Here is a 71,633-nt window from a genome sequence, read left to right on the forward strand (position 1 = left end):
AAACAATATTGTCATATCTCATATAAAAATATATCGATATATTTAAAAACTCGATATATCGCCCAGTCCTACATATAACCACCCAATAAGCAAACACTTGGTCTCTGTGGGAAGGCGTTGAGCTCTATCAAGGGCGACAGAAACTCCTGTACAGGAAGTTGACTTTGTTCTATGAGTTTTACGCAGTAGATAATGTAGATTTCTGGACTCGCCCAGTCCAGTGCTTTGAAATCATCCAGGTGTCTTCCCTGCAAACCCCGATAAGAAGAAACCTGAGTAACCCTGCAGGTCGAATCCTATCAGTCCAACATGTTAACAGTAGCTTTCCTGTTGACTGTGGCATTTGTTATTTCTGGGATGGTTTTAGTAGCCTGGACAGCAGGCTCCAATTAAACATTATTTTATTACTGCGGATAGGGTAAGCTGTGAGAGCTATTTGCACTAATAAAGATGAATAAATAAAGACTTTGCAGGAATTGCAGGAAATTTGTTTAAAGCAATTTAGCAGAGCAAAGCAAAATTAAATAGTAAAAATCAAAGAACAATAATCAAATCACCTGAACTCTACTTTCTAACTAACCTACTGTGAGCTGAGTTTGCTCTTATCTTTGGTGAGGAGAGGTTGGAGGAAGGATGAGCACAGCCAGGTGTAAAGATGCTGTTATGCCCGAGTCCTGTGTTGATGATCATCACCCAACAAGACAGCAGCATCCAGTGGATGTATGATGTCAGTCAAAATCCTTCTGAATGAACCATCTAACACGGCAACAGGCGAAAAGCCAAAATGACAAAACCAGTTCACAGGCTGGACTCTTTCCATCTCCTCTTCACCTCACTTTTATACCTGCTCACCCTTTCCTCCCCCATCCTACTGGACATCACATCATCTGATGTCCACCCACGCTTATCTTTCTCTGTCTGCTTTACTCGATTTAATACAAAGTTTAAACTTTAAAATCTTTATCACGTTATCTTTGTTATTCTAACATAAAAAAATCACTTTCACATCACATATGGAAATAATTAACTTCATGTTTCATTCAGTTTTATATAATTCTACTTCAGTTAGATTTGTTTTTGCACATTTTCACATGAACATTCATTGTAACAGATAATGTCATTAATCTCTTTCTATCCCAGGTCATATGACAAAGGAAAAACTCCTTCTAATAATAAGAGACCTCTGTGAGGAGCAGTGTTGGGTGTAACGCGTTACTGTAATTAAATTACTTTTCCACTGAAAAAGTAAAGTAACTGATTACTGTTCATTTTTAGGTATTTTAATTACAGTGACTTACAATGTGCATATCATTATTAAATTTCAATAATTTGTCTTCTAAACGTAGAGGTAAACTCTGCCGCTTTAACATCGCTGTAGTGCAGCTGCTCGTCATTTCGCGCCAGTTTGCTGCACAGTCGTATTCTAAAGCAGAAGCTGCCGGACTCGCTGAAGCGAGTTTTATGACATGGACATATTCCCGTCTCTTCACTTTTCTGAAACAAGCAGACAAGAACATTACAGTAATATGTAAAAACTATCGGCGGCTGTTAATAGCACGAGTAATCTGCTGAAGCGCCTGACACAGAGCACAGACGAACACTTCTGAGTGATCCTTGTTCATCATCCATGGATAACACAGCGGCAACTCCTGCTGAGCAGCAAAACCTGATTTTACTTCAGCAGCACAGAAGGTGCTTAAAAAGGTGAGCTTAAAAATAACTGCAGGCGACACTGTGGAAGAGATGCTACCGCTGCTGTAGAGTCCCTGTCTTTAAAAAAAAAGATTTATTATTTAAAGAGTTTAATTTCTATTGTTTGCCCACTCAAGGTTTTATTGGGATTTTAAGAAGTATTTAGTTAAATTACTTATTTAGTAATTAAGTTACTTTTCAGACACAGTAATTAGATAAGTATTTTAAATACAATATTGATTAAGTAATTAGTAATTAATTACTTTTTTAAAGTAACTTACCCAACACTGGTGAGGAGCAGCTATCTGCAGTATCTGAATGTCTCAGACTCCCGGACCATCAGCACCGGCTCCCCTCAGGGCTGTGTTCTTTCTCCCCTGCTCTTCTCCCTGTACACCAACTGCTGCACCTCCACCCACCAGTCTGTCAAGCTAATCAAGTTTGCAGGTGACACCACCGTTATTGGACTCATCGCGGACGGGGATGAGTCTGCCTACAGGAGGGAGGTTGAACGTCTGGTGTCTTGGTGCAGCCACAACAACCTGGTGCTGAATGCCCAGAAGACAGTGGAGATTATTGTGGACTTCAGGAAGCACACAGCCCCACTCCCCCCCATCATCCTGACTGACACCCCCATCACCTCTGTGGACTCATTCCGCTTCCTGGGTACCACCATCACCCAGGACCTGAAGTGGGAGCCCACCATCACCTCCGTCATCAAGAAAGCCCAGCAGAGGATGTACTTCCTGAGGCAGCTGAAGAAATTCAACCTGCCAACACGGACGATGATGCAGTTCTACACTGCAATCATCGAGTCCATCCTCACCTCCTCCATCACCGTGTGGTACGCTGGAGCCACTATCAGGGACAAACAGAGACTGCAGCGTGTTGTGCGCTCTGCTGAGAAGGTGATTGGCTGCAGACTCCCATCTCTGCAGGACCTGTACACCTCCAGGACATTGCGGCGTGCAGCTCGGATCTCAGCTGACCCTTCTCACCCTGGACACAGTCTGTTTGACCTGCTCCCCTCAGGCAGGAGGCTCCGGTCCATTCGCACCAGAACCTCTCGCCACAAGAACAGTTTCTTCCCCTCTGCTGTCGGACACATGAACAATAACCGTATGACTGTTCCCTCCACTAACACATGACCCTACGCTGTGTCACTGCATCATTCCATGTTTGCACTGATCACCACCTGCACTTATGTATATATCATGTATATATCTATCTACTTAGCACTTTTAATTCTTATTCTTATTTTTATTTTCATGTCTATTTAAACGTAATTTATGACAGTATGTTTGCACTGAAGCACCGCAGCAATTTCCTAATGTTGTAAACCTGCTCAACATTTGGCAATAAAACCCTTTCTGATTTCTGATTCTAACTGTTTGGGGGTGAGGGGAGGAGGTTAGCTCGTGCTCTGGCTTTTATTCTTGATGTGTTTTCAAACTCGACTTTTATCACATTAATGAGCTTGACAAACAAATGTTTGCTCTCTTTATGAATTCACAGCTAAAATGTTCAAGCCAACATAAAAAAAAAGATTTCAGTTTTTCTGATTTTTTTTATTGAGTGATTTGTGTTTGTGACAGAGAATAACATTTGAGTCATAGTGAAGGCCAAAGGATCAGGAGATGTCATTAGTAACTGAGCTTTCCAGATATTCTTAAATAGCTGCAACAGTGAAGCTGCGAGTCACAAACCCCCCCCCCTCTCTGTGTGTGTTTGTGTCAGAAAGTCATGCAGCTGATTTCCTGTAACCACAGAGGTGCTGAGGTCAGTGTGTTGCAGTTCTTCGTATTGTTGAATTGTACTTTGGTTCTTTCAACAAGCTCGACAAACAAACGTTTGCTCTGTTTGTGGAGCTGACACGATCAAACCAGCATTCAAAAATAGTTCCATCTTTTTATGACTGTTTTAAAATAAATATCTGCTTCCTGTGTGGAAAAGGCCTTGAGTCAGTGAGTTCTTCTAAAAGATCTACGGCATCAACCTTTCAGCCTTCCAGTAAATATTTTTAAGCCTGGTTTTTGCACCAGGAAACTCAAAATGCTGTTAAACATCAGATTGGGTCATGGACGCTAACGCTGGTGTTAGCTGATAAGTCCCAGCTCCGCATGTATATATGCATGAACTCTGTGTACACAGTTAACTGCAGAGAGTTCAAAGGAGAACATCTCTACATCCCTGCTCTGTTTACATGTTCAGTCCTGCAGTCAAAGTCTGATTCTGGTCCTGCGGCTCTGCAGTGTGTGAGGTGGAGGATGAGGGGACATGTGCGGCAGAAACCTCCTCATTCACGCCTCTTTTCCCCTCGTTATAAAACTCTCAGATTAACAGATGACAGTTATACAGCAGGTTTCTGGTGACAGAATGAAGATCATCATGTTTCTCCCACTTTTGCTTCTGGTCTGCTCTGTTTCAGCAGATCAGACTGAGACTGCAGGCCAACAGTCCTGTCCACAGGACATCCACGCTGCGCTGAGAGAGCTGACCGCCTCATTGGCTGTGCAGAATGAGCGGATCACTGTCCTACAGAGAGAGAATCAAGGTACAGTTTCATACATCAATGTGACTTCAGAAATATCCAGAAGGTCAGAAACAGGAATGACCAACATTCATGGTTATGTGTTTTCTTATGAGACTCAATATTTTTATCACAGGAATATTGGAGCAGTCTTCAGAGATTAATGATGCAATGAAACAAAATGCTTTAAAGAGCCGGTAAAGAAGCTTAAAGAGACAGAAAACTGAGACTGATCAGCTGAAGCTGCAGTCAAAAGAGATTGTAGTGAAGCCATCATGGAGCTGTAAATATATCCTCTGAATGATGTGTGATATTAAAATGTTTTTTTTTTACATGTTTGATTGTAAAAGTATAAAACTTTAAAACATCTTAAGATTTTATAGCAGAACCAAAAACATCTCTTTTCATCTCAGCATCAGGAACTGACTGGAATGTGTTTATAATGAAACAGCTCACGGCTCCTCTTCATGGCAAACTCTTCAAACCAAATACTTCAACATTTACTTAAACACCAGTTTCTGTGTTGATGCAAACTTTCTAATCATCATTTAAAGTCCGTGTTTGTGATGTAGCGCCCCCTGGAGGTGGAAGCTCACTAACTGATTCAAAGATTTAAGGATTGAAAGTGTTTATTGTCATGTGTACAAAGCAAATCATTTCTTTGCGCAATGAAATTTTTTCTCTGCTGTCCACACACAGATGCCGGTTAATATGTACAAATAGATAAAATACAAATAGCAGGAATAAATAAGTGGAGACCAAAAAAAATTGATGCGTTAAATAGATTTATGTGCAAAAGAGCTATGAGCTTAATATGCTGGTTTGATATGTGAGATGACCTGATGTGCAAAAATTACTATTACTGTTCAAAATATTTCAGCTGTTCAAGAGTCGGATAGCAGTGAAGGAGGAGTTGTTGAGTCGGGATGTTCTGGATTTCATACTTCTGAGCCTCCGAGGGCAGAAGAGTGAACATGTCGGGTGTGTGTGGGGTCTTTGCAATAGTTACTCCCGTTTTACACGTGCTTCTTTCTACGCTGTGATATCCTTGTCAGTTTTCTTGGTATTTATTTATAATCACGTCTGTTAATCCTTGATATTTATAATTGAGTGACCTGTATATATTAGTGCTACTTTTATGCTAACATTATGTATTGTCTGGAGTTTAGTCTGTTACTGTTACTATTTTAGAATTTCTTCTTGGAGAATATGTAACCCAAATCATTTCCTTAGGCATTAATAAAGTATTCTGATTCTGAGTGTTTCATAATACATGACCTGCCATCAGTGTTGGGCAAGTTACTTTGAAAAAGTAATAAATTATAGTTACTAGTTACTTCTTCAAAAAAGTAACTGAGTTAGTAACTGAGTTACAAGATTCTAAAAGTAATTAATTGTGTTTAAAAAAAACGTTTAACCCTCTGGGGTCCAGGGTATAATTGGCCATTTTTAACTACTTTTGATTTTCCCTCCACATTTCACCTTTAAAAAGATTTATTTGCCTTGTTTGGTCTCGTTCTTTTCAGCACAACCTCACGTGTCTGAATTTACAGTTATGTTTTCATTTTGACTACTGTATAAACACAATTGATCTAAAATCAGACAAAAAACACAAAATCCGAGTAGAAAAAGTTATATTTTTACTGTAACAACCACAAACATGTTTAATGATCATATTTCACAACTTTAAATGCAAATATAAATTGTCAATTTTAAAATCATATGCACAAGTTTTGCAAACAGCAAAGTTATTTGTATCATTTATCTTTTACCTTGATTTTTTAAATAACCATTTACAGAACAATCAGCTGTTCTTCAATAAGATGCCACAAATTATTTGTGCCACTCCAGATATTTCTGTCCACTATAAAGCAGAACATCACAGCCTGATACCTGCAGGTCTGACAGCAGCAGGTGTGTCACTCCTGTTTCTACCTGGAGACAGCAGTCACATCATTGTTCTGACACACAACACAAAACTATCCACAACACACTAACTACACACTGCAAACACGCTAAACGTCACAAATCTCTCACATCTCAAAACTCGCTCTCTCTCTTTTCTGCTGTCTCGCTCTCTCTCGCCGTCACTCCTAAATCTTCCGCCTCTTCCTAAACAACCAAACGTCATGTTGCCAAATCATTTTTTGATTGGTCGACATGTTACATTTTTCCACCAACACAAACTGGCTGTTTTATGTTTTGTTTTTTTATTTCTTGCTCATAAGCAGAGAGTGCTCGCTGCGCTGTCCTTAGACAGTAAACATGAAACTATTGAGGAAAAAACGCAGCGTATATATTGTTTATCATGACTCTGGTTTTACGTGGCCACACAGTTTATAAACTGGTATATGTCACCTTGTTGCTTTGTCTTTAAGTGGTCATGTGATTGTCTTACCACGACTACTTTATTCTTCCTCAGTCAAACAGCAGCACTCGTGATTGTTTTGCCCCCTGAGATCCAGGTGTTGTGCCAGACAGTGATCATGATTACCGCGGGAGCGCAGCTGCTTAAAGCCGTAGCGTCCAGATTACTTACAGCTACTTCCGTGCAACTGATATAAGATGCTGTAAGCTGAACACAGCTTCAACCGTCTGTTTGTTGAAAAATAGTAACAGACAGCATTTTCTTCTTAGTAACGGTAACAGCGTTGTAACAATAGGAATAGTAATTAGATTACTCGTTACTGAAAAAAGTAACGCCGTTATTCCCATCACTGCCTGCCATTATCCAATGACACATCTGCTTCCCTGTGTCTTTTGCTCGTTTCTCCTCCTCTTTTCTCTTTTTTCTAAACTGAGCACCTGACGGCTTTGACCTTTTCTTGTCCATCTTCCTCTGGTTTTCATTTTGCACTCCAGTATGAACACCCATCCCCCAACCCGAGGATCACCACAACAAAACCTAACAGACCTACACCTTAGTTCACAGATTGGATTTACAACGTTATGAATGAAATGTGCTCTATTTGGAAGCAGCCGGCCCCTCCCCTTTTGACAGGTTGTGTGTAAAAAAACTGTAAATTATAAATTTTAAATTGTTATTGATCCCTTTCAAGGTAGAACCTAGAAACTCCCCTAGTGTGGATAAAGATGACAGAGTTTAACTGCACAGAGTTCAAATGAGAATCAGTTTGTTCAGAGATCCAGTCAAACAAGTCTGCTTCTTCAACCATTCTCCACCCAAGGATCACCACAACTTTCTTACTTAGTTACTTTCTTACTTACAATTAAAAACCTGTGAATAACTGTGTGCTGTCAGTAAGATTTTTCTTTTTATTTCTATTATATTTTATCAGAACTAGCAACAAAGGTGGAGAGTCAGAAGACTGAGATCGACCAGCTGAAGCAGCAGCTAGAAGGTACTGTGTGGGAATCTGAAAGAGAAATGTTGCAAGATTTCTATAATTGATACATTCTTACATTTTAGATTTAATGTTATATCTTAAATCTGATATTAAATTGACCAGATTAGTATTTATGTTTGAATGTCGTAATGTTAGACACTGAAACTAAAACCTACTCTGATCAGCTCAACATTACGAGCTGACTGGAATGTGTTACAGTTAAAGACACAACGCTGCTCAACAGTGTTGGTCAAGTTACTTGAAAAAAGTAATCAGTAACTAATTACTGATTTCTTCCCCAAAAAGTAATCCCGTTACTTTACTGATTACTTATTTTCAAGAGTAATTAATTACTTAGTTACTTTTTAAAAACACAATTTACAACCTGAATAGGTGATAAAGCGATAGATCTTTTTAAAACTTGTTTTATTAGTTTTAATCTTTTAACTTTATGCATCAAGCAAACATTAAAGTATATGCAACATTCTCTGACTGGAAGAAATCTGTTTACCATTTAAACATATTTTCTGCACATTCCAGCACACAAAATAAAACGTTTTGTGTGTTTACACTCAGTCTTTCAAATAGGTGCTTGCTCGGAAGTTTAGGGGATTTTTTCGCTGTAAAAAGAAGTTTTCTTCCCACGCACGATGGACACTAATGTTTTTGTCACTTTTTATGGAATCAAACTTAAAGTAAGGTCAGTACTTCCATGCTTTAAACGCTGCACGCTCATACTCTCTCCCGCACTCGATATGTGATCCATTGTTGATCTGCAGACAGCTGTTGTCACGAACGTCGCACTCGCTTACGTCACTGCCATGAGACATTCTCGCAAAAAGTCACGGTTTTAGTAACGCAGTAACACAGCGTGCTTACAGGATGTAATCCATCTCTGCTGCTCAAATCAATTTCTGTGAACATCTGAAGCTGTATTTGTGCTGTAGCGCCACCTTCAGACAGAAGCCAACAAACTCTGGAGGATCAACATATATCAGTGCTATAAATCTGTTCACAAGGTGGTGCTACTGTGTTTGAAAATCTTTAGTACCAACAATATTTTTTATTTCTTCCACATGATATCTGAGGGCAAAGCTTCAAACTAATCACCTGCTGACACAGTATGTGGATTATCCAGAGTTTGATTTCTTCTGTGGCAGTGAAACGCTTTCAGCTGTCAAACATTTCTTTCATTGGAGATTAAAGTTTTTGTCATGGTCACTTTTATGGGAAGAGTCTAACTCTAAAACAGGAAGTGTAAAATGAATTTTCTCTCTCTCTCAGTCAAACAGGTGGCTTTCTCAGCCTCTCTGCTGGATCAAGGTGAAGGAGATACTGGACCCTTTGATGACCACACTACTCTGATCTTCAAACATGTTATCACGAACATTGGAAATGCCTACAACAAAAACACAGGTAATAACACTGAATGTCACTTCTCAGCTATGTTGATGTCAGGCTGATGTTCCAGATGTTCTAACAGCTGATTTTCCATTTAACAAAAACAAATGTCCCACAGGTATTTTCACTGCACCAGTGAGAGGAGCCTACCACTTTGACTTGACCATAGTTGGTCATGGAAACATTGTTGCAGGTGCTTTCTTGTTGAGGAATGGGGAGCAAATTTCTATTACATATGAAAATCCAACATCTGGTACAGTGAGCGCCTCTAATGGAGTCTCACTGCTTCTAGAGGTTGGAGATCAGGTGTTTGCACGTCTATTGGCTAGTGCAAGGATATTTGACAGTCAAAGTCATCATAACACGTTCAGTGGTCATCTGATCTTCACCATGTGAGAGGTGTGACAGCTCCAACGCTTCCTGTTTGGCCTGTCCTGTGTGGGCGGAGCTTAGCCATTTTTAGAAGTAAAACAGGAAGTAAATCACCTGCTGGAATCAGTTTCTTGCTCTCTCTCTCTCTCTTTCTGGTTGGGTTCTAGTTTTGTGTTTATTTGTTTCTACTGACTCAGATAATTTACTTCTTCTTGTTATCTTTGATTCAAATACATCCAGTTAAATGCTCAGTGATTCTCTTCTCTTTGTCCTTTCTTTGAGTCGGCTCTTCATAAAGTGCTGCTCCTCCATTAGGTCCTGACTATTTTCTATAAGTTGGTAAACTGCATCGTTTTTTATTGGCTCCACTGTCCTGTGTTGGTCAGTCTGTTATTTTGGTGACTGCTGGCCCACATGTTTGCTTTTAACTGGAGTCTTTCCTGTTAAGTTGAGCAAAATCCAACAGTTCCTCTTTTCCCATTGGAACCTACTGGAAGCGTTTAGAGGCTGGAATTTCTGCAAAAGTTGGATCTGCTAAATATTGATTTCATTTCTTTTTTTGTGGAGCCCAAATTTATGCACCTGCCTGATTTTGTTTAAACAATTATTTCACTTTCTGTGAATCCAATAAACTTCATTTCACTCCTCAAACATCACTGTGTGTCTCCTACATGATATATTTAACTGACATTTTTTATTGTCACAACCAACGATTTATACAGGAAAATTATGACTATTAACAAGGTTGCCCAAACTTTTGCATCCCACTGTATATTCGGTAAATGCCTAAGACATCTTGAGAAATGTAAATCGCCGCTTGATTCATCCATTTGGTTGACTCCACCGGGGTAGCATATGCTAAGGCGCGCAGAGTAGACTGAAACTGAATGGTGAAAAGTGAAACAAATTATTTGAGAGCTACATTTTTAAAGGATAAAATACAGTTTCAAAGCAAATGAATTCATTTTCAAAATATAAAATTCAATTTCAATTTAGTGACGAACATTTACAAACCGATACATTGAATTTCAAATTAGGCTAATTCAAATTCAGTTTTAAAAAGCATTTATTCAAGTTACAATTCAGATTCAATCTGAGCAATTCAAATTCAAATTTAACTTATTCAAATTCAGTTTCGGATGGCACAAAGTTCTGCCCATACAAGAGCCCTAGTTCAAAATGTGTTTTGCTCCGGCTTCTTCCATGCATGTTAAATTTAATTGGTGTGTCTGTGTCACCCTGTGTGTACCTGAATCCTATGTGATAGTTTCAGGTATCCACTCTAAGCTGGGAAAGTGTTAGAAAAACAGAATCATATATTTTCTGCTTTTTCATAACTGGTTCTTTTCATTAAAACCCAATTGAACTTTTAAAAAAAGCCCAACTCCTGTCTGACATGCTGCTCCTGTTCATTTGTCAGTAAAACAATTATCTTTTATGAAAGAGGCTTATATTAGAAAAGTAAATTCTTACTGAATTTCTAAGGCATTAAAATGACATACTACTGCAATACTGAGATTAACCACAACACCAGACCATATGCAACACTGTCACTGTTTGATCATTTGGATTCATTGCACTTCATAAACAAACCACATTTGCCACCAGACAGCGACACACTGTGGCTAGAGGGGGTATTACATTGAAAGACTTGAAGCACATCGGTGTTGTTATAACATTATAATTAACCAAAGCAAAACAAACATAAAAAAAGGCCGCTGTAAGTGTTAAAATGGTGAATGGCCTGCATTTGTATAGCGCTTTACTTAGTCCCTATGGACCCCAAAGCACTTTACACTACATTCAGTCATTCACACATTCACACACACTGGTGATGGCAGCTACATTGTAGCCACAGCTGCCCTGGGGCCACTGACCCGAGGTTAAATTTGATATACTTTTGTGAGCTGGCACCCAACATCTACATGTTCACTTTTTTCTTTGATATGAAAATAACAGCACTTATTAATTATTATACTGAACGTAGATTACGTACTGAACTCTACCAGTGAGAATGTGCTCTCAAGGTGGGGTAAACCTGAACATGCAGAGCTAACAGAGAGACAGTTGACCCATCACACTCACCTGCACTTCTTTGGACTGTGGAAAGCAGCTCGAGTACAAATCTCTGTGGAACTGGAGTCAAAGCCAGATTTCACTCACAAGTCTACAAAATGTCAGCCAACAATTAGACTTGTGCATCTTTTAGGAACAATTAATAAATACATTTGGAATTTACAGTTTATCATATTTATTTTTTTACAATTAATTAAAAAAAAATATTTCAAACAGGAACAGAAGGTAGAGCTGAGCATTAGAAAATATCACAGAAAAGGATCAAACAAATCAAATCATCTCAAAGACAGATCAGCTGCATGCTTCTAGAACTCTGCACATTTTTAGTCTGATATTAAGTTACAAGACGGCAAAGAAAAAAATAAAGAAATTAAATCTAAGTACACAACATTTAACCAATCCTCCCAGAAACAGAAGAGGATGAAGGCAAAGCAGAGGAAAAAGTGCATCTGTAAGCTGAAATAACAGAATATCAAAAGGCTTCACATGAATGTACACAGAGACAAGACTGCATAGGGAGGAAATGTTCTCATAGCTTTGCTCTGAAATGCAATGACATCAATTATTCAAGTGTGTGACTCATGACTAAACAATGAAGTCTTGGTAAGCATGAAACGGAAGTGACCAGAACACAACAGCAGAGTCATTTTTGTTCTTGACGACTTTGCTCGAGCTCCGAGTCGTTCTGCTTCAGGATTAAATTAGCTGTGTTAGCATGTATCATAGTTAAAAAGCACTTATTACACGTTACTAAACTTGTACTTGTTACAGCAGAGAAGTGTGTTTTATGTGAAAAAATAAAATAACAGCATCTAAAAATGTGTCTGCATCGTGGCTAATTAAAGCTAGCTGGTGCGATTAAGTTTGCTACAGCTGATTTCCCCACTTTTGCATGTTTCATGTATTCACATATACAATATAACATCGTAGTATATGAAATACTACATAAAATTTGAGCTACATCTGATTATAACAGAGGAAAAATCACCATCGGTTAACCTCATCCTGATAAATGCTAACTAGCCCAGCTAGTCGTATATTTCAAGGGGATCTATTAGCTTTTCTGTATTTTATGTGATATATATTTATTTGTTTGAATACCTGCACCCCACCTGACCAATCAGACAAGAGTAGGCTGTTGGGGGGAGGGGGTCTGCATAAAGATTGTGAACCATGCATAGCTACTGTAGCGAGAATCAAAGAACGAAAATATGAAGCTAGCGAATAACACGTTGTACAGTGAACTGTAGTTAGCATTGAAAATAAGGAGCTGCGTTAGTGCCATGCGGATATTTTCTCTATTTTTTCAGAGATTTATTTTGTTGATATTTTCTCGTTGTTACAACACTAGTTTAGGGAAAACTGGTTTTAAACATTCATCTGTATTAAGAGATTAAGTCAAAAATCCTCCCGAGGCTGATCTTTACTGTGATAACACTGAGAATGGAGCATTCATACAGATGTTACAGTAAAGAAAAGTAAAGAAGAAATTGCCATCAGTTCATAGGTAAGATAACTAAGCTAAATGACCACTCAGCAGACTCTCCAGTAGCCTTAAAGCTAGTGAGAAAAACTCGGTTTACATACTTAAGTTAAAATCATTTAAGCCAAACATTTTCTGCACAAAATCCAGCATAAATACAAACCAGCAGGCAATAATTAGTGCAAATGACACAAGGAGCATTATATGGATCATAAAACTCTTATAATGCAATTTGTTAAATAAAATACTCAATATTGCATTAAAATTGCTTAAATTAGCTTAAAGACTCGAAGACGTTTTGGACATTTAGTGACTTTTTAAAATGTTATATTGAACTGCAAATTAAATGAAATGCCCTTAAATGTCCTGAAGTGAGAATGCTCACCTTATATATAAACTAATTAACATTTTTGATAATTCTAGAAAGACACAGCGCTACCAACCCCTTGTCTTTTATGCTAGTAGTGTTAGCTGCTTGTTAATAAGGTAGAAACTGCTTGTGTGTAAACTATATGAAAGTAATATTTGTAATCTTCTACCTTAGCTATACCTGCACTTTATATTTTCAAGATTAGCTAAAAAACCTAAAGCCTCACATAATTCTGAATCAATTCTGATTTGCGGTAGTACCATTAGCAAGAACCGTTTTTTTATGGAAGACATAAATGTCAGTTTTTCAGTTTGTTGCTAGTTTGCTGGTTGTTCAATTGGAGGGTGTTTGTCTGCAAACAGCAACAATACGTGTACTTTATGTGAAACACAGTTTTACACCAGTGTAAGCAGCGGTGTACGTTTAGGCTCAGCCACACTAACTAACTGTTTTGGTGGAAACTGCCAGACTCACCTGCTCTTCGAAAACACAGAGCCAATGATTTCAGTGGATTAATTTTTTCGAGCCATGCTCAATTTTTACGATTCAAATCAGCTGATCAGACCAATCAGAACTCTGCTTCTGCATCAAGCGTTTGTAGCTCAAAGCGTGCACTGTTACTGAATACACAAATAGTAAAATAAAACTGTTGTACATCAGACGCACAGCTACATGCTGCTCTGGGACCATCAGCTCTGTTAAATGATTTCTCTGCACCCTGAGATGAGGTCCACACTCTGCCAACAAGAGCTCAAACATCCTGAAATATCCACGGTCGTGATAAAGTCCTGGATCAGGCCAGCACATCCCCCCTGCTGTTGTCTTCTTCTGAGAAGTTTCCCTTTCTTGTTTAGAAGCATCAGGACCAGCTCATCGTGGCTACATGTCCACTTCATTTTGTTCACAGTGCATTTTTTCCCCAACACGTTACAGACACTGTTAAACTACAGGGATATGGATACAGCGTAATAACATGGGAATGGTTGGTGATACTAAAGTCCTGTTTGTGGCACATTAGTATATGTGAGGGGGCAAACTCCTCAAGATGGGCGGTGACCATGGTGGCCATTTAGAAGTCGGCCATCTTGGATACAACTTTTGGTGTTGCTATCAGTGTGTGAAGACTGGGAGAAGAGGGTTGCACTGACAATCCAACACAATGGGCAGCACATTGAACACATTTTATAAGTGGTCAGAAACTTGTAAATAACTCATGAAAGAATAAAGTTACGTTGAAACCAAGCACACCATTGTTGTTCTTGTGACATTACCAATAAGTGTGATGTGTCACATGGCCCTCTTCCTATTGAAAAAACAAACGTTGTATCCAAGATGGCCGACTTCTAAATGGCCACCGTCCATCTTGAGGAGTTTGCCCCCTCACATATACTAATGTGCCACAAACAGGACTTTAATATCACCAACCATTCCCATGTTATTACGCTGTATCCATAGAAACGGCCCACCCTGTATAAGTTTGGATTTTGTGTCATGTTTTTGCCACGAGCTCAGTGTGTCACGGACTGAAGAAACAAATACTGCAAATAAAATATCAGTTAGCATGTCCATATAAACCGAGTGGGGCTTTTACGTTGGAGAAAAATCAAATGCTGATATCACAGTAAAGACCCTCCTCCTATAATACTCTCATAATATTTACACTACGTGAGGATTACAAAAAGATTACTGGAAATGGCAGGACTCACAAAGTGTGTAAAAAACCTACGAAGTGACCTTTTGGGTTAAGTTAGAAGTAAACGCATCTGCAGGCAGTATCTTCTTCAATAAACGGGTTCAGTGAGGTGTGTAAGCATCATGTATGTAATCACACACAGGTACAGCGGCCTCCTGCTGCCTGAACAAGAAACCAGAACACAAACACACAAGCAGAGACGGTGTCGCTGGACCTGCGCACGACTGATATTTATGACCCAGTTTGCTAAATTTTGGATTTTATCTGCTTTTTAACTTCAGGAAGAAATGATTTTGGACCCCTCAAAACAGGCTGGATGTCAGGGAATCTGTCCTGGAAAATATTAATATGCACTTTTTGATCAGAGGACATTTTTGGTGGTCTGTCACTCACTCGTACGCTCTCCACCTCGCAGTTATAGCAGTGGTGGGAAACTCCAGGCCTCGAGGGCCGGTGTCCTGCAGGTTATGTGTTCTTGATCCAACACAGCTGATCTAAGTGGTTAAATGACCTCATCATGTCTTGAAGTTCTCCAGAGGCCTATCAATGAACTAATCATGTGATTCAGGTGTGTTGGCCCAGGGTGAGATCTAAAACCCGCAGGACGCCGGCCCCTGAGGCCTGGAGTTCCCCACCCCTGAGTTAAAGGCAATCACTGAGATTGCTTGAAAACCACCAGAATTATCCTCTAAGGTCAACATGAGCATCAAAATTTGGGCAACTAAGAAGCATCCAGTGATCACACGTCAATGACCTCACAGGGATGTGTGTACAGCAGCACATGTATGAGCTGGTCGGACTCCAGTGTGTGTTAACAGCATGAAATATTTATAGAGCGCTCTTTGTGGTTCGGTAGTGAGGATGAGGTTTGCATGCGTCGGCTCATCTTCATGCAGGACTCAGATTTGTGCGTTGATGCAGTCAGCGGTCTCCTCCAGCAGTCTGGCTGCAGTTCAGCTTCCTGAAGCCGGGCAGCGTGACGCGTCCGCTGGTGTAGATGTCGCGGTCGGAGCCCTGGTTCATGCGCTTAACCAGGTTCTTCTCGTACAGCAGCGGGTGGTAGGCGCCCAGCGTGCAGGCGGCGTCGTAGAAACGCTGGTAGTAATGGCAGAGCTCCGTCTTCCTCCGGGACGGCAGGAACTCGTACACGTGCACCACCTCGCACAGCGACATCATCAGGACGGTGCCTGGACAGGAAGCAGAGGGCATGAGGACACTTTGCAGAGCTTTTCAGACAGTTTGGTGCTTCCTCTGTTGTGCTTATATAAATCAAATAAAATCGAATAACCAGAACCACAGAAGGTCACAGGAGGACATGAAACCTGACACAGAATATTCCCAACTGAGTGAAAATGATTTCTTTTGAAATCCTGGAAACAAAGACGTCTTTCAGACTAAATATATGAAGATATCATTTCTGCCCATGTGGCCCAGCGCTGGTTAGGACTGATCCTCACTTTGGAGCAACATCTACAAACATGAAGCCTTCATGTGTTCTTCATCCAGCCCACAGCTTTGTCCTCAGTTGTGTAACGAACAGCACAGCTGCCTACGCACTGTAGGTCCGCCAACATGTTCACGTCCTCCACGGCCCGCACACATGCTGCAGAACCAGAGCAGGTCTGTTAGCAGAAACAACCTTCTCATTACATACAGTGGGGCAAAAAAGTATTTAGTCAGCCACCGATTGTGCAAGTTCCCCCACCTAAAATGATGACAGAGGTCAGTAATTTGCACCAGAGGTACACTTCAACTGTGAGAGACAGAATGTGAAAGAAAAATCCATGAATCCACATGGTAGGATTTGTAAAGAATTTATTCGTAAATCAGGGTGGAAAATAAGTATTTGGTCAATAACAAAAATACAACTCAATACTTTGTAACATAACCTTTGTTGGCAATAACAGAGGTCAAACGTTTACTATAGGTCTTTACCAGGTTTGCACACACAGTAGCTGGTATTTTGGCCCATTCCTCCATGCAGATCTTCTCGAGAGCAGTGATGTTTTGGGGCTGTTGCCGAGCAACACGGACTTTCAACTCCCGCCACAGATTTTCTATGGGGTTGAGGTCTGGAGACTGGCTAGGCCACTCCAGGACTTTCAAATGCTTCTTACGGAGCCACTCCTTTGTTGCCCGGGCGGTGTGTTTTGGATCATTGTCATGTTGGAAGACCCAGCCTCGTTTCATCTTCAAAGTTCTCACTGATGGAAGGAGGTTTTGGCTCAAAATCTCACGATACATGGCCCCATTCATTCTGTCCTTAACACGGATCAGTCGTCCTGTCCCCTTGGCAGAAAAACAGCCCCATAGCATGATGTTTCCACCCCCATGCTTCACAGTAGGTATGGTGTTCTTGGGATGCAACTCAGTATTCTTCTTCCTCCAAACACGACGAGTTGAGTTTATACCAAAAAGTTCTACTTTGGTTTCATCTGACCACATGACATTCTCCCAATCCTCTGCTGTATCATCCATGTGCTCTCTGGCAAACTTCAGACGGGCCTGGACATGCACTGGCTTCAGCAGCGGAACACGTCTGGCACTGCGGGATTTGATTCCCTGCCGTTGTAGTGTGTTACTGATGGTGACCTTTGTTACTTTGGTCCCAGCTCTCTGCAGGTCATTCACCAGGTCCCCCCGTGTGGTTCTGGGATCTTTGCTCACCGTTCTCATGATCATTGTGACCCCACGGGATGAGATCTTGCGTGGAGCCCCAGATGGAGGGAGATTATCAGTGGTCTTGTATGTCTTCCATTTTCTGATGATTGCTCCCACAGTTGATTTTTTCACACCAAGCTGCTTGCCTATTGTAGATTCACTCTTCCCAGTCTGGTGCAGGTCTACAATACTTTTCCTGGTGTCCTTCGAAAGCTCTTTGGTCTTGGCCATGGCGGAGTTTGGAGTCTGACTGTTTGAGGCTGTGGACAGGTGTCTTTTATACAGATGATGAGTTCAAACAGGTGCCATTCATACAGGTAACGAGTGGGGGACAGAAAAGCTTCTTACAGAAGACGTTACAGGTCTGTGAGAGCCAGAGATTTTCCTTGTTTGAGGTGACCAAATACTTATTTTCCACCCTGATTTACGAATAAATTCTTTACAAATCCTACCATGTGGATTCATGGATTTCTTTTTCACATTCTGTCTCTCACAGTTGAAGTGTACCTCTGGTGCAAATTACTGACCTCTGTCATCATTTTCAGTGGGGGAACTTGCACAATCGGTGGCTGACTAAATACTTTTTTGCCCCACTGTATAATCACCTCTGTGTAACAGATCTACTTCCTGTCTGATGATCCTGGAGGAGAGATGTTTATAATGAACTGAGGCTCTAATATCAGACACCAAAGGAGGCGGAGCTCCAGTTACAAATCAGATCCTGCATTTGTGAAACTCGTGACATGAACGGAAGACGTTGGAGGAGAGAAATATGAAAATCAAGAGTCGTCCTCGGCTACAAAGAAACCAAACTGAGACTGAGGGGAAGGACGAGGAGTAAAAAGACTCCCGGCAGGTACGGCGGAACTCACTCAAAACACCACGAGGAACAGACTTTCAAAATAAAACAGGAAGACAACTGACAGAAGACACAGAGGAGTTTGTATATATATGCGTTCAACCTTAAAGGGACGTTTCACCCCTAAAACCAAAGGAAATGTTTTTGCTGCAGCCTGCGGAGTCGTTTCTATAAATTAAAAGTACCAAAAAAAGAAGCCAGGAAAAAACAAACGTGTGTCGGTTCGTCACATGACACTCTAACGACAGCGTCATGAAGAGGGCAAAGTTTCCTGAAGTAGATTTCAGTCTTTCTTCGTTCTGTGTCATTATGCTCGCTGTTCTCCGCCCACAGCGCACGCCGGCAATGTCACATCGCTGGGCGCCTCATTATCGCTCCTGCAGAGTTCGCCTGGTGCGCAGACTCTGAGGTGAAGCTGAAGGCTGAGACGGGCGGTGCAGAGAGATCAAAGGAGTGAGGCGGATGATGCCTCATCGATCAGCGGATCGGCCTGGACCAATAAGCAGCTGTCACACAAACGTTCTTTCAGAAGATCGTGATTGGACCAGGAGACATTTACAGAAAACAAACAACACACGATCAATGCAGCCAATCAGGTCGCAGACACAAACATCTGATATCTAACCGCACACAGGACTTGAACATTAGTGATCTCTGAGTTTATATTTTAACGAGTATTCAGTAAATGTTTTGTTTCAGATTTCTGCCCCACGTGTGTTATGAAGGCAGTTTGTAGCATAAACAGGAAGTGAGAGAAAACCATACCGAGCATGCCGGAGGAGGGCGGGTTCTTCTGGATGGGCTCGGCCATGTTGTCCTGTATTCGCTGCCAGATCTGCCACTCAAAGCGAGGATGCAGGATGTAGAAGGGCTGCAGAGGGTGGAGCCTCCTGTACCTCTGGTACTGGGCGAAGATGGGGTAATCAGTCCTGTTGAACCACTGCGGGGGAGGAGGGGCATACAGGTATGAGTTTTAACTGACACCTCAAAATACATTCAGTATCAGCACCAATCCTGCTGCTTCAGTCTTTGTTTTACTGATGCTTCCCTTTGACTGAGTTATCAGGGAGACGCTCTGTGCAGGCTGCAGAAACAGGACGTTAACTAGTTAGTGACCGAGGGATGTTTTAGAACAGAAAGTGAGCAACCATAACTGAAAACAGGGGAACAAAGACGTGAGAGGAACTGATAAACTGCATAAATACAAACATCACAAAAATACTGAAAACAGCAGCTCAAATAAACCAGAAACTTAAAAGCTCAGACCCTGAGAATCTCACTGGGATCATGACTTTTCTACCACATAAAGGCTGCAGAGATAATGTAGGGGGCGGCGGCTTCGGAGAGGAAAAGAAGGGCCAGGGCCCCCCCGCTGTTTGGAGTGTCCTTCATGTGCAAATCTTTCAGTCCCACTGCTGGACTGAGGCCTAAATGTCAGAGTTGTCCTTTATGCAGCTTCCAGTAACGAAAGAGTCTCCATTTAAAGGGACAACAGACAAGATGCATTCAGAGCAGACCAGCTGGGCTGCATAAAGGAGCAGCACAAGACAAATGACGTCTTTTGTCCACTGGGTTTTAATCGTGCCAGGTTACTCGAGTGGAGTCCAGGAATAAAAACAAAGAGCAGAAGAAATCCTGTGTAGTGGTAGACGTGTCCTCTCAGGATAAACACATGAATTATGCATCAGAGAAACGGCTTCTGAAGCTGGAGAACCAGCAGTTGTTCCTGCTGGTAACTGGATTTACTGACGACTCGTTCAGTTTCCCTGCAGCGCAGAGTCAGACCGGCTCCACGCTCTGTGCATCCACGAGGGGAACACTTCATCATGTCAACCTTTAAGCTCCTGAGAAAAGCCTGCAGACCAGGACCACCCGACACAGGAACAGTTTCTTTCCCCTCGCCACCTCCCTCCTAAACAGCTGACCTGTCACACTGCTCCCACTGCCAGACTGCAACTGCACCTTATGTACATTCTGTAGTATTCATTCCACCTCATTTCTGTATTCTATGTATATAAGTTTAGATTGGTTATTTATAGTTGGTTTACACAGCTTTGTGTAATGTGTGTATATAGACACGTGTGTGTGTGTGATTTACATTGCTGTGCTTGAGAGCCTCCATCTACCGGAACCAAATGCCTTGTATGTGTCGGCACATATACTTGGCCAATAAAGACGATTCTGATTCTGAAAAGAAGCCAGTGCGCAAGAGCCACAACCTGCAGTCCCTCAAGTGTCCACTAGAGGTCCCAGCAGTGAGCCAGTCCCCACAGACTCATGTTAAAATGTTTGGCTTTGCCCTGGAGCGAATCTTCCCGTCATAAAGCTTTACATTTTATTTATTAGGGGCGTGGCCTATTAGACTCAAATACAGATGCAGGTATCGACTGTGTGCACAGCAAAGTTATGTTGTATGTTCCACTGTTTTTGCACAAACGTGACATTTTCCAAACAGAATTCTTGCAGTCAGACACACCATCATGCTTACCTGTGCTCGTCCATGTTAGTCTAAAATCCACAAATGTCCAAAGAAACCACAAACTGATTAATACAAGCGTGTGCATGAATATGTGCACCCGACGGAGCCGTAGGAGGAAAACTTGAATAAATGTGTCTCTTATTTGACAAAAATTCTACACTTAATTTGAACAATTTAACAAAAGTTATTAAACGCACGCTGGTTGTGACAGAGCTTCTAGCTTAAATCCAAACGCATCACCTTTGTGAGATCTGCAGAGAAGGGGGCGGGGTCCCAGGCCACCAGAACACCTGAGCTGTACAGAGAACTGGACAGGAAGCGGTGGTCATCAGACGCCATCACCTGTAAAGATTCAGAGAAAAAGCACACTGACACACGTCGCTTAGCGAGCCGCGTCTCTCAAGCTTTGATAAATAAAACATGACTTTTAAAACTCTTTAAAAATGAAAAGCTGTGAAAACCGAGCAGCTAAATTCTCTGGTTCTACTGATTAATCCAAATCCACTCAGTCGAGTTTTGACTTTGCCGTATTCAGAAGCATTCTGCAGATCCTCACAGCGAGGTGTTCTCACATAAAAGCATCTAAAAACAGCCACAGGCAGCTGCTCTGCACTGAAACGCCCACAGCCCATCTGCAAACTCGACCTCTTCAGCGCGACCATCGCCTGCAGCGTCGTTACAAACTCGACTTTACTCCAAACTGTGGCGGAGAGCCGAACGCTCTCACACACTAAACAAAGTGATTTAAATAACAAAGCTGCATGTGTTGTATGGAAAAGTTATTAAAAAATAAAAACAATTAACATTATTTCTGTCACATTGTTGTGTTGATATTAGACACCCAGGTTTCTAACAATGAGGCCAAAATCAGCCTAAACGCTTCGTTTCACACAGTTTTTCTCCTCTTGGATCTCTGTGATGTCACAGAGGGGGATCTCAATCAGATCTACTGTTGAAATATTTTGCTTATGAGGGGCAACCAATCAGAAGAACACAAGTTAATAAGTGTGAGAGAGAAAATTATCGTATAAAACTGGCCGCAGATTAAAAATCAACGCGCAGACGATCTTTGGATTCTCGTCTTATCATCACCACGTCTGTCTCGTTTGCAGTGAAGCACTTCCTCTCAGCTCAGCTGTCACCACCTGTGTCTGTGCCCACCTGTGAGTTGATGAGGCGGATGGTGGTTTTGGACCCGACGTCCTTCTCGTACCCGGTGGTGGGCGCAGCGTTGAAGCGCAGCACAGCTTCATGTGAGTCTGAAAAACGAGAAAACTAATTCGGTTAAGAAGAAGTGAAAGTTTGTGATTCGCTGAAGTGACGCGTTTTCTGTTCATCAACCAAGAAAACACACACACACACACACACACACACACACACACACACACACACACACACACACACACACACACACACACACACACACACACTTAATTTAAAAGATGATGATAAAGTCAGTTATTACATAAAGAGCTGACTTCAGCAGGAACACTGGGTGAATCTAAAGCAGTCTGAGGTCACCTAAATGTGTTTTCAGCCTATTTTCACACTAACTTTGTGCCTCCTCCACGTTTTCGGACACAAACAGCAGAAAAAGAAAAGAGCAGCTGACTTGTTCTGTCCCACAGTGGTGGAGCTTAGTCTCAGTTGGACAGTCTGTCCATTCACCCGTTTCCTGCAGCTTGTCCGGGCCGTGTGGGCAGCAGACATTCCTCTTCCTGCCTCCTCTGAGGCAACAGCAAGATGTTCCCAGACTGCCCTGGGGCCTCGAGGGGCCTTTAGAGGGGACACTCCACCCTTTTATGGCTAATGCCAACAGCCAGCACATCATCCTCCAGCAACAGAGAAATGATCCTGACCACCAAACCTCCACCCACCAGCACGGCAGTTGGTTATACAGGCGCTGCACGCAGCTCACACTTCAGTCAGAGCACCAAGCAAACTGTGTTTGCAGACATGCTGGGTGAGAAACTCTGGAGCTACCAGACTTCTGCAGAAAACAGCTCAAACACATCCTTCATCTGTGGTTCAGGGACAATGTGCTGCAGAGAGCAACTTTGCTTTGCAACTTTCACACAGCGAAAACGATCCTGTGTGAGAGCAGCAGGGCTCAGCACTTACACCAAACCTCACTTTGAACCGTGCTGTTTATGTTTCGCGTGCTGCTCACTGCTGATGCTGGGAGGAGAAGAGCAGCTCTGAGGTTCTCGACAGAGAAATATCGTCTCATCCTCTGGACTGTCCAGATGTGAGGGACGTGTCCTTTTTAAATCCCAGACTTTGGGAGTCAAAAGCATCAAATCCACATTTAACCCTTTAAGACCTACCATAGAACCAAGTCCGCCAGAGATTATATTATATTTTTACATGCTGTGGAGCCATTTAATCAGAATCAGAATCAGAATCAGAATACTTTATTGATCCCTGGGGGAAATTATTTTTTGTTACAGTGCTCCATTTTAAACCAACATTAAGACAAGACAGACAATACGCTAACTAAGAATAGTACAATATATACATATATATACATACATACATACATACATAAGTCACTTATAAATAAATATTTGGAAAAGAAACATGTGTAGTTGTAGCAGCAAACAGTGTGTTAAGTGGATGCGTTGTACAGGGAGATGGCGACAGGCAGGAAAGATTTCCTGTGTCGTTCAGTGGTGCTTTTCGGTAATCTCAGTCTCTCACTGAACGAGCTCCTGTGACTGACCAGCGTGTCATGGAGTGGGTGGGAGGTGTTATCCAACATTGTCTTTATCTTGGACAGCATCCGCCTCTCCGACACCACCTTGAGGGAGTCCAGCTCCATCCCCACAACATTGCTGGCCTTACGGATCAGTTTATTAAGTCTGTTGGCATCTGCGACCCTCAGCCTGCTCCCCCAGCATGCAACAGCATAGAGGATCGCACTGGCCACAACAGACTCATAGAAAATCCTCAGCATTTTCTGGCAGATGTTGAAGGACCTCAGTCGCCTCAAAAAATAGAGACGACTCTGGCCCTTCCTGTAAAGTGCTGTGGTGTTTTTAGCCCAGTCCAGTTTATTGTCAATGTGTACTCCAAGGTATTTATAGTCCTCCACAATGTCAACACTGACCCCCTGGATTGAAACAGGGGTCAAGTGTTTCCTGGTCTTCCTGAAGTCCACGATCAGTTCCTTGGTCTTTGCCACGTTGAGCTGCAGATGATTCTGCTCACACCACGTGACAAAGGAGTCGACCACAGCCCGGTACTCTGTCTCATCATCCCTGCTGATGCATCCAACCACCGCAGAGTCATCAGAAAACTTCTGAAGATGGCAGGTCTCTGTGCAGTGGCTGAAGTCTGTGGTGTAGAGGGTGAAGAGGAAGGGGGAGAGGACAGTCCCCTGTGGTGCCCCTGTGTTGCTAATCACCTTGTCAGACACACACTGTGGGAGACGTACATATTGTGGTCTTCCTATCAGGTAATCAACAATCCAGGACACCAGAGAAGCATCCACCTGCATCGCTGCTAACTTATCACCCAGGAGGGTCGGCCTGATGGTGTTGAAAGCACTGGAAAAGTCAAAAAACATGACCCTCACAGTGCTCGCCGGCTGGTCCAGATGGGTGTAGACACGATTGAGCAGGTAGATGATGGCGTCCTCTGTTCCAAGACGAGGCTGATAAGCGAACTGAAGGGGATCCAGATGTGGTCTTACTATGGGTCGCAGCTGGTCCAGGATGAGCCTTTCCAGGGTCTTCATGATGTGGGAGGTCAGTGCCACGGGCCTGTAATCCTGGGGGCCACTGGGACGAGGCGTCTTTGGTACAGGGACGAGGCATGATGTCTTCCACATCACCGGGACCCTCTGCAGACTCAGACTCAGCATAAACAGTTTATGAAAGACTCCACACAGCTGGGGGGCACAGGCCTTGAGGACGAGGGGACTCACTCCGTCTGGTCCAGCAGACTTGCCTGAGTGAAGTCTCCTCATTTGCATCTCAACCTGGTATTGAGTGAAGGTGATGGGTGGGGGAGGGGTGTCAGGACTCTCACAGGAGGCAACATGTGAAGAGAAAGGCTGGCACAGTGGTGTGGCTCTGGATTCCAGGCTGACTGCAGGTGAGGTTGTGGGGGTGGGAGCAGACACTGTGGTGTCGAATCTATTGAAAAACAGATTCAACTCGTCGGCTCTATTCTCACCTCCCTCAGCTCCCCTGCTGTTGGTTGGCCTGAATCCAGTGATGGTCTTCATGCCCCTCCACACCTCTCTCATGCTGTTCTGCTGGAGTTTCCACTCCAGCTTCCTCCTGTAATTGTCCTTAGCCTCTCTGATCTTGTCCTTTAGTAACACCTGGACCTTCCTCACCTCCTCTTTGTTGCCCCCTCTGAAAGCCCTCTTCTTGTTGTTGAGGAGGGCTTTGATGTCCTTAGTCACCCACGGCTTGTTATTTGGGTAACAATGAACAGTCTGAGCTGGAACAATGGAGTCGGTGCAGAAAGTTATGTAGTCTGTGATACACTCAGTAAGCCCATTGATGTCCTCGGCGTGAGGCTCACAGAGTGTTTCCCAGTCGGTCACCTCGAAACAGCCCTGTAGTTCCGCTATTGCCTCCTCTGACCACCTCCTAACAGTCCTGGTGGTCACAGGTTCCCTCCTCACAATTGGCACATAGCAGGGGGTGAGGTGAATCAGGTTATGATCTGACCTACCAAGTGGGGGGAGGGAGGAGGAGCTGTATGCATCCTTGACGTTAGCATACAGTAAGTCTAAAGTTTTCTCTCCCCTGGTGGGACAGTCCACATATTGTTTGAATGTTGGTAGTGTATTGTCCAGTGATACATGGTTGAAGTCACCCGAGATCACAATAAAGGCACTCGGGTGCTGAGTCTGTAGCCGAGCTATGGCAGAGTGGATAGTGTCACATGCAGCTGTGGGGTTAGCAGAGGGGGGAACATAAACAGCCACCAAGATGACGTGAGAGAATTCCCTGGGTAAATAATACGGCCTGAGTCCAACAGCACACAGTTCAGTGTCCGGGCAACAAATCCTTTCTTTGATTGTTATGTTGGCAGGGTTACACCACCGGTTGTTAACTAAAACAGCAAGCCCACCTCCTTTACGCTTACCGCTAACGATGCTGTCCGTGTCCGCCCGAACAGTGTGGAAGCCTTCCACGGAAGCATTCTCATCGGGAATGACCTGGTGCAGCCATGATTCGGTGAAACACATCAGGCTACACTCTCGGTATTCCCTCTGACTCCGTACCAGTGCTGAGAGCTCGTCGATTTTACTTGCCAACGATCGCACATTTCCCATCACGATAGACGGCAGACACGGTTTAAACCTCCTCCTCGCTTCGAGCCTCCGCTGTCTCACCGTCATCTTTTTTCTTCTCTTCTGTCCTTGACCTCTGCATCCCCGATGTGTTTTCCTCCAAATTTCAGCTGGTACTTCTGCGGGCCTGGCCAGCGAGCCGGCCGGCATCAGGGCGATCAGCTGATCTCTGGAGTAAACAGTCCGTGCGTGTAGGAGATGTGCCGCGGTCCCATTCCATGATAAAAGTAACAGTTCCACGGCCACCAGAAGAACAAAAACTCTCTCAATCCACATGATTGAGTAAGAGATAGAAAACGGAGGAAAATACAAGTCAGAAAAAAAAAAGAATACGTAAGAAAAAAGAGCTAAACTAAGAGAAAAGCAGGAGCGACTGTAACAGGCTGCACGCTGGTTGGCGCATGCGCACTGGAATTTATGGGAGCATTTCAAGTTGCTATACATCAATACAACCATTATAGCCAAAATTTTAATAATATGTCTGCATTAAGTGCATAGTAATTACATAAATTGCAAAAAAGTGCAATAAACTACAAAAAAAATTTAAATTGTTTTTGCTTTCTTAACATATATTTCTAGTTAGAGAAATTTAAGAGGCTTATCCCTCAAAACTGTAAATACAAAAAAGTTGCACAAACTAGTTTCCCACCACAGGAAATTAATTTTAAGTGTCTTCATAGTTTTATTTTTGAAATACACCAATTTTTAAACACTGCAGGAAAAACGAAAATAAATATTATAATGCAAATTTGCAAAAAAAAAGCAGCATGTGCATCAAAATAAACTATTTCCAGCAGTGCAATATGAGTCCTCAGCATCCCAGAAACCACACAGAAAGTCATAAAGTCAAACATAACTTTTAAAAACACCAGTATAGGCTCATGAGGCCCTGATGGTAAAAAACTACATTTCCGCAAAAATGACGTCACTTCCGGTTTCGGGCAGGTCATGGCGGACATGCGATAGTTCGCGCTGATGGACATAGGAAGTGTTATGAACAGCTGATCGGATCGGCAAAGCGTGTTTCTGGAATATTATGTTCTTGTTATGTTTTTATGCAGTTTTTGCAAAGCTTTATGTGGAAGGAAACCGTGACCGAGGACAAGCTGATGGCATCAAATGTAAGTACAACTCCTCCGGTTTCATATGCAAAAAAATTACTGTGCTAGCTCACGTGGTTGCAGAGCTACCGGGATTTAAAAATAGTTACGCAAAACAGAGCGTGCCCGCTCCGACCGGCTTTAACCCTTTACAGCCGATCGGAGCGGGCACGCCACCCAAAAATGGCTCCACAGCAGGTAAAAATATAATATAAGCTCTGGTGGACTTGGTTCTATGGTAGGTCTTAAAGGGTTAAAGGGTTAAATGTCTCACCGATCTCTTTGCCCAGCCCAGAGTAGCGCAGTGAACCCGCCGATGACACCACAGCACAGCTCTTGTAGGGTCCGAGGTCAGAGGTCAGCTGCTGCGGAGGCAGCTGGGTGGCCCAGGGCAGCAAGGAGAAGGGCTGGAGGTCAGGGGTCAAAGTCGCGACCTCTACTTTGTCCTTCAGTTGGCAGAGAAGCTCGGGACCGCTCAGCTTCGGCGTGCCAGAGACGCCGCCGGGGCCCGACAGCTCGACTCCGTATTTGTTCATCGCCTGACAGAAACACCAGAAACATGGAGGGAGGAGCGCGTCAGTCCATATAAATCTGGACTTAGCCTGCATGTAACTTGTAGACGCTGCGTCACTGGTCCACGACTCACCTGGTAGTTCTGCACCACCTTCTTCATCCTGGTCCCCAGCATGCTGCTGGACATCTCGTCGTCCCACACCTCTCCCAAAAGCCCGTTAGGCCCGAAGAACTCGGCGTCGCTGCCTCTGCCGCTCAGCTCGCCCTTCCGCCGGCCCCCGAACAGGGTCTCCAGCGCTCGCGTGAAGGGGCGCGGCAGCAGCCGGCTGAAAAACCCCGGGGGCTCCCGCTGTTTCCGCTTCGACGACGAATCCCTGGCTTCGTGGCTGTGGTTGGACGAGGACAGGATGGGGATCGGACGGCGAGGGTCGCCTGGGATGACGCCCGGGAGCTTCTGAGGGTCCGTGTACATGGGCTTGGCTCCACCTCGCAGCACCTGTGGGAATCAGCAGCATCAACATTATTGTGGTTCACCAAAAATAACTCAAGTCTGTTCGTTTCTTCCCCCTCAGGAAGTGGTGCAGACTTTCAGGTGGTGCTTGACACCAGCTCAAGCATCGAGCCTGTAGCTTCCTCTCGCTAGAGCGCAGCTGCAACACCTTAAATATGACGATGGAGAGAACGAAAGCTGGACCACTAAACCCTGGTTTTGGCCTTGAGGCTATTTCTGATTGGTTCAGGGAACAGCAGAGCGCCGACTGACGTGCCAGATGCTTCTCTGTGGTTCTGTGTCAGGTCTTCTAAGGACATGACTTTCAGATACTGTTCAGCTGTAGTTGTTTTTAGGTCTGCTGCGTCTTCTTCTGGCCTCCACTCACTGAGTTTGGGAATCAGCTTGTCGGTGCGAACACAGTATTGCCTTTGAGACTTTTCGATATTTAACCAAAGAAATGAGAACAAATGATGTGTTTTTGTGACAGTCTGCTAATAAAAGTTGTTCTTATGTGTAGGAACAACACTTTAAAACATCTGGCTGCTTGGAAGCAAAATATCTAGAAACAAGGGGTGGCTCAAGACTTTTGCACAGTGCGTGTTTGTTTGTTTTCTTGCCAAATTTCATTTTTCACCTGAATTTAAAACTTTGTTTTCCTTGATGTAGTTTTGCTGTGGGTTGAATAGAAACTATTCAATGAAATGTTTCCGGTTGTGGTTAAACTTTTCGCACCTTGATGACATTGTGCGCATGAGGCTGCGCGCGGGTTCGTGCCCGGACGCCAAAGATGGCGTCGGTGACGGGCACGCTGTTTTCAGCACAGATGGCGTAGAGCAAAGCCATGGAGATGCAGAAGAAGGTCATGCAGAGCACGCCGCGGCGAGCCCGCCGCCTCAGACGCCACAGCAGGCTGACTCTGTCCATCGCTGCCGCGGGTATCTGCAAAGACAGAATGAAAGGTTTGTATTACACATCAGAGCCGCTGTGTCTCACCTGGACTCTGTGTTGTGGGTCAGCTTATAAAAGACGGGGTGAGGGTGCGGCACATTTCATGTTCAGTATCGGGAGAATTCAGCTTTCATCACAGCAGCTGATGAGAACCCACAGAGCTCAGCTTCCTGTAACGGCTCCGTCAGTGCTGTTTAAGAGATTTCACACATGAAATTAAGACTCAGCAATATCAAGGTGATGTGTTCAGTTAATCTCTGCTAATCTTCACAGCTGACTGTAGCTGATGCTTTTCTGTCACCTGAGACAATAAAACAAATTTTTAGTGTTCACAAATATGTCTGAAGGTTCTCAGTCATCCAGGTCATCGCAGTCTAAGGAGCTTGGAAAGAAAAGCGTCTGGACTTCTTTAAGTTGCTTGAAGATGTTCCACCTCTCATCCCAGAAGCTTCTTCAGCTCTAGGGTCAACTGGTGGAGAGTCCCAGATTTAAACCCAGGGGGAGTTTCCTGATGATCCTCTACCTAACCACATGAGCCGAGGTGTGAAAACGGGTGTGGGTCACAATCAGCCAGAGTTTCGGGTAAGTTCATTGTGAAACCTGGCCCCACCCTATCATGTGATTTCCTGAAGTCAGATGGCCCAGAATGTGAGTGGGCGTTAAGGCGTCTGGGAAGAATCTCACGAGTTTAAACTGACAGAAGAACACAACACACAAAAACAGAGCTACAAATAAAAATGTGGAACAAAACATTTGGCTAAAAAAACCTAATAAAGGTCGGGAGAAGAAACAAACTGGATGAACATAAAAATCAACCAAAGCACGAGGTGCTAATAAAAAGCTGGTTCACACAGAAGGTCCTCAAAACAATCCAGATACCAAAAATACAAAAAGGATGGTGGAAAGAAACAAAGTCCTGAAGTTAAGTCTTCTAACTGTGCCACAGCCTGAAAAAGAAGACGTGGAAATCACTTCAGCTTGTCGCCGATCAAAGTGAAATTAATCTGATTGATCAGGTTTCCAGCAGCAGATCAGACTATAAAAACATTTACACATCTTCTAAATCACCAAATGATTCCATGCATGCTTCAGTCACACTGCAATCCAGTTGACTCTTGGTTCTTCGCTCTGCACATCACCAGCTCCTGACCAGGTGATGTGTTTGGTGTCAGTTACCACGGCTATTTAGCCTCGTAAAAGGAGACTATTGTGCCCACTCACACTCACACCACAGAGACAAACACGAGGAAGCAGCTTACAAATGATGCATGCATCAAAGAAGAACCATCAGCTTTCAAAATGCTACACTTTGGAAGTGATGGACACCGAAGGTTGTGGTGAAGTTTAACATTCATAACTCAGTATGAAGTTGCTCAGGGCAACCACCACACACAGGCAAAGGTCAGGAAAAGAAAAAAGGAGCATCTGGTGAAGAGAGTGTGCTGAAAGGTGAGTCTTTACAACAGTGTCAGACTCGTCACAGACTTTTGCGAGCACGCCTCGAGTCACGCTGAAAGTCACGAACAAGCTCTGTTGTTTTTGTTTTTTTACAGGACGTGTTTGGGGTGTGACCTCTTCATGGCCTTCGCTCAGTAAGACCAGAGAGGAGCTGGTTTACTAAAGTCTGCTAACATCGAGCTGTGTCCATCTTTCACCTCGATGTGGTTGATTTGTGCAGGCGTGGAGCAAAACGACCACACTGACAGTCCAGAAGTGTAAACGCTGCACGTCTGAGACAGACATTCTGTCACATGACGCCAATAATCAGACTTCACTCTTCTGACCGCTGTCACGCTGTCTGAAGTAACACGCCGACGCTCCGCGCAGCTTTAGCGACTTCAGAGCCTCGCTCTCTCCACACTCTGATGTCTGAGCGATGTTCAGGAGTCGAGGGGCTGTTTTTCTGATAACTGATTGGTCAGTAGGACTAAAACTAAAACTAAACTGAACAAAAAAGTTTGTTTTTTCATTTGAAATAATTCGTTCAGGTTCCTGCAACTGTGACATTTTAGCCCTGTCTTTGTTTCTGTTGATTTGTTGCAACAGAAGTGATTCAGTCACTGAACCATACCAGCAATGTTTAACTTATAGTTGACTAATAAATGATATATGATATGATAAATGATAATTTGTGTATTTCATTACAGATGAGCTTTGCTGCAGGGAATGAAAGTCCTTCTGTTAATCAGCCTTTTTAGTAGGTCTGAGTTTTCCATATTTCTGTTGAGCTCAATCATTCATATCTCTGGTTTTGAATATTTTATCAACATGACCGTCTCATCCATGCTGCCAAACTGTTGCTAAACATCACCAGTGACTGCTGTTGCAATCTTCCTGAGGGTACACTTGTTGTTGTAAGTAGGGCTGCCACAAACGATTATTTGGATAGTCAACTAGTCACCGATTATTTTTGCGATTAGTCGACTAATCAGATCATCATCCATTGGACATACAGCTTATCCCATATGGAAAAGAAATAGTAAAAACTTCTATGATTTACTCATGAAAGTGGCCACTTTCTCATTACTTTCATATGTTGTTTTAGTAAGTATCCAAAACATACAAGTTTCATTATATAATTTTTCAAGGGATCTTATATCTGTTTTCACTCTTATATGCTTTTCATACAAGTTTCACACAAGACAGATACAAACTTTATAAGATTTATAAATATCTTTTCCATATGGGATTGCACCAGCAGCATCTCGCCTGAAAATATGTTAAACGTTTATTTTGTGACCCAGAAAGAATAATAAGAGTAACATTAAAACTAACCAGCTGCCGCCATTGTTGGAAACTGAGCTGGGCCGCGCTATGAATTCTGGGACACAGCTTCTTCTTCTTCGGGGTTTAACAGCAGCTGGCATCCTTGTACATGCAGTGCTGCCATCTTCTGTTTCAGTCCGTTATTACACTCTTAAATCCTGCTACTTATTCCTGCGTCTTTTGGGATCTTACAAAGCTTCAAACGACGCGTCGAATATTAAATCAGTCGTCGACGATTTTGATAGTCGACGTAATCGTGACTAGTCGACTAATTGTGGCAGCCCTATCGAACACTTAACTGAATAATAAATCTGAAAGACATTTGTACTTTGAGTTTATGGCGTCTCCTCTAATAAAATAAACCCGACAGGCAGCACAGAAAATCCAGGATTAATTCCAGAGTTAGTGAATAATCCCAAATCCTGCGTCATAGTCCCGCCACTGATACGTCATTCGTTTACAGCAGAGCAGGCCGCCTGCACCGTTTCAACCAATCAAACAAACTACACGGCGACACGTCACAGTTTGTTTCTCAGGAAGAGGAGAAAGCTGTGGTCAAGACAGCGAGAGCGAGTTTAGAGATGTGAGCAACACTGAAGGTGTTTGCTGTGTGTAGTTAGTGTGTAGTGTAGTTGTTTTTTGATCATTAATAAATAAATCGATAAATGGGGCTGTTCGATATAACGATATATATCAGATGACGATATAAAAACGTCTATCGTTTCATTTTACACTATCGTTTGTTTCATGGTGTCGCAAAATAAGCTGTTTACGGCAACATTTTTTCATGGTTTTGATGGTCACTGTCGTGGCTTTATTAATGTCTTAAAGTTCTCTCTTTCTCTTATATTTAATATAACCACACTACGGACGGACGAGCGCCTGTGTGTATGCGTTGTCGTTAGCAACAAGGACGGTAAAACCATCGCGTGTCCGCTTGTTTATTTTCCACATAAACCTTTCACAATAAAGCTCAAGATCCTGTTGAGACTTTTCAAAATAAACTGAATCATGTGAAAGATGCAGATTATTTACAGATGAGAAGTAAAAAAGAGCCGCCAGGAGCTAAAAAATAAACCTTAGACTCAAACGTTAGAACAGGCTTTTCCCCGCAGCACGCCGTGTAATAAATACTCACAAAGGAAACGGCGGCCGTTACAACTTATGTCTAAAAATGTATCGTTTCATGCATCGGTTAAAACACTCGACTCCAGGTACACGACGCCCAGCTGGAAACACTTCACACAAGTCGAGCTGCCAGAGATTCACAGAATTTTCAGAAAATGTTACATTTTAGTGATTTATATCGTTATCGGACGATAGAATTCTTATATCGGGATATGAGATTTTGGTCATATCGCACAGCTCTATCGATAAATCATTAGGTCTAACACACACACACACACACACACACACACACACACACACACACACACACACACAAAATTAGTACAAGTCTACCAACAACATCTCCTGAAATGATGATTTTTAGTAAAGAGATAAAAACCATCTTACTTTTTTGAAAAGACGTTCCAACACGTCTAATCACGAGCTCTTCAGCGCCTCTAATAACGCCGGCAAGCAGACTGAGACTCAGCAGCACTAAATGTTGATCACAACATCCTGTTCAGACCACACGTAACAATAACCAATCAGATGTGCGTTACATCAGTTCCACTGATCTTAGCATGCAGGAATAAAAGCACACAAAGTGCTCTGACAGTGTCGGGTTAATGCTTTAAATCAGTATTATCATCATTATGAGATTGTTATTAAATTTAATTTTATTTTCGTGTTGACAACTTCTTCCTGTTCTGATGTCTCAGGGGCAGGCGATGCCCGAGGGACTACAGCTGTGTGCAGTAAACTTGTTCCGTTTGAAAGGCTGCTTTCTGTTTGTTAGAGAAAATATTAGAAAAAGAAATAAGAAATATAGCATCCAAAAAAAAAGGAAATAGCCACAATAGTTGCTATACTCAGGACAAAAGGTAAGAAAACCTGCCTTTGGCTGATTATTTGTGCAACGGTGCTTCTCAGTAACAAATCTTAGACTATTGAAAAGCTGACTTACGTCCTCTGACACGGCGCCTCACTAGTGAGGAGGATGAATTTGTGGGTGGAGCAGCAGAGTTGAGGACGCACACGCAGGCAAACCTTCTGCCAATGACCAGCAGGAGGCGTCTTGGGGCAAGCAGGGCTGTGTTTTTTAAAAATATCGATATATTTTTATGCGAGAGATGAGCTGTGACAATATCCTTTATATCTTTATATCTATGTTACGTTATAATTATACTTGTGGAGCCGCAGGTTTGCCTCTCTTTGTCCACTTTTGTCTTTACGCAACGTTACTGGACCTCGCCTCTATCCTTCACTGAACACAACTCCCCCTCCTCCCCCATCGCTTCACCTGCAGGCAGCGACAAGATGGAGACGGCAAATCTCCGTTAACGAGTTACTGCGCATTGCCCCGTGCGTGGGGCTGGGCGGCGTCAACGTGTTAACGAGCTAACCGCGCTAACGCCATCTGCACAGCCTAGAATCCTTTCATTTTCTCAAAAGTTGACAGCGCACCTTATGGATGAATTCTGGTTGTGCTTGATGACCGCGAACCGATTTTATGTGCACGGCGCTCAGCAATCTGTCAATAAATGTTTTAGTACGACTTTGGTAAGCTACGAAGCCGCACCGCTTGATGGATTGTCGGAGTATTACGGCTACCGAGGAGCCTCGCGGAGTGATACGTACTGTGCTTCAACGTAATATTACCGTATTGTGTGTTTATAAGGACCATAAATGGCACCTGTAAGCGCCGTGGTTACGAAGAGGATTTCAAACTCCAGGCTGTCAGTCACGCAGTAGAAGTTGGGAACAGAGCAGCTGTGAAACCTTTGTTATTATGCTCAGCGTCTGTTAGTTTACAGTTTGACTGCACAGTTGTGAGCTCTTTGTTATGCACAAAAACAACATTGTTTTCTTTTATTTACGGATCATTATTGTTTAATAAATGCTGATCATTTATTTTTGAGTAATTTTTCATGTACATCTACGCTGTATGTTAATTAAAGTGCCTGTGTGACATCTGGGACACAGTGTGACTAAACTCTCTGTTTGTTCTTATTTTATGGCTTTAAAAAAATATCGAGATATATATCGTATATCGCCATCCAGCTAAAGAATATCGAGATATGAATTTTGGGTCATATCAACCAGTCCTAGGCTGTGTCGTACATCATCACCCACGATAACCTCAGCTTAAATTTCTATCCATCTATCCGGTTGTTCAGTCTGACGTCACTAGCCGTGTCTGGGTCTAAACTCCGCTGCAGGTCCATATATCAAACGATCACTATGGCATTACTGAGAGTTAAAAACTGTCTAAAGTCTTTCATCTTTAATAAAATGATCAGCGTTCTGCTCTACCAGGTGTAACAATTGAGTTTAACATCCAGGCATCCATGAAAACGGAATTTATGACATTTACCGGTAACGGAGTTAGAAGTTAGCAGGAAGTTAGCTCGCTAGCTTCTATCTAAATACAATATAGCATGTCCTGACTGCGGGGTTTTGGAAACAAATTAAAACGTACAGCTCTGTTATCACTTCCAACATAAATGAAGACAGAAAACTAAACAGCAGTGACGTTTGTAGGGTTACTGAAGTTGGGCTAGCTGGTATATAATGATGTGCTACGTGACCGCTAGCGACACAGCTATGTTAGCATAATATAAACAAGCTAACCTTTTTTCCCACTCGATAAAAGTTAACGTGAGTGTTCTCGGTGGTCAGGAACAAATGTAATCGCATGGCAGGATGCTGTAAAAGGACCAAACTTCAGCCAGGAGAACAACTGAGATAATCCATCCACAATACGAGGTTAGTCATTCATATACTGCTGCATGGGCTGGGCTGTAGTTACATCCTAAGGTTTTAAAAACTGAGCTTAAATAAATGATTAGCGGTAATAAAAGCCGAGGGAGGTCAACAGTGATCACTGACTGTTTTAGGAGCTTTTTGAGATCAAATAGAAGAAAATACATAACATTAAACATGTTAACAACACAAAAGCCATATTAAACGCAGACTACTTTAGACCCGGAAGTAGGATTCGTTGCGTCATCACTTAACAACCGGATTCTCCTCCGCTTGTCCTTTTCAGGGTCGGGGGGGGGGGGGGCTCTCTCTTTTCTCAGTTATTGATTCGGTCTTCAATACCTCCCCCGCTCTCCATATAGATAGCTCCACTGAAACTTGTGATAGGTTCTTGCAGTTTTTTTATTAATAAGATAGAAAGGCTTCGATCTACATCTACCCCATCTCTGTATAATGTCTCATTAACATATACCTCCTCAACTGCTTTTGACCAGTTTGAGGCTGTATGTCTTAACCAGGTGGAAGATCTTTGCAATAGCATAAAGACATCATCCTGCCCTTCAGATGGAGTCCCGACCCATTTTCTAAAAAAGATTATTAAGGTAGTCGGTCCCGACATTTTAACTATTTTTAATAGTCTCAGCCCTGGAGTGGTACCAGCTGGATACAAGCACGCTGTAGTGCAGCCAGTGCAGCTACAAACCTTTCTAAATAGTCATAATATTTTTGAGAAGTTCCAGCCGGGCTTCAAAACCCACCACAGCACAGGAACTGCCCTCCTAAAAATACTTAATGATATTTTATTAATCACTGACTCAGGAGACCTAGCTGTGCTCCAGCTCCTAGACTTAACTGCAGCCTTTGATCCTGCTGACCACAGCATTCTGATCTGGAGCAATGTGGTATCAAAGGTATCTGCTTGGAATGGTTTAGGTCGTACCTCTCCGACAGGACTTTTCCCCTGAGCCTTGATGATTTTATTTCTTCCCCAGCTCCTTTTACTTGTGGTGTCCCGCAGGGTTCCACATTAGGCCCAATGCTTTTTTCAATCTACATGTTGCCCCTAGGCCTAATCTTTAGGAAGCATAACATCTGCTTTCACTCATATGCCGACGACACCCAGATTTATCTTCGGTTTAATAGAAACACCTCCACGCCCATGGAATCAAATGTCTCGACGAAGTTAAAACCTGGATGTCCTCAGATTTTCTTACCTTCAATGAGGATAAAACTGAGGTAATTATTTTTGGACCGAGCTGTAATTTCAATGCCCCAGATCTGGACTTATGCAACCTAACATGTGCTGTTAAAACACATGTAAAAAACCTGGGGGTGTTCTTGGATAGCAAACTTACATTCGAGAAACAAATTAATTCAGCTGTCCAGCGGTCCTTTTTTAAATTAAGGCTCCTATCCAAAGTGAGATCTTTTTTATCTTTTATTAACTTGGAACAAGCAATTCATGCATTTGTTTTAACTCAGCTGGATCACTGCAGTTCACTGTATGTGGGTGTCAGTCAGTCCAGCTCAGCCTGGCTCCAACTTGCTGCAGCTCGCCTCTTGACTCGTGTGAAGAAACACCAACATATTACTCCGGTGCTTGATTCCCTTCATTGGCTTTCAGTGCGTTTTAGAATTAAATTCAAAATCTTACTTTTGACTAATAAAGTGCTAATTGGCCGGGCACCGGACTATTTGTCTGACCTATTGCAGCTGTATACGCCGTCTAGAGCCCTTCGATCAAGCGATCACCTGCTCCTTACCTTACGTAAGTCTAGGATGGTTCATAGAGGAGATCGGGCATTTGCGGTTGTGGCACCGAAAATGTGGAACGATCTACCTCTCCACATTAGAAAGGCCCCAACTGTCACTCTTTTTAAATCGCATCTTAAAACATAGTTTTTTACTCTGGCTTTTGAAACTGTGTGAGAGTTACCAATTCTTTTATCCTAATTTTCTTTTCATTTTCTTACCTGTCATTGTTTAACTGTTACTCTGTGCAGCACTTTGGTCAGCTCCCTGTTGTTATTAAACGTGCTTTATGAATAAATAAATGAAATCTGGACAGGTCGGCAGCCGGTGGCAGCGCTAACACGTGACAGTTAATTGGTAACTTTGATTCAGGTGTGAATATGGTTGCCTGTCTCTGCGTCAGCCCTCTCTGTCCGTCCACACTGAGATGGAAAACGCTTTCATTTGAAGACGGTGCTTTCACGTCGCAGTGTGGACAGCGAAAACGGAGACTTTCGAAAACGATGGCGCGTGTTAGTCATATGATGCAGTCATGTGACCAATTAAACTACGACAGCGGAGGGCAGCAGTTGCTGTGTTTGCTCTCAGCTCTGACAGCCCTATTAAAGGTTATTATCAGTCTGTACGTGCTACAGATCAAACTCTTTGATTCTCACTCACTTTTGCGTTTCATGTGCAGGACTGGAACGTAAGCGTTTTCAGCCGTGTGGACGCCGAGCGCTTTCAGACGAAAACACCGTTTTAAATCTATCCGAGTTAGTGTGGACGTAGCATCTGTCTGTGCTCACACTTTGTTTCAACACGTTCACTTCAAATTATGAAGCGTGTCTTCAGTGCGAGCCGCTCGGCGAGAAACAGCCTTCATTCACTCGCACTTAGAAATCAAGCTGGAGGTGTCAGAGCCACAGCAGTGGGTGCTTTCCCACAAACGCTCTTATTGTGAAATAATTTGGTGATAATAATCTGATGATTTTCCTTATTTGCTCATTTTAGGTTTTATTAAATAAAAAGTTTTTAGCATCTGAGGCGTTTTGCATCCGAGCGGCTTCGTCCATCTGCAGGTCACCAGCTTATCCAGCCTCCAACATGATCCCGTGAACGGAGGCAGCATCAGTTTAGTGCTGCTGACTGCAAACAGATGTTGTGATAGGGCATCTGATTAAAGATGTTAAGACAAATCCCCCCCACACACACGCATCTTTGAGAAGATACTCACTCTGGAGCTGAAACGGCTCTTTAAAGATGCCAGGAAGTGAAGACTGACACAAAATGGCCTCTTCTCTCTTCACGAGATCACAAAATCAAGCTGCTCCTCACACAGAGAGCAGAATCGTGTGTGTGTGTCATGCAAGGAGATATGAACACATAAACTACCCGTGATTAAAAAGGCCGGCGGGTGCGTGTTTTAATCCGTCCGCTGAGGGAGGTTGGCAGCGGCGTCACAGCGCACAGCAGCTGATTGGTCGGCTGCAGTGGGACATTTACGCGTCAGATCACATCTCCTGAAATCCTCACTGAACACAGGCGCAGCAGTTTAACGCAGCTCTCACTGGTTTGACTCTAAATGAGCAAAATCCTCACACGTTCCCGGCTGGTTGGAAACAGGGTGCACGGTGAAATCTGGCCTTTTTTAATTAATGTTACATATTTGAGCTTCATTAGTACGACAGACTTCCAATGAAACTTGAAGGGCATAGATCAAGGTCTTAACATCTTCATGTACTTCTACAGTCATAGTTTGAAGGTTACTGAACTTTTGTGCAGTTTGACGGTCGATGGATCGATCCTGCAGACGCAGAAACGGTTTTGCTTTGTGAACAAACACCTCGCTGCTGCGCTGCGTCCTGTTTACTATAACAGCTGCTGTGCCACCCCTGTGATGTTTGTACTGATACTCAGCGCAGCTGAAGCTGTGTGAATGAAACTCGACACCCACAGCATCTGCTGCTGGTACTACTGCTGACTCTGTGAGTCAGCTTCATCACAAAGCACACGTTTCTGAGCGCAGAGAGGCTGAGATTTCAAACACAGGCTCAGAGAGGACGGATTTATATCGCTCGGAGGATTCAGAGCAAACACTGCAGATGACCCGAGAGGGCGAAGTGAGCACATTACCTTGTAGGCCATGGCTCGTCTTAGTGCGTTGATCGTATTGATGGTTTGAAACAGGATGCTGCTTTCAGCGCTCACCTCATTGCTTCTGTGGAAAGGAATATATACAGTAAACACAGGGTTCATACACATCCAGTCCACTCTTTCTTTCACACTTTATCTAAAATAAACTCTTAATGAAGGAAACTGGAGCAAACGTGTTAGAACAAAAAATAAAATGTTAAGCTGCAGTCTAGTTTAGTAAAGACTCATAATAAACGTGTCAGACTGTGTTTTTATGATAGCTTCCTGATAAATGTGCAGCACGTTGCTTTGTTCTGTTATCACTGCTGCATTAATGCACTGTGGACTAAAAGGCCTCAGGAGCACTTTTACTGTCTGCTTCACTCACGATGGCACCAGGACAGACACATGATGCTGCTGTTGGACAGCAAAGATCAGAGTAATGGAAGAAAGGAGGACATTTAAAAACGTGTGAAAAATAAGAGGTTCAATGATGATGCTGCACAGTAGATACAGAGCACAAGATTATTAATGACTGACAAGAATAAAGTAAATACAGTAGCACATGCCGGGCATTGGCTCGGCACAGACACATCAACAGAGAGAGATGTCTGAGGTGACCTGCATAGGTGATGCTCCTCCGCTCGCCTCCTGCCTCTGATTTGTGGACGCTAAGGCTCCGAGCAGCTTGTTGTTCCCGCCGCCATGTTTCCGGTGATTCGCGGTCCTGCTGTCCGTCCGTCCGGTCCGAGGCCGCTGTCCGCATGCATGAGCGGAGGCCGGGAGCGGTGAGTCCTCCTCTCTCGTTTTAGCCCGTCTCTTTTCTACTGTCTTTCTCTGTGACGGTCACCATGCAGGCTGCTCCTGCTGCTGCATCGAGCAACAAGCTAGCGCTGACACGACCGGCGCATTTCCGGTGAGATTTTCAAACATAAATAATACATTTAAGTAAATTAGTATGGAAGTTACATAGCACCTTTTTAGACTTTCACAGAAATAATTTAGAAATAAATAAATAAAATAATATTGCACGTTTAGTAGAACATACATAAAATTGTGGAAAGAAACATAATCTTAAAATTAACTGTGAGACAGTTTGAAGAAGAGATTTACCAGTTTAACAGATTTAGAGAAGTGAGAGAGGATGTACATGACAATACCTTGCTTTTCTTTTTGTCACACTTTTTAAGATCATTAAATACATTTTAATATATTTAACACAAAGCTAATCCAAGTAAAAACAAATTCGATTTATGTTTTTCTTTATTAAGAGGAAAAATCCAGCCAAGCCTTGTTAAAAGTAATTTTATTGCATTTTTTTGATGATCTGAAACATGTAAGTGATGAATGACAATATCTGAAGCTGGTTCTGCAGTTATGGCAGTTATGGCACAGGGAAGCTCTTCTTCCCCGTGCTTGCCAAGTGCTGCTTTAAGGGATCATCTGATCATTGTGGTTTTCTCTGTCTGGTGCTGTGGGGTCTTTACTTTAACTGTACTTTGATCTTGCCTTGGGATGGCTGCTGTATAAATGAAACATCTTCTTCAGTCACTGGTGTCACATGCATACTTAAACATTAGTTTTGTAGGTCATAACGTTCCTCTCCCACAGTGCTGGGGTTATAGCTGGACCTCAAGGGTCCAGGCTCCCCAATAAATCACTGTCCCCCTTTAAGCTAAATTCTGCTGATATACAACTGATAACAAAAATATCACCAATAATCACTGAGGAGGACACTGATGAGCCCGGGTGACCATATTTTGATTTCCATAAAGGACACTTGGACCAGTCGTTAAAAACTTTAAAAATACTGTTTGCTTCAAGAAAACGTTAACATATTTAGACAATGCCTTCTCTGTGTGGTTAATGAATTATGAAATAAAAAATGTCTTTATATGCTTTTACAAGTCAACAAGTGCAAAAGAAGAGGACGGTTGGTCACCCTAGCCTGTGCAGACAATTTGCTTCTGCAATCTAAGATAGATATTTTTACACTTTTATTGCTGCTGTTATACAATTTTAGTTATTGATTCGTTGATTTTTGTGAATACCAGAGTGACATAATTGGTTACCCATCCAATGCATATGGTGTCCTGCTGACCCTGCTCCTCTGACAGGTGAAAGACGTTTCTAATGTGAAACTGCGTTTTTATTTTGAAGGGAAGTTTTAATCACCTGACTTCCTCTTCTCGCTTTATTAATTCTGAATGACTTGTCGTGCCCTTATGCAGCACGCCAGAACACGCAATCTCTCTGCAGGGAACATTAAGATGCACCAAAGATACAACAGCCTGAGAGTATCTTTGCTTTAGTGAATCTTGTGCTGTGCATACTGACATAAATAACTAAAGAATCACTTTTCATTTAAAAAAAAGTTTGTAAATTCATGTAATTAAAGCAATATTATAAAACTAATGTTCCCTGACCGGGAATCGAACCCGGGCCGCGGCGGTGAGAGCGCCGAATCCTAACCACTAGACCACCAGGGACAGATATCAGGCAAGTGTCACCAGGTCGATTCATAGTACAGTACATATACGTTATATGAGACGGTTATGTGCAGTAGCTAATATTAATCAACGAGCAGAAGAACTGTTCATTGTCTGTTATATCGGTACACTGACGGCGACACAAAGCTAACAACCCCCTTCACTTTTAACTACTTTAGAGCCCTGCTTTTTAAGCGTCGCTTAGCCGTTAGCCCTTCGCTAGCGGCTTTCGCTAGCTTTACCTTGCAGAACGACAGCGACGCGACACATGACGGCGGTTTTATGTCGCTTTTGTTTCGTGATGCTACAAATGACGGTAGCACATGTCTTTTACTGTGATATAAATTTAAAAAAAAGACTTTAGCATGAATGGTGCTTATTCATATGACCATATACCCACTGCTTGCACACAAGACCTCGTGGCGCAACGGTAGCGCGTCTGACTCCAGATCAGAAGGTTGCGTGTTCAAATCACGTCGGGGTCATCCTGTTTTTTAAATTTCTTTTCCCTTCATAATTTTACATCAAAATTGTTAATTATTTTGGTTTTATCGAACAAACTCAAAGTGAAACAGTCACTAATTATGCGAATACGTAATGATGGCAGTATGTGTGGTGGACTTGTGTGACATGTATATAGTTATACCTATATAACTATATACACTATATATAGATAGAATTGTTGAATTGTTTTGAATTTGCATTGTTTATATTGTCTACTTTATTACTTAATGTTTTCTTTATTTTAACCTTTGTGTACAGCACTTTGTGACTGCCTGTCTACGAAAAGCACTTGATAAATAAACCTTACCTTACCTTATCTGCACTGAACATATATTTTAACTTCCACGTAGAGTCTTAAGGACATGGTTTATTAAGGTGGTACAGTAACAGGGCAGTTAATGTAAGGAGAGAATTTCTCCTGAATAACTCACTCTCCAGATCCGGTAACTAACCTCTCTCAATACACACTCAATGTCTTTCATGCAACACAACCAAAACAGTAACATTGTAACAGAGATCCTGAGCACATCACAATAAAATATCATACAATATAATTACTCACACACACACACACACACACACACACACACACACACACACACACACACACACACACACACACACACACACACACACACACACTTTGAACTGAAGTGTTTTAATGTATGAGAATCACAGTGTTAAGCATGTAACCTATGTAGTTATAAGATTGTATATTATAAGATTATGCCACTTTCTGTGTAAGATTTAATAATTAGGATTTATGTGCGATATTTTACCGTGTCATGACCTATTGTGAAAAGCCAAAGCCAAAAGCGTAGCCAGTCCTGACTGGCCTCTGGCCGGGACCTTGGCTGCTACCTGAGCCTGCAGCTGTGTTTGGCTGGAGGACGGGTGGGAAAGTTACGCTGCAGCAGGGGGCGGGGATACTGGTCCCCATATATTAGAGGACCAGAGGCGTCCGTCTCTGTGTTGCTCTGCTGTCTGTGCTTAAGGCTGTACACCTCGGGGGTTTGCTTTGCTTGCTTTCTGCTATGTGTTATCTTGCTATACCTTGTATGTATTTTCTTGCTGTTCATATGATTCGGTGTATTAAACTCTGTTCCAAGAATTCTGGAATTTTTCCAGAGCATCTGTTTGAGTACCTTGATTTTAACTGGATCTAAAAAAGTTGGATCTCCACATCGTTGGTGGGAGAAGATATCAGGATGGCTTTAAAATTTGCAACCACAGATGACTGAATCACCAAAAATTACATAAAGTGTTTCATGTACATAAAGCACATGTGCTGTGCAATGGCCTTTATTTTCTAATAAAAGTAAATTACCCAGTGAACACCTCGAACTGTTTTTTATACTTTATAAAGCAATTTACAAAAAAAATAGAGGTATGACAGTCAGAGTCGCGTAACATGTACACTTTAAATAGGACAACAAGCAAATAAAAAGGTGAGGTGATGCTCCACAAATGCAGGTATTTACTTATTCCGAAACCATTTTTTTGTGCTGATATTTGGCATAAATTAAAAATAAGCTTACAAATTACAACAAAACAAAGCATTTTTACCCCCAGATAACTAATAAAAATGTGCCAAAGACACGGTTATTCTTTTATCACCAAAGTTCCAAATTTACATGTTAATGGTGCAGGTGGGTCAGAGTTTCAATACTGCTTATAATCATAATAAAAATTTAATGGTGTTATCTTTGAGATTAACATCTACAGCAGACAACCTGCTATTCAGACCTGTTTGTGAGGGGCAGCCAATCAGAAGAAAGCTGGCTTAAAAGAGGAGGAGCTAAAACAGCTTATGTTAGACAGAGGAGTAACTTAGGAGCTGCGCTCAAGCCCAGTGTAAGACAAACAGGCATTATTTTGGACTCGAATCATACAAAGCTGCTCTGGTAGTCCAAAGATATAAAACATGGAGTCTTTAAAAGATAAAGCTCTGAAACAAAATGTACTGCTGCCTAAAGTCAAACCACGTAACTTTACACTTGTCATTTACTCTGACCGTCCATCTGCTAGAAAATATGGATTATTACGCCACTGAAAACAATTCCAGAAAAACACGTTTCGTCCTAAGAAGTGAGGAAATGTTTGAAAGGCTGAATTAAAGACGTGTTCACAAACCAATGAATAACTTACTGACACGTGGCTGCTTTTTGGTCTTTCCATGTGTTTGATGGCAGTTAGAAAATCATAGTACATTTCCAGCCCTTTTATCCACACCTTGTAATATATCTAAAAACTCAAAACATGAAGGTCTTCTAAAACTAGGACTCTTGTTAACAAAACGGCTCTGTAAGGATTGCTCCGTCAAATCTTTTTTGTGCTAGCTTGAGGAGCTGGACGGTGACTTGTGGATGCTGACTTTCTTGCAGGTGTTGTCGGTGCAGCGCTCCAAGATGAGCTCTGGGCTGGGTCGGGGAGGGATGACCGGCGCCTCCTTCTTTAGCTCGCTCTCCGAGCTGGTGCCGGACATCTCGGGAATGTTATCTGTGAGTCAGAAACAGCAACACGAGCAGGTCAGCCCGGGGATCGAGGAATAACATTAAAGACCAAGTTCACACTAACTGAAACAGAAGTGTCACCAGTTGTTTGGTTTTAATGGTCTGGTTGAGACTCCTGTCCAGAGGTGGCACAACTTTATCAGAGACATTCTGTAGTTAAGTAGAAGTACAGATACTAGTGTTAAAAAATACTCCAGTAACAGCTGAAGTACGTCACTTTGTTTCGCAGCATGTTTCATAATATAAGATAAAGACAATGTTGGATAACACCTCCCACCCACTCCATGACATGTTGGTCAGTCACAGGAGCTCGTTCAGTGAGAGACTGAGATTACCGAAAAGCACCACTGAACGACACAGGAAATCATTCCTGCCTGTGGCCATCTCCCTGTACAACGCATCCACTTAACACACTGTTTGCTGCTACAACTACACATGTTTCTTTTCCAAATATTTATTTATAAGTGACTTATGTATATATGTATGTATGTATATATATGTATATATTGTACTATTCTTAGTTAGCGTATTGTCTGTCTTGTCTTAATGTTGGCTTAAAATGGAGCACTGTAACAAAAAATAATTTCCCCCAGGGATCAATAAAGTATTCTGATTCTGATTCTGATTCTGATAACTCGTCTCAAATGTGTTAAAGCAAACAAGCCTGTTTCAAAAATGTAGGGAAGAAAAGTAAGAAGTAGTCGGAAGACAAACTACTCAAGTAAAGTGCAGATACCTGAAAAGTCTACTTAAGTACAGTAACATAATGTATTTGTACTTCATTACTTTCCACCTCTGCTCCTGTCAAATATCGTCCTAATTCCGAATTTGTATCACAAGAACTGTTCATTAATGTATTTTCAAGACTCTTAACACGATGTTTAACCACCACAAACATGTACTCAACCTTCGCCCTGAATTCAAGTCTACCTTTAAACCCTAAAACAAGCTTCCAATCCCCAAACAGGCCTTTGAAGGAACCAAAACGCTCTAAGGTTTACTCTGATGGTTCTAATAAAGATAGCTGGACATCTCAGTGGATCGTTGGCCTCCTCCTGGGACTAAAATGTTCCAGTATTATGAAGCAAGTTTGAATCCATATTCAACCTGTCAAAGATTTTTATGCCTTTTGACCTTCCTCATGCAATCGTATGTCTGGGCTTGGTGTTGGTAAAAGGTCTCTCTGTGGCTGAGATCTGTACATGGTTTTTATGAAGTTTTACCCATTTAATTCCCTTCATTCTTATTGGCTGAGGACTGTCTAGTTAGCGCTCTCTGTTGCGCATCTAACTCGGTTGTAACAAACCAACCATTTTGTTGCAAAATGGGATTACGAGGAAGTCAAAAATCCTCTCAGTTTGGCTCTGATGTGTTTTTATACATCAAATTACCTGCAAGTGATGCAAAGGAGCACAGACTGATGTCCTGTTAGAGAAAATTACAAATATGTGGAGATTTCCAGTGTGTGTGAACATTTTTAGTTCGATTTCCATCATGTGGAGCAGATCGCGTACGGTTTCCCACATACATCCCCCTGTATCAGTTTCAACCATGCCTCAAAAGCTTTCTGTTTGCAGTAGCATATTTGCTTTGACACCTCTAAAATGAACGAACTGAAAAACAATTAATTTAACAAAAGAAAGAACAAACAAAAAAACCTTTTAGCATTTTTTCAAAGACTTTAAAAGAGTAGATGTTCAAACATGTGAATACTGCTAAATGTATTTTTTATTTACTTCAGAGATTTTAAGACTTTTTAAGACAGTGGTGGACACGTGGTCATTACCCTGGTTCTTCCTCTCCTTCAGCGGGGACTTTGCTGCATTCTTGGAGTTCCTCTGTGGTTCGCTGAGCCGGCTGCCTTTCTGCTGGAAGTAGCGGCGGCTGTTCCGGCGGTAGGTTTCCTGGCTGAGCCGCTGGCGAGACTTGTTATGAATGCTCTTGGCATTTCTGATGGTCGATCTGAGGGAGATAAAGGACAGGTGGTGGGTTTGTTAAGTGTTTGGAACAGCTGCAAGCTGCAAAAAAGGTGAGGTGATAGACTTTGTTTCTTCTTGGGTGGAAAACAGTTTGCAAAAGTTTAGTATTAAATCTGAGGCTCTTGGAAGATTTCTTCCCCTGTAACTGGTCCTTTGACTCAAAAGGTTCAACGTCCCCTGGATTAATGTATCCCGTATTTTAGCATTTATCCAACCTGTATCCATCGCTGAGATCAAATATTTAACCTGAATCCCTCAGTCCTCAGTGTTTTAACCCAACTCATAATGGGCATCTGGGGGTAACTGAAGGTCACATAACCTGCAAATTGTAATTACACAAAATTGGTAATATTATCTGTTTTTATTACATAGCTGCTGATTTCCTGTCAGCTGTGGCAGATTAAAAAGCAGAAAAATGACCCAGACACCCAAAAATAACTCCTGCAGAGCATTTTCTGGAATTTCTAATTCTATGAGCACATAAGCGGACCACAAAGCAACAAGGAGAAATGAAATCACATCCTGAGGGTTTTTTCACAACTCACTTCCCTTTAATCTGATGTTACACAGTAAAATGCCAGTATGAGAATGGAGGAGGCACTGCAGACCTGGCAACAGAAACCAGCTCATTATGTATTTTAAGATGAGGCACAGACCTGCGAGGTGGTGGCTTCTGCCCACCCGGGTTCAATCTCTCTCTCTTTCCGGCCTTCGACAGGAACAAAGAGGGGAAATATCCAGTCTCGTCTCCTTTCCTGTACAAAACAGCCGTTTAAGAGGAAAAAAAGGTTCAATGAACTTTACAAATGTGGAATTAGTCTCAAACAACAGCTTTTCTTTAACTTTATAACCCTACAGTGCAGCATGTCTGAGAAATACACATTAGGCAACCTGCTTTCTGAGTTGAGCTGAGTGTATAAAAATATATTTTTTATAAACTGTCTGTGCAGTCTGTATGGTGTCATACAGAAAGGGGATATCCCTCATATGTTCATCTCAGGTACACAGCTATGGCTGTAGGCTGTCTTTTTAGGAGGACAAGCTCCAGGAGCTGGAAACAAGCAGAGTGGTTCCATGTTAAAAACTGAGACCGGTGTCGAAGTACAAAAACTCTCTGAATCTGTGTTTTTTATGAATGCAGAGTCTGTGAGATCAAGCGTCTGTTAAATGTACTGAAGGGGCTCTGAAGTGAAGGACTCGTCGTACCTTACGACCCACCACCCGTCCAGTAGCTTGTGGATGACCTCGACAGTTTCACCGACCTCCAAAGAAATCTCGTCGTCCTGCTCCGCCTTGTAGGCCTGGATGGTGATGTGCTCGTCTCCTGCAGTGACACACAGCATTTTATATGAACGTGTGCCTAAAAGAAAGAGTGCCACAACCCACGGTGGATTAAAACCAGAGCTTCTTGCCTTCGTAGTTGGGTTCAACGTCCTCGGCCTCGTCCGGTCCATCCAGAGGCTCCAGGTATGACGCGGGAATCCAGCCTCGCTTTGACTCATACTGGCAGAACCACCAACCTGATCACAGCAGGAACATCAAGCGTCACTCAGTAAGGCTTGAAATTCGAGACCAACATAAATTATTCAGCTAAGTGTTTACTGAGGTCAGCGTTAAAGTGAGAAGATGGGTTGTTTTCTATTGGCTTAAAAATAAACCCCCCGGTGGCCATGAGGAATCAGAATCAGAATCAGAATACTTTATTGATCCCTGGGGGAAATTATTTTTTGTTACAGTGCTCCATTTTAAACCAACAGGAAGAATGCACATTCAAGACGCTTCTGCACTGGCTTCACCTTTCAGACCTTCTTTTATATATACGGTGTGTGATACTGTGACTGGAAATACTGCAGATTCTGGACCAAAGTGGCATAATTTAGAAGTAGGAAACAAGAGCTGAAGTAAAAGTCAGAGTGGTAAAGGTGGTATTTAGATGTCTGTGTAGGTTTTCAGTCATCCGGGTCATGCTGAGGAGCTTGGACTTCCTTAAGTTTCCTGAGGATGTTTCGTTGCTCATCCAAGTGACTTCTTGGATGAGCGACGAAACATTTCTCCCACTGAAAACGTTACGTCCAGATAAACAGAATCAACCTTTTGGGATTTACTTACCTGGATGATTCAGCATGCATCAAGACAGATCACATAAAACTCTACTTAAACCAATTCGAGGCGCAATCAGAGCAAAACTTTTGTTTTCCTTCTGCATCTGCAAGCTACTTTGCAACCTCTCCTCCCCCCCAGCTCCTCTTTTTCAGGCAGTGTCACCATAAAACTTGACTAACTGTGCCGTAACACCAACTTCCTGTTTCTCTAGAATTTATCATCACTGAATAGTAAATCAACAACAACAAAAAACATTCAGAGTATTTGTATCTTTTCATTTCCCCTAACATAGGGATTTAAAATCTGTACCTTTATTATAAACTCTGTACTATGCTGTTTTACGTTTTGTCTTTTTTACCTGCAGACATGTTTGATTATTGTTGTTTTTCTTTTTACTGAAATTAAGAAAGAATGTGGGTAACTAATGTATGCGTAATCCCAGTGAGTCAAAAGCTTTCCTCTAATATCAACTCATCGCACTGACTTCTTTATATGGTCGTTTACTGCAGAGACAGCACGACCAGGAAATGATGGACGTGCTGCTCATAAGAAGTGCCCTTTGGTAGGCTTCCTTTTAAAGAAGAATCAGAAGAAACATGCAAAGTTTTGGCAGGCCAGAACTAAAATGTATATAAAAACCAGATGTGTGGTAAAAATCACTAGTCACTCGAGAGGTGGGGCTAGCAAACCAAATAGCAAGTCTTAATTTTCACCTGATGTGGTTTATAGAAAAAACAAAACAAAACAATCACTGGCAAATAAAAATTTCAGGGAAAAGACGAAGGCTCTAAAATTCAGAATAACAAATAAACTCTAAAAGATTCAGTTGTTTTATCACCGTTCTCATTTTTCTCCACGATTTCCACCAGGTCACCGGTGTGCAGAGTGATCTCATACTTGGTCGACTTTTCGAAGTCCGCAATCACTCTGTAGGTGTCCAAGATGATGGGGGCGGAAATCTCTGAGAAGTCAAACACAAGAATCTGTTTTAGTCTCATTAAAAAGACCTGCAACATCTGGATGATGATGTCTTCCAGTTTCTGAACATGTGCCCAGTAACCGTGTGGCCAAAACAAATCACACCCAACTTTTGTTTTTATTAAAACATTTGATCAAAGAGCTCACAGTCTGTTTAGAAACAGAGTTATGAAGGACAATCTTGAGGTGGGATCAGGAAATAGACACGTTGGTCTCTCCAAGTTTCTTTGCAGCCCACCTTTTCCTCAGCTCCTCCCTTTCAGGGTCTCTGATCTAATCAGTGTCACATCTTTTGTCTGCTCTGTCTTGTGCTTTCCTTCACCTTTTAGAAGGACATGGCTGCCATCACACCAAATATAACTGCTGCTTCTGACCATAGTGGTCCTGAATGAATTACAGAATGTAACACGTGAATAATAGAAGGCTGTGAGTGTGAGTGAGTCTTACCGGACGCCACGTCTCGAGCCTGGTCTCTGGACACCAAAAAGGTCTCGGCTCTTTTCAGTCTGAGGAGGAAAGGGTCATTTATACATCGTTCTATGTTTAACTGCCGTAACGTAAACAGAGACGTGCGTGATGTACTGACGTGTTTGGGGCAGGCGGGTTTTCATCCTCTGGTCGGACCTTGAAGAAGCTGGAGAGGTGTTTGCAGCGGGAGATGTGAGGCGGCAGGCTGATGACCTTTTGGCAGTACTCAGCCAGGGTGCTCTTCGTGGTTTCTCTTGACTTCTCGCTTTCCCATAACCACCGAGGAGCTGAGGACAGAAACACAGTCTGTGTCTTTGGGGTAATGTTTTCTATAACAACAGGAAACTGTTGTTCAAAGATCCATGTTAGGTCCTCTTTTATGCTCAGTAAATGCTACCAACTTTTCACTGCTAAACTGATGACACTCAATTTTCTGCACCTGCAATAACTGAGGAAGAGCTTCCTGTTTGGATGATCTATAGTCAGTGTAAAAGATGCAGAGCCTGTGGCTGCAAAGAGACATCCAGCCTTGGCCTCAGTCAATGCTTTCTGTAGCAGAGATGTCATCCATCCATCCGTGCAGGGCTACTGAACTATAAAATGTCACCCCCCATGCTGCTTAATGCCGCATTAAGCAGACAGATGGGTTTTTCCACCCATCTGTCTGAATTAGATGGGTGGAAAAACACGAGTGGTTGGATGGATGCTACGAGATGTGCCAAGTTGTCAGCTATCTTTAGGAATCGCCTTCTTAGTGCAAAAATACTATATTATACACTGTTAAAAAAAACATTGTAAAACAATGGTAATATTCCAGCAGCTGGGGCGCCAAAATACGACCGTGAAATAACAGAAAATAACTGTCCCATAAAAATACGGTTATTTCCAGTAATGAAAATAGAATTAGTTGCACTAATTTGACGTGGGATCTCGCCTTTTTCAAGTGCCGCTAAACATTAAATCAGGAACATGTTAATGTGATTAAACCATGAAACCATCTATAAATAGGAAAAAAAACCATCTTAAAACAACGGTAATATTCCAGCAGCTGGGGCGCCAAAAATACGACCGTGAAATAACAGAAAATAACTGTCCCATAAAAATACGGTTATTTCCAGTAATGAAAATAGAGTTTGTTGCGCTAATTTGACATGGGATTCTGCCTTTTCCAAGTGCTTTTAGACATGAAATTAGGAACATTTTTACGCGATCAAACAATGAAATTACCTATAAACAAGGTCACTGAATGTGGAAATATGAATCATAATACGTAAATGTGCAGAAATATACAGTTAACCGTTGGTTTAAGTAATAATTGATTACTCGGAGATCTCGGACTTTTGCGAGATTTTCCTCCCATGTCCCCTGCGGGGCTCCGTAATATTACACTATTGACCTGTGTTATCTTCTTGAATTTTTCATACATTCGACTAAAGAAACGGGAACAGACGATGTGTTTGGAGACAGACTGCTGGTCCCTAAAGAACCTATTTAAAATTGGTTCTTTGCCAAACTGTCCGTTTTGTGGACACACATCAGTGGTTTATTTGAGTAAGGTGCAGTTTTATGCTTTAATGAACTTGACTGAAACTGAGTAAGAAAGCAGCCAATGTTCAAAATGTTGAAAGATCTTCAGAAAACCTGGAGAATGGCTTTAAACTACAAGAAGGTTTGGCTGTTTGGAAGCAAACGAAACATTTGCACTGTAAAAAAAACATAATATATTTACAAGATATATTTAAATATATTTATACAGATGCAGTTTTGTCTTGTCCTTCACGTCGCAACAGCTGTTTTGTAATGAAAGTTTCCTAAGAGGGGTGTGTAAGGTGGCAGTTCTGTTTTCTTTGAAGAGGAACAGAAAATGACAGTGAAAACGAGGACTCGCATGTTTCTGTTTAAAATGAAAGGATCCAAACTTCCAAAAATCAGACGGGAAATGCCCTAAAATGTCTCTAAAAGTCTGCACGTCTCACAGCTGCTGTCTTTGCACGCTGTGACCAGTCAAAGTAACCTGTGTGTTGTGTCACCAGTGCAACGCGCTGCTCTGACTCGTGTTGCCATATATTCTTGGGAGAATTAATCACAGTTCTCCCACTTCTTCTTTTTCGTAACGTATTTTTTCTCCTGATTTCACTGTAACTGCTGCTCAAGAGCTGCATTTAGACACCGGCTGATTTCAGCTGTGTTGCGTTTGGGGGAAAAGCAGAAGTGAGCCCGGCCGCAAGAGGCTGATAATCACAGGTGCTTCCTGAAAGCGGAGGGGTTTTACACAGAAAAGATACGACTGGAAATTATTCTTTTAATACTACTCCGTGGTTTCATATGATTACCTGCTGAGGTGTTGATTTTGACCTCTGCAGTGTTACATATAAATAACTTACCTACAGTAGGAGAGCTTCCTCTTTCTTACCTGGCAATGAGGGGATGATTCTGTCTCTCTTTTCTATTTGACCGGACTCGATGGGAAACATGTCCTTCAAAGATTTCTGTGATGAAAACAAAATATTTTTGAGCTCTGACGACTGAACTTTATTTTGTCCAAACGTTACTGAGCAGAGCCTTTATTTCGTGGTGCAGATGGACTTACGTGGAAAGTGTGGATTTCAGGATACGTCCTGTAGATGAGCTTCTCTGAGAGGTCGCTCCATTTCACCATCAGCATGTACACCTGCACACATTTAAAGGCACAAACAGAGGAGCTACTTTCACAGTTCATCAGACGTTTAAAGACTCTCGACCCTCAGAATTGAACTCGGTGCTGTTGGTGATGTTAAAAAAGATTCTACACTCGGTTTTTTTTAGGACTTTTTAGGGCAGCAGAATAAGATGTTTGCAGCCTTACGTAGTGCTGACTCGGGAAGAAGCGCTTCTCGTAGCCCAGCAGCTCCAAGTGCCTGACGTAGATGTTCTCCATGCTGAGAAGCAACACACCAGCGGAGTCCAACTGAGCTGAAAGACAACAGACGCGAAGCTTTTATACTGTGTGTGTGCCACGGCAAGGCTTACTTCCTCTTTGTGAACATTTCAACAATCAGAAAGAAGGAAATTCTGCTGCTTTCACTTCTCAACTGTAATATAATTTTTATGATAATAATTAAGAATAACGCCTGTGTTTGTTATGCTTACAAAACTAAAACAGAGTACAAGTGCTTTCAGATTTACTAACGCTGGATGAATTATTGTAAAAGCTGAAGGAGTCACGCTCCAACCTTTTTTGAAGAAATGCTGAAAGTTTCCCTCGTTTGTTTTTCACAACCTTCCAGAAAGGGAAACACAAACTCCAGCAGCTGATTGTGTGGGCTTTCAGGGGGGCTTTCAGATGAACTTGTGACATGCCAGAGCTCTTGCAACAGGACAGGAGGAACTACCACAAATCCGAAAGAAACACAAACAAACACACATGGGTGAAGTCACGTACTGAGAGGCACGTGGGTCTGCTTTGCCCACGCTTTTCTGTTTACAGTGAGAAGGTAATAAGTGACGGTGAGATAAATTTAGATGAATGAGATCATTTTCAGGCTGTTTCATCAGTAATGGGGGTCATATTTGGAAAAGGCTGATGTCGCTGCTCCATGTGACACATCCTCAGTCACATTGCTGTCGCTCAGATCAGGCAGGACCAACATCTGAGGCTGAATCAGCTACACACGGTATGTTTCTGTGGCTTCGCCTACCCTAACACTGGGGGTCACACAAAGTTGAACCAAGGTGAAAGAGGTGGTTTTGGCAGCATCTGATCAATCAGTTATTGATAAGTGTGCTGGCAGCCGAGTGGGAGATTTCACAGAGGAAGACAAGAATACACTGTGGGAGAATCTGATTATTACCTTTATATAAACATTAAATTAATGTGTTCATTTTTGTTTCTCCCCTCGGTGTGGTTTAATACTCTGAGAATAAAGAATAAATATAAAACGGTGTATAAGAATCTATATTCAACACAGCCCGGCAAATATGTCTGTGAAGGTTCTCAGTCATCCAGGTCATCGTAGTCAAAGGAGCTTGCAAAGAAAAGCGTCTGGACTCCTTTAAGTTGCTTGAAGACGTTTCACCTCTCATCCGAGAAGCTTCTTCAGTTCTAAGGTCAAATGATGCAGATGGACTCAGCAGTCCATCTGCATCTAAAGGATAAAGGACACTCTTTCGAGGATGCCAATGTTCACATTTTGGACGGAGAGGACAGATGGTTTGAAAGAGGAGTTAAAGAAGCATCTATGTCTATCTCCTTTGTCCCACACGCCATCAGACTGTTTAACTCCTCTCTGGAGGGGAGAGGGAGGGGAAACAGGAGGACAAAGGAGGGGGGAACAACTAAGCTGTAGTGCCTCTTCACCTCACTGTGCAATACCTTGTGCAATACTTTTGTAAATAGTCAATGGTGCAATAGACTCAATACTTGAAATGTGCAATTCACTTGTATTTTTATTTTTATTCCTATTTGTTCTATTTATCCCCTTCGTATATTTTATTTATATTTGTCTCTGTATTTATATATGTGTGTGTGTGTGTATATATATATATAATATTCTGTAACTGTAACTTCTGTCGGTGCTGTGCTTTTGGAAACCGAATTTCCCAGAGGAACCCACCCGAGGGATTAATAAAGTTCTATCTTATCTTATCTTATCTTATCTTATCTTATCTTATCTTATCTTATCTTATCTTATGTCCACTGTGAGCGACCATCTTTGAACAGAGGCGGGGTTTACGACACCAGCTGTGTCCCATCTATAATCCAGTTTTGAGATCCCTCCCCAGACGCCTTAACGCCCACTCACATCCTGGGCCAGCTGACCTCAGGAAATCACATGACAGGGTGGGGCCAGGTTTCACAATGAACGCACCCGAAACTCTGGCTGATTGGGACCCACACCCAGTTTCACACCTTGGCTCAGGTGATTAGAGGATCATCAGGGGGTTCTTTGGTCCCTCTGTGGGGGGAAACTCCCACTAGGTTTATATCTGGGACTCTCCACCATTTGACCTTAGAACTGAAGAAGCTTCTCGGATGAGAGGTGAAACGTCTTCAAGCAACTTAAAGAATTCCAGACGCTTTTCTTTGCAAGCTCCTTTGAGTCCGGCAAATACTCTCACAGCCCGTTTGTCGTCTTTGGAAAACACGAAGAAGGTCTCGCACTTTGGACTTTAGATCGTTTAATTTTACTACTATAGAAATGACTGCAGTTAACGTTGTTTCTTTCTTGGTAATACATATTTTTGGCTACGTCGCCAGCTTACACTAGCAGTTTCCGTAGTGTAGTGGTTATCACGTTCGCCTCACACGCGAAAGGTCCCCGGTTCGAAACCGGGCGGAAACATCTTTTTTTATTGTTTTTCTTTTTTATTCTAGATTTTTTCCTCATATTCAAAAATATCATACATATGTAGGTTATAAAAAACTAAATAGGATGTACCGACATGTTTCACAAGAAAAACATCAGTGTGATGTCCACGAATTACTTTAATTTTGATCACACAGCAAGAAACAGCGCCCCCACAAACACGCGTGTGGCCACAAATATATTACACCGGTACTAACAACGTTGAAAGGTTTAGTACATAAGCAGCGAGGTAGTATTTAATAAATAAGGTTATACAGTTTCACATTGGTCTTCCTATGACCTTTCATCATCATCATCATCTTTATTTATGAAGCACTGTAAAACAACCACAGCTGACACAAAGTGCTGTACATTGGAACTAAATAATAAAATTACATATGATATAAATAAAAGAAAAAAATAAATAAAAGTAACATATTTAATTTGTTAGTTAATAATTAATTTAATTACAAGATAAACTAAGTCTCAGTGAGGCCAATAGCCAAAGAATAAAAATAGGTTTTAAGATGCGTTTTAAAACAGTGAAGAGGCCTCTCTAACGTGGAAGGACAAGTTATTCCATAATTTAGGAGCGACGATAGTAAAGGCCCCATGGCCTCTGAGCTTCCTCCTGGATCTCATTACTTCCAGAAGAAGATGGTCAGCTGACCTAAGAGACCGACAGGGTGTGTAGGCACGACGAAGCTCAGAGAGGTAAGGCGGAGCAAGATTGTTAAAACATTTAAAAACAAACATAAGAATTTTAAAATTAACTCTAAAAGGCACAGACAGCCAGTGCAGGGAGGCCAGGACAGGGTTGCTCTCTTTTACGAGAGCATATAACCATAGCAGTGTACAGTTACAGCAGATGGGAAGAAATTAAAGCATAGATCGCTGTTTCGAGGCGCTGCCTAGAAAGAACCAACTTCGCTCTTGCCAGTCACCTTAAATGATAAAAACCGAACTTCACCACTGCTCTAATTTGTCTGTCCAACTTAAAATCGAGGTCAGTAACAACAGGTTTAAAAAAACACACTTCCAAGGGTAACAAATCCACAGACGTGGACTCACGTAGACCGACACCTCTGTTTTCTTTTCATGCATATTTAAAAAGTTTAATGTCATCTCGACATGTCAAGATGACATAATACATAATTGTATTATACATAACCTGTCACTACATATTAAATAAATATATTATTTTATTGAGATATCATCATTTTGTCGTCATTTTATAAATATAGCCTTTTCACACATCACATAATACAGTGTTTTATAAAAAACGCGTCTTCTAGCAATAAGTGTTTCCGCCCGGTTTCGAACCGGGGACCTTTCGCGTGTTAGGCGAACGTGATAACCACTACACTACGGAAACGCCTGATGCTGAACGACCTAATGGAAAATTATGGCGCTGTTTCCACACTTTGTGGCTCTCGCGGGCTGCCAAACCGAAATGTATCAACATTGTTTTCACAAAAACTCAGTGCATATAAGCATACTCAACGTTTTCAAAGGCAGCTTAATGTTTATTATATTCTATAATACCCACTAACTCCTGTAAACTCGTAATATGCATTTTTATTTATTTATTGGTGCTATTTTTAAAATTCACACCATCATTTAAATTTGGATACCCAAATTAAATGTTTAGCTGCTAGTAAAAAACTACTCAAACAAGTGCTGAGATCATTTCTATGGTCCAATCATTTTCTGCCTTCTCCAAGATAATCAGCCTTTACTGCATGCTTTACATCTCACTGGTCTTCTGTCTTTCAGACACTCAGCCATGCAACCCACCTCCCCACTCTGGTGTGTGGAATGACCAGGGTGATGAGCTCCAAGCCTCCATCTTCATCGAGACTCTGCAGGGTCCTCTCCTAACTGCTTCGATGGCTGGGATTGTTTCTTCTATAATGGGTCATCTGAGTTAATTGCTAGATGGTTTAATTTATTTCTGTATTTTAATAAATCATGGGCAGTTTTTCCACATGATCCCTCCTTATTTAACTATTTTGTAGATAATCTAATTAAAAAATATCAAAGAAGGGCAACAAGGTGATAAGAATACAATTTTAACTGCAAGCATGCATTCAGTGAGAAAAATGAAGCTCCAAATCACTGATGACAAACAGTTATTAACAAGGAAAACTGCTTAATACCCGAGGGATCACTTTAAAGTAACAAACAGAAACACAAGGACTGTAGTCACATGTCCAGGGCAAGATCCTGATCTCTGAGCTGTTCTCCCGAGTGTGAATATTAAATATAAAACACTATAAACACACCTTTGTTTTAAAAGACCTTCCCCCAACACATCCTTCAACCACGCACACACATTTTTTGTTTTCAAACTCCATTGCAGTTTATTCCACACCTCAAAACTTGTGTAAGCGATTAAACAAATAAAAGTTAACTGCAATGAATTACACTTTGCAATTATATAAACCACTAACTCTTTTGAATAACAGCAACCAGGCTGTCTCAATGCGGTGTGTGAGTGTGCACGGCAAGTCTGCATGTGTGACTGCGCACGCGCACACATTGCACTGGGACAGCCTGGTTGCATCATATTCAAAATTTTTTTAAAAATCATCCTTAGTAGTTGACGTCTAACTTTCAACACATTCCACGTCTGGTCCAAGTTTCATAGATGTCTACTCTAATATTCCACATAAAGTAAAGGACAAGTCTGCTTAAATTTAACAAATTTCAAGGAGTGTAAGAACATCATATAAAAAATATATTAAAAAACATCTGTGATCGCTGACATGAATTTCTCAACAGATTTCCTCAACAGATGCATGAGTCAGGATCTGTGTCCTGTTTAGCCTGAGAAAGTGTCCTTTAGTGTCACGGTTCTGGGTCCGTTGGACCCGGTATTTTGAGTTTATTATGTTTTGGTTTATTTTTGCATTATGGATTGTTTTCTGATGTTCTGGTGCTTTGTTTATTATCATTATAGATCTGTTTCTGTTATTCTTGGTGAGGGATCAGTTCTTAGGTTTTGGGTTCTCATGTGTATTGCAGTTTCTGTTCAGTGTCTAGTCCGTCTCTCAGTGTCATGTCTGCATCTGGTTTAGTAATTCTTGTTTCTTGTTGTGAAAGTCTTTGTCTTATGTTAGTGTGTGCAGCTTAGCTCCCCCGTCTCGTTAGCCCTGATCTCCCCCAGCTGTGTCTCCCTTCTGTGGCCCATTCCCTCATTACTACCCTGTGTATTTAAGCCCTGTGTTTTCCCATGCTCGGTGTCGCGTCGTACCCTCAGACCCTGCCTGTGTGTTCCAGTTAGTGTTGTCATGTTTTGGTTTCTGTTTTGTTGGTGCCAGCAATAAAGCTGTGGTTTTCAGTAGTGATGGGCAGATGAAGCTTCATGAAGCACTGAAGCTTTTCATCCAATTGGTTCACCCCAGCACAAAGCTTCTTGAAGCTTCATTTGCTCTAGCAGGACACCTACTGGACGTAAAAATATTAGTTGGCATGAATTTGAAGAGTGTGGCCTTTTGCACACAGCCTGTAAATGTCAACAACAAAAGGAGTGTGTAAAACATGCATTTTGTATTGATGGCAGTATACTGTGTATATTTATACTGGCAGTATGGAAAATGATCATTTGGAAATGCTTAAAATGGAAATGATCATTTACTGTGAGGTGAGGTGTGGTTGGGGTGTGGACAGTGGTGGTGCTTTTGTAACATTAAGGTATGGACAGCTACACTCCTGCCTGTTCACATTTTATTCTGTAAAAACTACATTTCACTGCTTTTATGACCTTTTTAGTGGGGAGAACATAGCTAGGATTTAATGATTTAACAAATCTTTTGAATCCTTTGTCCTCCACAATGCTAAATGGCTGGGAGTCCTCAATCACCATGCTGACCAGGTCTTCATCTATTTGAGATTGTTCTCCTGAGGAAAGACAATAAAGACAAAGCACAAATATAAATATCACACACGTAACTTATTACAGTTGTATAATATTGTTATATCATTTAGTAACATTACTGCATGCTATATTATCACGACATTTGATGGCTCACCTGGTCTTGCTCCACAATCGGTGTTCCTCTTATTCTCATGCAAAGCTCTGTAGTGCCTAAACATGGATGAGGTGTTGCTGTTGTTATATCCCAGCTCCCTGACACATAGCAAACACTTCACCTTGTACAAAAGTCAAGACAGCTCAACATAAATTGTATTGCACCATCAGTATTATGAAAATACATCTTCTGTAGAAATTTACATACTTTGTTGGGAGGAATAAGATCAAAATGTTCCCACACAGGGGAGGACATCCTCCTCTTCTTAGCTGGCTCCATTCTCTCCTGACTTTCTCTTATAAACCTCCAAACGGTCTCCAAACTCTCACTAACCGCAACTCTCCATCAAACACCCACATTTTGAATGAAGTCTGAGGGGTTTGTATCGCTGTCATATCTCGCGGCAAAGTTCGAACCACTTCATGAACCAGTCACGTGGTACAGCCGGGCAGCGAGGCTTCGGACGTCATCATTTTCAGCTCCTCCCATAAATGAAGCAAGCCTCGATACGCGCATCGCGGAAACGCCCCCTCCATTACTCGACACAAGCTTCGAAGCCTCGACACAGAACGTCACATCACTAGTTTTCAGTTATATTTCCGTCTGAGAGTCCTGCACTTGGATCCACATCTCCACCTGCCCGCACACCGAGCCCTGACATTTAGCCTGTTAGGCAGAGAACAACAGTCCGCAGCCTACGCAGGTGGCCTTGAGGAAACGGGCAGGAGAGACAGTTCTTTCTCGTTCTCGTATGTCTGGGAAGAATTGTTGTTGTTCTCGTCGGCGCCAACCTTCAAGTGTTATCAGCCTCGGCCTTCAAGCTTCCAGCTGGCGTGTCCATCACTGGTCTCCAGGTGTATCTCCCGTTTCAAAGCCGTGAGTTCCTCCAAGATCTTTCCCATATTGCGTTCAGTAAGAACAGTCTGAGTACTCGCAGCTCTTCCCACATTTTCGATATTAACGACAGGCCTTGTGGGGTTTTAAACAGCATTCACCACTTTCTTCACTTTCCGATAAGCCAGGGCCAAGCCAGCTCCGATCAGCAAGAGGCCCATTATCATGGTTCCAAATAGGTAGATGTCTTCAATGTCCTTCATAGACAGTCCGGCTAGGCACGCGAGGTGCCACTTCTGCCACCCGTCCATCGTGTATCCAGCAGGGAATGTCCCTCCAAGACACTCGGCCTCTCCCAAACCCAGGCTTCTCGTCGAGAAGAGAGTTTCAATTGCATTAAGGGACCAGTTGATCAAATCCAGTTCTTCTTCTTTAGGTTTTAGATAACAAGAGTGAGAATGAGAGGCTCTCTCAGGGTTACAGTTAGATGAGACTAGAGAAGGACATGCAGCAAGCAGGGAAGGAGGGGGTGAAAGATGCATCCGCCTCCTCCGAGAGCCAAAGCAGAAACAGAACCAATAGATTATTAAAATAAAACAGAAATATATACCTGTACCTGAGTCTGTCCAGTCTCCAGTGTGGATCCTTCAGTCCAGCCTAGAGCAGTTCCACTCCTGAGTCTACTGGACCAAGCTAAGGTCCAGCTCCAGCAGATGGGAAGGGTTAAAATTCAGAGCTGATGCCAGAGAAGCACATCCTTCCTCGGTAATCAGCCTGCAAACACATCAAGCAACATAAATAAACAGACCTTTGTAAATGGACTGGTACTTATAGCACACCTCTATGAATATCTGATTCATAGGAGATCAAGTTGCCTTTCTGCAGCTGCCCAAAAGCCAGTTTTCCTGCTCTCTGGACTCCAATGTGAATCTGCCTCAGCTTCTCTGTCATGCTTTACCTTCATCACTTTGGCCTGAGCCATGAGGAAGTAAATGTATATTTCAGTCAGTGCCTTTGGCAGCTGTCCCCTCTCTATAGTATTTAATACATCCCCCAGAACTGCTGCAGAACAGTGAGATGTGGCACATGATGTGGAGGCTTCGTGACATCCTAATGTGGGAGAAAAGCTCTGCTGGCCTGCTCGTCATCTCTGAATCTCTTCCTGATGTAGTCCTCCTTCTGGGTGTCAGTGAACCCCCTGATCTCTGTGTTAGCACTGTTTTCCCAATGCCATCCCTATTCTGACTGGTTTATCTCTTCCAGGTGAGCCTTTAGAGATGTCTTCTTGTATGATTGTTGTTTCTGGTCTGTCTGGTTGCCTGGATGCTGTTTCAATGTGTCTGACCTCTTGTTCATCATTGACCTTTGATGTCTCTCCCTGTGTGATGTTGAGATCTGTGTACATCTGATTCAGACGGGCTGGATTTCCTGCTTTAGCAATCCCCTCAAACAAATGCTGGAATGTCTTCTTCAGCCTAGATTTAAGTTTGCTATTCCAAACTGCTGCAGAAGTTTCCAAAAAGAAAAAATATATAAAAGCAAAGAGTATCAAGTGTTTTAATAATACACACAGGGTGACTGTTTGTGGTCTTTCTTAAAAGAAAGAGTGTTTTAATTATGTTGGTCCATATCTTGAGACATTAGAAAGTGTTTCAAGAAATAGTCTTACTGTACTGCAGATGGTCACCCAGCTCCTCCTGCTTCATTCTCCTCAGGAACTGCACTGCGATCTTCAGAAATGACTGTCTGTTGCTCCTCTGCTCTTCGTCCTCACCCTGCAAACCATCCTCACTCAGACCCTCTGAGCATTCTGGCTCACCTGGACTCTTCTTCAGCTCATTTTTTACAAAAGTGAAGATGCCGTTCTCTAGCAGCTGCAACAGAATACTATACGAATGAACCACTCAAACTGGAACTGTGGAACATCATAGCCATGTAAGAGCTCCTTTCCCCAAATTTGAAGGCTGGGTCTGGTGTACACTTCGTGGTCCCATATATCCCACAATTCATAGCGCGGCGGTGGGTGTGGATGTTTTTGTTGGGAAAAAACGACGGATGCCTGAAGCAGGGCGGCCAAAGAGTAAACTTTTGAAAGTACTGAATATTATGTCACTTATTTATGTGCAAATGTTTAATAACGAGGAACATTAAAGCATTACTGTTGGCCACATGTCGGCAAAGTTATGTGACATTAGCGATGTTTGTACTAACTTGGTTTTAAAGCCTTTACTTTAAAATATACGCCGTTCAATAGTTGACTTTAATCTTACAGAGAATGTGATGTTTTATGGATAATTAACGTCAGTCATATATCCACAAACACAACAAGCTGAAAGTCAGTGATGCTGCTCGGTTTGCAGTCCTGAATATCACGGCACAAGCAGGATCCACTGCACTGTTAATGTGAGCTATGTTATAGAGATTGAAAATGTGACGTCATTCAGGGGCAAAACAGCAAAGGATTCTGGGAACGAGAGGCAAGCGGTACTAGCGCACGCAGGCTTTCACATGAAAACAGTCACACAGCGATAAAAAAGAAACACAAAAATGTCAAGAAGCTGTTGTATTATTAACTGCAGTAGCCGGTCGCATGACAGCCACGGGAAGCCGACGGGTAAAGAGATCGGTTGTTATCGGATTACGTCGTTGAAGAGAAATTGTTCGAGCCATGTTTCCGAAGTAACAAAGAGGCGACGGATGGCCTGGATTGCAGCCATTCAAAGACCAAATATAACATCCCAGAACACTCCAGCTAACATCATAGTCTGCTCCAAGCATTTCCACAAAGGTCAGTCTGCTGTTGTAGTTATTACGTAATTTATCATAACATAATTGTTGATGTAGGTTAAAAATAAGTCTTATATTGATTTGAATTGAATTCGTTGCGCTATGCTGCTTTATTCACTGTGGCTTTGCAGGCTAATGTTTGCCAATTTTTTTCATGTGTTTTATAGAAAAACAGCCTACACAATGCTGGAATGCAATCCAGACTGTGCCCCCTCTATCAGCCTGGGTCAGACCGAGTTTAAAGATGTGAGTGAAGTTGGCTCCCCACCTTCTTCAAATCCAACAAAAGTGGTATCAAACGTTTGTGCTGGTTTGTGCTGCAGAAATTTTTGTTTGTGCTGCTATCATTTTAAAGATATTAATAAAAATTTCTAGAGGTCATCAGAGGTCAACCAGCCCCCCCACATTACCCAAATCAAACAAAATTGATGTCAAACGTTTGTGCTACGTTTGTGCTGGTTTGTACTGCAAAATTTTTTGTTTGTGCTGCTAACATTTTAAAATTTTTAATAAAATAACGTCTTGATGCGTGCTTAATCATCCAGGTAAGTAAATCCCAAAAGGTTGATTCTGTTCATCTGGACATTTTCAGTTGGAGAAACGTTTCGTCACTCATCCAAGTGACTTCTTCAGTCTCAGCTGACTGCAGGTTTCTCCAACCTTATAAACAGTACATTTGCATAGTGAAGGAAACTAGCGCCACTGAATGAACAATGTGCTGGGGGGTTAGTTCCATGATTGTTAGTATGCAAATTCTTATGACCATTGATCAATGACAACTAATCAAAGCCTACTGATCAATGGCCATGAGTATCATTCACAGAAAGTGGGGAATGGCTACAATCACAGCATTTTAGGATGGCGAAAGATGTACCCTTGGGCCCCCCTTCTCGATTCAGAGATGGTCAGCATCCTGACGGCCCAATGGACAAAGCTGTCTCTCAGTCTGCTGGTTCTGGCCCGGAGGCTCTTCAGTATCCTTCCTGATGGCAGCAAACTGAAGACGCTGTTGAAGGGATGAGTGGAGTCACCTGTAATGGAGAGGACCTTCCAGATAGGCAGGTGCAGTAGATCTCCTGGGGAGGGAGGCAAGAGAGGTCCCCACAATGCTCTCGGCTGCTCTCACTACCCATTGTCATTTTTTCCTGCAGAACCCAGTGCAGGAGTCATACCACACAGTGATGCAGCTGGTGAGGATACTCTCAACTGTGCCTCTGTAAAAGGTGCTCATAATGGGGGTTGAATCTCTTGTGCTTCTCAGTTTGCAGAGGAAGTAGAGTCGCTGTTGGTCTTCTCCACATTCAGGGACAAGTTGTTGTTGCTGTACCACTCTGGCAGTTGGATTTGAAGAAGGTGGGGGGCCAACTTCACTCACATAGGTTAAAGCTGCTACCACAGCGAGATTTGATCGGTGAAGAGGGAGAGTGAGCTCAGAAAAAGTGATATTTTTTACTGTAACAACCACAAACATGTTTAATGATCATATTTCATAACTTTAAATGCAAATATAAATTGTCAATTTTAAAACCATATGCACAAGTTTTGCAAACAACAAAGTTGTTTGCATCCATTTACACCTTCAACCCTTTTTTAAATAACCATTTACAGAACAATCAGCTGTTCTTCAATAAGATGCCACAAATTATTTGTGCCACTCCAGATATTTCTGTCCACTATAAAGGAAACATCACAGCCTGATACCTGCAGGTCTGACAGCAGCAGGTGTATCACTCCTGTTTCTACCTGGAGACAGCAGTCGCATCATTGTTCTGACACACAACACAAAACTATCCACAACACTACACACTAACTACACAACACTACACACTAACTACACAACACTACACACTAACTACACAAGACAACACATTAACTACACACTGCAAACACGCTAAACGTCACAAATCTCTCACATCTCATGAGAGAGAGAGAGCGTACGCTTATGTTTTTGGTTTGCTCATAAGCAGAGCGTGCTCGCTGCGCTGTCCTTAGACAGTAAACGTGACGAAACTATTGAGGAAAAAACGCCGCGTATATATTGTTTATCATGACTCTGGTTTTACGTGGCCGATCAACACAGTTTATAAACTGGTATATGTCACCTTGTTGCTTTGTCTTTAAGTGGTCATGTGATTGTCTTATCACGACTACTTTATTCTTCCTCAGTCAAACAGCAGCACTCATGCGATTGTTTCGCCCCATGAGCTCCAGGTGTTGTGCCAGAAAGTGCTCGTGATCACCGTCCGTGGGAGCGCAGCTGCTTAAAGCCGTAGCGTCTAGATTACTTACAGCTACTTCCGTGCAACTACAAGTAACGGCCGTTAGTAACGCCGTTACTTGTAACGCTATCCCTGAATACCACACATACTGGGACTTACATAACTGACCTGGTATGAAACCGATGAAACTGAATCAAATCCCCTTTGCCCTGGGTTAGAGCAAAGGTACACTAACCCTTCTATATACACCTTTAAACTCTTGAGTTTAAAGGTGTATATAGTAGTATTGTGTATATAGAAGCTGCTTATATGAAGCTGCTGCACTGAATTTATATTTATTTGAAACAGTTCTTCTGGGAGAATATACCCACACTGTTCCAAAAAATAGTAATGTCAAAGTATTTTACTGTGTAGTTTACAGATGTGTACTGGTTTTCTAGAATATCATTACATTTACATAAGTAGACTGTGATCTGACACGTCAAATGTAAAATAACATAACATCACTGTAAATGTAATAAAACACAATTTACTTGTTTGTTAAATATATTTTGTTGTACATATGCATATTTAGATCGTAAAAATACATTCAGAAATGTCTCCCATCATGCCTTGGGACACGTGCTGCTGTTTAGATGTTCTTGTTTTATTGTTTATGGTTACGTTACTTTTAACTGTTATCTTGAATGTTGTGTTTACGCCGTGGTGCAGCGTCACTGACAGTTGTTGTTTTGTAGAGAGAGTGCTGTACCATGAGTGACTTCTGTTGTGCTGTTGTTGAACCTTGAGGCACATAGTAGCACGGCAAGTGTTTTAATAAGGAGCTCCCCCTACCAGCTTGGGGTTAAATAACAAGCTCAATCTCTCTCTGTGAGCTTCTTTGTTAAGATTTCTCTGCATGACACAGTGTAAAACATTGCACGGACACGCTGTGCTAATTATATATTTTGAAAAAGAAATGTAGAGGTAGGAATTGCAATTAATATAAATAACATGACGCTGAGCATCGGCCAATGAATGTGAACTAACAACAAGGTCGCGGGTAACGCTGCGACCATAGGAAAAAACCCTAATATGAAGGTATTTTACAGTAATGTTCTGTTCTTGTAGAATATCATTAAAGTTACATAAATAGACTTTGACTTCACATTTTGAATGTAAATTAACGTTAAATCACTGTAATGTAATACAACATAATTGTCATGATTATTAAATGTATCTGTCTGTGCATATGCATATTTAGATTGTTAAAATACATTCACAAATGTATCATGATCTCACAAATATCTGTCCGTTATTTGAAAGATCGAATTCAAATGTAATGCTATGGAAAAGTATATAAAATGATCCCTATAAGCTTGTGTTTCATCACATAAGTATTATTATCATTGCTTGTTAGGTCGTTCGTGGCTCAAGAGTTGGCAGCTCGCCTTGTGATCAGAAGATTGCCGGTTCGCGCCCCGGCTCGGACGCTCTTCGTCGTTGTGTCCGTGGTCAGGACTCTTCACCTACCGCCTACTAGTGATGGCCAAAGGGGCAGATGTGGCAGCCTCGCCTCTGTCAGTCTGTCCCAGGGCATGCAATCAATTACTGTTCAAACCAACGGTTAACTGTATATTTACGTATTATGATTCATATTTCCACATTCAGTGACCTTGTTTATAGGTAATTTCATTGTTTGATCGCGTAAAAATGTTCCTAATTTAATGTCTAAAAGCACTTGGAAAAGGCAGAATCCCATGTCAAATTAGCGCAACAAACTCTATTTTCATTACTGGAAATAACCGTATTTTTATGGGACAGTTATTTTCTGTTATTTCACGGTCGTATTTTGGCGCCCAGCTGCTGGAACATTACCGTTGTTTTAGGATGTTTTTTGTAACAGTGCAGCTCAGCAGATAAAACAATAGTCAGCTGATCTCCTTCCTCTAGCACAAAGTACTCTGCAGCAGCATGGAGTTTGACGTGATAAAACCTAAATTTAAAAAAATTCATTAATTTCAGTTTTTCTAAGAATCTTTGACTTTTTGTTCTTCTTAATAAGAATTGACTAATTTGTGGTTGTGAAAGAGAAAAATCCATCAGTCTGTCAGCGCTCCAGACGTGTGATGAAATAAAGTGAGAGTGCGCTGAGAGAGCTGACCGCCTCATTGGCTGTGCAGACAGAGCGGATCACTGTCCTACAGAGAGAGAATCAAGGTACAGTTTCATACATCAATGTGACTTCAGAAATATCCAGAAGGTCAGAAACAGGAATGACCAACATTCATGGTTATGTGTTTTCTTATGAAACAGAATATTTTTTTTATCACAGGAATAATTGGAGTGTTTAACTTTAACTGATCAAGCACACACATCCATACATATGCATTAATACTAAGTGCAATAATCCTTTCTGTCATCGTTGTATTTTTACTCAGTTGTATATAGTATTTGTATTTGTATTCTATTTTTATATTATTGTATATTTATTTTATTTTATTCTACTGTATATAGTATTTTATTTTATTCTATTCTGTACAGTTGTGTACTGTATTTATTCTTATTGTATTCTAATTTTTGCCTCATAACTTTTGCACTGTCCACTTCCTGCTGTGACAAAACATATTTCCCACGTGTGGGACTAATAAAGGTTATCTTATCTTATCTTATCTTATCTTATCTTATCTTTAATACATAAGTGTTAAATTTAGAACATTATAATATTTTTTAATGGAATCATGTGCATCTAACCTACATGTTCAAATCATAAGACCCACATCTTTAGGTCAAACCTTTGATTGTGTTAAGGCCAACGGTGACTAGTCCAAACATAGGGTTAATTCAGCTTGGCACTGCTAGAGCATGCACTGGGACGTTCATCTGTACCGCCCCACATTGTGTCCAGCCCTTTCATAGCCTATACAGTAAACAAACCTGGCCTGCGGTGGATGCACCTGGGATTCTGTTTTCTCAGCTGCCAGAAGGTGAGAAAACCCCTTTCTTAGCATAGACAGTCGCCTACTTCTAGCAAGCATACCTGACTGGTGCTCATAAGTGTAAGATTAAAAGAAAAGAGCAAGGTGCAAGTAGAATTAACAACTGATTGGGGAATAGTATTGACAAACATATTACATCAATAATTGAGATAATATTGACATTTGTAGAATTGAGAAAAAAACTTATCAGGTAAACAACAAAGACCAACAAAGAACAAAGGATGGAAAGTCACCCAGCAGGAGGAGGGGTCACTGATCCGATATAAAGGAGGGTCAGATATACCCCATGCTGCTTTTTTACTGTCTGTCCTTTAGTGTGTCTTTGCTGTTTGTGCTTTAAGGCTCTACACCCCAGGGTTTGCTTCGCGTTGCTTGTTTACTTTTGCTATGTTGTCTCGCTATATTGTACTGATTAATGCTGTTTATATGACCCTGTTTAAGAAACTCTAAGAATTCTACTCTTTTCCAGAGGATCTTTTTGAGTGATTTGATTTTTAATTGGATCTGAAAAGCTGGACCCTCACTGTGTTGGTGTGATAAAGTTATCATGTTGGCTTCAAAATTTGCAATTTGACACTTTCTGGGTGAAGATTAAACAGTGTGATATAAATCTGCCCACAAGGTGGCATCATTTTGCCATTACTCAGTATGTTGAGTACTGATTCAGTACCGATTTGACGTGACTGAGTGATTTTTAAATGTTTTTCAGCTGCCAATATCCCCAATCAGAATGAACAAGTATGTGCATGTCCATCTTTTACCTACAGTCTATGGCACATGGCTAAGTGTTGTGTCATTCAGAGGGAAACAGTAAAGGCACAGACCAGAGGAGCCCAACATTTTATACACCCGGGGCTTAGCCCTAAAGGATAGTATGCATGTGGGATGGTTTGGGGGGTAGAAATGACTGAAAGATTAATTGGCTCTGTTTTGAGTTTTGTTCAAAAAAGAATGACTTCATATAGGGAAAAATATATATCACATGTGCAGGACACCTTAAACTCGTTTTTTAATTAAGCAGCGAGGCAGAACAAAGTCGGGCTGTATCAAGACACGAGGACTAAACCCCAATTCAACCAGACCCAGAACTGATCCAGAATTAAAACAGGACTACAACAGTTCAAAATCAGGACTACTGAGGACTTAACCAAGACAGAACCAGAATCAGAACTAGATGATAGCAGCACTAAAAATCATCATAGACCTGCACTACATTTATTTTTTAATAATACCAAAGTCCACTATTTAGATTGAGAAAAGTTTATATAATTATTCAGCCTTGTTGTGCAAACAAGCTGCATAACTTAATAAATATAGAATTTGAAAAATAACAAACCTAAAAAGAAACACGAGGTACGAGATACATGAGGACCTGTGATACGGTGATACTTGTGGTAAACAACCATGTGACTAACAGGTGTGTCTCACCTGCTCTTGTTCATCTCTGTTCCTCTCTCTCTCTCTGTCTCTCTTTATTCTGACATTTAACTCATTCAAAAGATATTTCAATATTTATTTATCCAAAACAAAACAAGTTTACTCTAAATTGATGTTGTACAGTAAAAAAATGTTCTTGTGTTTTTCCATAAAGTGTAAATATCTGGTTTCAGCTGTGAATATCCTGCTGTGTACTGAAACCCCTCTTGTTTTGCATAGAAATATACTGAACAACATACAAAGCATAATATATAAAATAACATCTACCTGAGTTTTTTCTTTGAAAGAAGCTCCTTATGTCCATTCTTGTATATCAGTGCATTACTGATTTATTTAGCCGTGGAGGGAAACAACTGAAAATATGAAATAAACACACGTAAGCTGAGACTCTCTAAAGAAACAGCATTGTTGTTGTTCGGCTTTTCATTTCGCCGTTTGTTGATTCACTTGAAGAGCAAGTAACGTAACATGGGTCAAGTGATCAGTTTCATATCAATCTTTCGTGATGCACCGTCATATTTACATTATTTGTACTGTACGAATGATTTGCTTTGGTACCTGGTGGAACTTAAGCTCTCCTCTGTCTGCCTGGCTGCGCTTCTCCAACAGCGCACTCGCAGGCAGCAGCTGCCCCGCCCCCTCGCTCAGTCGCTTAGTGCCTGAGCTCGGATCATACCAATATCAGGGTATGACGCACAGTTGTAAATTCCCACAGTGTGCACTATGTGCTTCGAATATTGTGTGTAGTTTTTGTTTTATACAGTTGTCAGCCAGACATCTAACTATGAAAAAATTACACTCCAAAAGACCCCGGGCTTCTGACAAAACAACCCGGGCTTAAGCCCAGGAAGTAAACCCATTTCACAGCCTCGCATTTCCAGCCTTCTCGGTCTTCAAAGGAGGCCGCGAAGGCCGGGTCCTCCGAAGGATGCAGCCGACGTTTTGGGACACAGTTTGTGTGTGTGTGTGTGTGTGTGTGTGTGTGTGTGTTCAACCCACTTGAACTCCTCCAAGACAGATGGGAGTAAAGCTGAAGCTGCCCTGATCTGATCTAGATTCTCGCTGCTGTTAAGCTAGCAGGGATGCCAAGCCACTGCTTCAAATGTTTTTCACTCTCTTCTTCACTCCATCGAACACAGTCACTGGTATCTC

At 42.0% G+C, this 71,633-nt stretch overlaps 3 protein-coding genes and 4 non-coding genes across 9 annotated transcripts in view; 3 read left to right on the forward strand and 4 right to left on the reverse strand.

The window, feature by feature from the left end:
- Positions 1 to 15,558: 15,558 nt before the first annotated feature.
- Positions 15,559 to 40,737, reverse strand: st6gal1 (ST6 beta-galactosamide alpha-2,6-sialyltranferase 1). Of its 3 annotated transcripts, XM_026181272.1 has the most exons (9): positions 40,456 to 40,737; positions 39,835 to 39,919; positions 29,116 to 29,322; positions 28,024 to 28,386; positions 27,652 to 27,916; positions 22,125 to 22,222; positions 21,204 to 21,305; positions 19,250 to 19,424; positions 15,559 to 16,151 (listed from the first exon to the last, which is right to left on the reverse strand). In XM_026181272.1, exons 2-9 carry the CDS (start codon positions 39,844 to 39,846, stop codon positions 15,886 to 15,888), a joined length of 1,488 nt encoding a protein of 495 aa, XP_026037057.1. In that variant the 5' UTR covers positions 39,847 to 39,919; positions 40,456 to 40,737; the 3' UTR covers positions 15,559 to 15,885. The 3 variants fall into 3 exon arrangements, with proteins under 3 accessions (XP_026037057.1, XP_026037058.1, XP_026037059.1); XM_026181273.1 differs by lacking the exon at positions 39,835 to 39,919; XM_026181274.1 differs by lacking the exons at positions 39,835 to 39,919; positions 40,456 to 40,737 and adding an exon at positions 38,936 to 39,807.
- Positions 40,738 to 42,251: 1,514 nt separating this feature from the next.
- Positions 42,252 to 42,323, reverse strand: trnae-cuc (transfer RNA glutamic acid (anticodon CUC)). The gene has a single exon. It is a non-coding gene; the product is annotated as a tRNA-Glu (tRNA).
- A 413-nt stretch (positions 42,324 to 42,736) lies between these two features.
- Positions 42,737 to 42,808, forward strand: trnaw-cca (transfer RNA tryptophan (anticodon CCA)). The gene has a single exon. It is a non-coding gene; the product is annotated as a tRNA-Trp (tRNA).
- A 1,361-nt stretch (positions 42,809 to 44,169) lies between these two features.
- On the reverse strand, positions 44,170 to 53,804 carry ncf1 (neutrophil cytosolic factor 1). Its single transcript, XM_026181284.1, has 11 exons — positions 53,714 to 53,804; positions 53,459 to 53,539; positions 53,282 to 53,357; positions 50,987 to 51,155; positions 50,848 to 50,906; positions 50,261 to 50,383; positions 48,732 to 48,839; positions 48,526 to 48,643; positions 47,976 to 48,074; positions 47,127 to 47,302; positions 44,170 to 45,326 (listed from the first exon to the last, which is right to left on the reverse strand). The coding sequence occupies exons 1-11, from the start codon at positions 53,783 to 53,785 to the stop codon at positions 45,163 to 45,165; spliced, it is 1,245 nt and encodes a 414-aa protein (XP_026037069.1). The 5' UTR covers positions 53,786 to 53,804; the 3' UTR covers positions 44,170 to 45,162.
- Positions 53,805 to 56,116: 2,312 nt separating this feature from the next.
- trnav-cac (transfer RNA valine (anticodon CAC)) lies at positions 56,117 to 56,189 on the forward strand. The gene has a single exon. It is a non-coding gene; the product is annotated as a tRNA-Val (tRNA).
- Positions 56,190 to 57,494: 1,305 nt separating this feature from the next.
- On the reverse strand, positions 57,495 to 57,567 carry trnav-aac (transfer RNA valine (anticodon AAC)). Its single transcript has one exon. It is a non-coding gene; the product is annotated as a tRNA-Val (tRNA).
- Positions 57,568 to 68,199: 10,632 nt separating this feature from the next.
- LOC113030146 (complement C1q-like protein 2) overlaps positions 68,200 to 71,633 on the forward strand; it is a 5,114-nt gene continuing 1,680 nt past the window's right edge. Inside the window, exon 1 of the mRNA XM_026181317.1 lies at positions 68,200 to 68,265. The gene's annotated coding sequence lies outside the window, so the exon portion shown is untranslated. The remainder of the gene's footprint in view (positions 68,266 to 71,633) is intronic.

This window comes from Astatotilapia calliptera, chromosome 10, assembly GCF_900246225.1.
Source record: "Astatotilapia calliptera chromosome 10, fAstCal1.2, whole genome shotgun sequence".
NCBI lineage: Eukaryota > Metazoa > Chordata > Actinopteri > Cichliformes > Cichlidae > Astatotilapia > Astatotilapia calliptera.

What these genes read in the sequence shown, in the direction of transcription:
- st6gal1 (XM_026181272.1), bottom strand. An exon ending in TCTCTGCAGATCTCACAAAG is followed by an intron (nt 19,425 to 21,203) that starts GTGATGCGTTTG and finishes CCTCCCCCGCAG; the next exon opens with TGGTTCAACAGGACTGATTA. An exon ending in GCCCTCCTCCGGCATGCTCG is followed by an intron (nt 16,152 to 19,249) that starts GTATGGTTTTCT and finishes CTTCCTGTCCAG; the next exon opens with GCACCGTCCTGATGATGTCG.
- ncf1 (XM_026181284.1), bottom strand. Translation starts at nt 53,785, where the DNA reads ATGGAGAACATCTACGTCAGGCACTTGGAGCTGCTGGGCTACGAGAAG. An exon ending in TCTTCCCGAGTCAGCACTAC is followed by an intron (nt 53,540 to 53,713) that starts GTAAGGCTGCAA and finishes AAATGTGTGCAG; the next exon opens with GTGTACATGCTGATGGTGAA. An exon ending in GGCTCGAGACGTGGCGTCCG is followed by an intron (nt 50,384 to 50,847) that starts GTAAGACTCACT and finishes TTGACTTCTCAG; the next exon opens with AGATTTCCGCCCCCATCATC.